General features: G+C 36.9%; 2 protein-coding genes and 1 non-coding gene across 3 annotated transcripts; all 3 read right to left on the minus strand.

Moving 5' to 3' along the window:
- Positions 1-6,714: 6,714 nt before the first annotated feature.
- Positions 6,715-6,822, minus strand: LOC130959583 (small nucleolar RNA R71). The gene has a single exon (XR_009078655.1). It is a non-coding gene; the product is annotated as a small nucleolar RNA R71 (small nucleolar RNA).
- Positions 6,823-35,783: 28,961 nt separating this feature from the next.
- LOC130957239 (uncharacterized) lies at positions 35,784-36,524 on the minus strand. Its single transcript, XM_057884109.1, has one exon. It carries the CDS (start codon positions 36,522-36,524, stop codon positions 35,784-35,786), a length of 741 nt encoding a protein of 246 aa, XP_057740092.1.
- A 21-nt stretch (positions 36,525-36,545) lies between these two features.
- LOC130957240 (uncharacterized) lies at positions 36,546-37,469 on the minus strand. The gene is made up of 2 exons (XM_057884110.1): positions 37,096-37,469; positions 36,546-36,993 (listed from the first exon to the last, which is right to left on the minus strand). Exons 1-2 carry the CDS (start codon positions 37,467-37,469, stop codon positions 36,546-36,548), a joined length of 822 nt encoding a protein of 273 aa, XP_057740093.1.
- Positions 37,470-72,089: the final 34,620 nt, after the last annotated feature.

Raw genomic sequence — 72,089 nt, forward strand, 5'->3', positions numbered from 1 at the left:
TCTATCAAAATTTGGGTGGTAAACATTATGGTTTAGTGATTGTGGATGATTACACAAAATTCAGTTGGGTTTTATTTCTTGTATATAAAAATGATGCATTTTCAGCTTTTGAGGTATTTTGCAAAAGAATTCAAAATGAAAATTATTTAAAGATTGCTTCAATAAGAAGTGATCATGGTAAACGGTTTGAAAATCAAATATTTGAATCCTTTTATGATGAACTTGGAATTTCACATAACTTCTCTTATCTAAGAACACCACAATAAAATGGTGTTATGAAAAGAAGAAATAGAAGTATTCAAGAAATGGCTAGGGCCATGTTATGTGAAAGTAATGTTCCTAAGTTTCTTTGGACTGAGACCGTGAACACGGTTTGCTATATTTTAAATAGAACAATCATAAAGAAATTTTTGAAGAAAATTCCTTATGAGATTTGGAAGGGAAAACCATCAAATTTGAATTACTTTCATATCTTTAGATGCAAATATTTTGTTTTAAATATCGAAGAAAATTTAAAAAAATTTGATCCAAAAGCCTATGAATGTATTTTCGTTGGTTACTCTACAACAAGCAAAGCATATAGTATTTACCATCAAGATGCTAGGATCATTGAGGAGTCCATACATGTCACATTTTATTATTCGAACATCGTTCCAAGTGTGTTGGAAGACAATGATGCAGGCAACCAAGTGAAAATAACAAGAGTGAAGCCCTTAATCAAGATAAATCTGAATATGTGCTCAATGTTCTTAACCCAGATGATGCAGATGATTCTGCAGGAGACAAATCCATTTTATCTCCTAAAACAACAGAAATTCCAGGAAATACTAGCACCAATGAACCACCTCAAGTTGAATCTGTTCCTAAATTCTCAAGACCACGTGAATGGAGATTCTTGAAGAACTATCCACAAGAGTTCATCATAGGAGACCACTCTCATAGTGTTTGATAAATTCCAATTTCGTTGTTTATCTTATGCTTATTTTGGGAGATTGTATCACATTTTTCCACATTTATTCAATGAAATAGCAGGATTTTGTAATTCTCTCTTCAATTTGTGCTTAAGTGTAAAAACATACTTTTTAGGCCCTTAAATTAGTGATGTTGATTCACCTTAATTCTATTTGATGCCTTGATGTGTTTGTTAGTGATTTCAGGTCCATAAGGCAAGTATTGGATGGAAGAACTGAAGAGAGAAACATGCAAAGTGGAGAATGCATGAGAAAACAAGGATTGGGAGTGCATCAATGGACGCACGCGCGCAGAAGTGACGTCGCATGGCGACGCGTACGCGTACATGACGCGTACGCGTGGATAGGAAAATTGCCAAATGGCGCGGACGTGTACATGACGCGTACGCGTCGATGCTCGCACGTGACTCACTTAAAGGCAAAACACTGGGGGCGATTTCTGAGCTTCCCAGGCCCAATTCGAACCCATTCCTGAAGCTATTTCATACAGAATTGAAGCTAGAGCAAAGGGGAGAGCACTTAGTTAGTAATGATGAGCCTTTAGTTTATTTTCTAGAGAGAGAAGCTCCCTCTTCTCTCTAGAATTAGGTTAGGATTAGGTTAAATTCTCTTAGATCTAAGTGTAATTTCTTGATTCCATCTTGTTTCCTTCACAATTTCTTATTCTAATGTCTTAATTATCTAGTTTCTCTCGTTAATTTTTTGTTTTGCCCTTTTTTATGTTGATGAACCCTTGTTGGATTTTCTTTTCTTCTAATGCAATTTTATGTTTCTATGCTCTCTTTGATGTTTATTTTCATTGATATTGTCAATCTCTTGCTCATGATGGTTGTGAATCTTGTTAATTCTTGCAATTAGTGATGTTTAATTTTCTTGCACTCTAGTTGTTTGATAGAATGCTTTCCTTAGTTTTAGAGTAGTTTCCTTTACTCTTGGCCTAGGCTAAGGGAATTGAGTAACCTTGAGTCATTGGGTCTCAATGAATTGGTGATTTGAGAACCCTTGGTGATCAATTTGATACTCATTGACACCAACCCACTACTAATCTAATTAGTAGATAGGTTGGGACTTATGGGTTGATGTGATCAAGTCTATTTGAAGTACTTCAAGCCTAGGAGTAGATATTACGTACTTAAGGCTTTTGAAAGTAGACTTAATAGGTTGGCCTCTCATAATTATCAATATATGGTTTGTAGACAAGGATGGTGATCTCAATTACCTATGTCTAGCCAAGAGTATTTTTTTCCTTTCTTTTATTAGTTAATTGTTCATTTACTTTTCTTGTCATTTATTTTTTCTTGTCAACTTCCAAATCAAACCCCCTTGCATCTTCATAGCCAATAATAGAACACTTCATTGCAATTCCTTGTGAGACGACCCAGAGTTTAATTACTTCGGTTAATTTTCATTGGGGTTTGTACTTATGACAAAACCAAATTTAATTTGATGTGATAATTGTTTGTTGGTTTGGAGCTATGCTTAAAATGAAATTCTTCTTTCTATAAGAGAAATTCCTAACCAACACAACTTTCATTGTCAAATTAATGGTGCCGTTGCCTGTGATTGCAATGGTGCTATGTTGTTGGCTATTGTATATATTGTGAATAGTTTGATTTTTGGCTTATTTGTTGGTTTTTGCTAGTTGTAGGATTTTTGTTCTCTTTGTTTCTCGTTAGCTTTTGTTTTTATTTTCTCTCGTCACTATGAATTCTCACCCCTTTTGCTATGAGTTTGGTTCAAACTATGTTGTAGGAAATAGAAGCTTTAATAAGGAATTGCATCAAGGATTTGGAGATCGAAGGTGGGAGGAGCCCCAAGCTTATGGACAACCTTCTTGGCAACAACCCCCTTTCGAATCAAGTTTGACAAAAGTGCTTGGAGATATGACTACTCTCCTCACGGAGACGCGCAAGGACCAAAAGGCATTTTATTCCATCCAAGCTGTTCAAGCACCACCCCAACATGACTACTCTCCGGTTTCTTATGGGTATAATTTCAATCCTAATGCATATCAATCCAATGGATGTGGTGACCCTTATTGTAGTTGTCAACAACCACCACCACATGCCTATGAACCACCTCCTCAACCTAATTTTGAACCACCTTACTCACAAGTCCCTGATGAGCGGATAATTTGTACGCTTTTTGGCATTGTTTTTAGTATATTTAGTTGAGTTTTTAGTATATTTTTATTAGTTTTTAGTTAAAATTCACTTTTCTGGACTTTACTATGAGTTTGTGTGTTTTTCTGTGATTTCAGGTATTTTCTGGCTGAAATTGAGGGATCTGAGCAAAAATCTGATTCAGAGACTGAAAAGGACTGCAGATGCTGTTGGATTCTGACCTCCCTGCACTCGAAGTGGATTTTCTGGAGCTACAGAAGTCCAATTGGCGCGCTCTCAACGGCGTTGGAAAGTAGACATCCTGGGCTTTCCAGCAATATATGATAGTCCATACTTTGCCCAAGATTTGATGGCCCAAACCGGCGTTCAAAGTCACCCTCAGGAATTCCAGCGTTAAACGCCGGAACTGGCACCAAAATGGGAGTTAAACGCCCAAACTGGCATAAAAGCTGGCGTTTAACTCCAAGAAGAGTCTCTACACGAAAATGCTTCATTGCTCAGCCCAAGCACACACCAAGTGGGCCCGGAAGTGGATTTTTATGTCATTTACTCATCCTTGTACACCTTAGGCTACTAGTTTTCTATAAGTAGGACATTTTACTATTGTATTAGACATCTTGGTAGCTATCTTTGAGTTTCATGCTATCTTAGATCATTTGGGAGGCTGGCCATTCGGCCATGCCTAGACCTTGTTCTTATGTATTTTCAACGGTGGAGTTTCTACACACCATAGATTAAGGTGTGGAGCTCTGCTGTACCTCGAGTATTAATGCAATTACTATTGTTCTTCTATTCAATTCCGCTTGTTCTTTGTCCAAGATATCACTTGTTCTTCAACTTGATGAATGTGATGATCCGTGACACTCATCATCATTCTCACTTATGAACAAAGTGACTGACAACCACTCTGTTCTACAAGCAACAAGGCTCTAGTGTTTATCTCTTGGATTCCGGATACACGATGCATGGTTGATCGCCTAACAACCGAGTGCTCGCCTGACAAACGAGCCAGCCATTCCGTGAGATCAGAGCCTTTGTGGTATAGGCGAGAACTGATGACGGCATTCAAGAGAATCCGGAAGGTCTAACCTTGTCTGTGGTATTCTGAGTAGGATTCAATGATTGAATGACTGTGACGTGCTTCAAACTCCTAGCAGGCGGGGCGTTAGTGACAGACGCAAAAGAATCACTGGATTCTATTCTGGCCTGACCGAGAACCGACAGCTGATTAGCCATATGCTGTGACAGAGCATAGGAACATTTTCACTGAGAGGATGGGAGGTAGCCACTGACAACGGTGAAACCCTTGCATAAGCTTGCCATGGAAAGGAGTAAGAAGGATTGGATGAAGACAGTAGGAAAGCAGAGAGACGGAAGGGAAGGCATCTTCATACGCTTATCTGAAGCTCTCACCAATGAATTACATAAGTATCTCTATCTTTATCTTTATGTTTTATTCATCATCTATACCCATTTGAGTCTGCCTGACTAAGATTTACAAGGTGACCATAGCTTGCTTCATACCAACAATCTCCGTGGGATCGACCCTTACTCGCGTAAGGTTTATTACTTGGACGACCCAGTGCACTTGCTGGTTAGTTGTGCGAAGTTGTAGTGATCACAATTTCGTGCACCAAGTTTTTGGCGCCGTTGCCGGGGATTGTTCTTGTGTATGGACAACTGACGGTTCATCTTGTTGCTTAGATTAGGTATTTTTCTTCAGAGTTCTTAAGAATGAATTCTAGAGTTTCATGATGATCTGCTGAAATCTGGCTGGCTGAGAAGCCATGTCTAATCTTATTGGACCGAGGTTTCAACTGATCATCACAATAGCTTGTTGATTTCCATCAATCTTGCCATTGGAGCAATGATCTGCTAAGGCTTGGCTGGCCATTGGCCATGTCTAGTGTTTTCGACCGAAGCTTTCTTTGGAAGCTTGGTTGGCTGTGAAGCCATGTCTAATTCCTGGACCGGAGTCTTAGACTAGCATTGCAATGATTCCTGGAATTCAAATTGAGAATTCTGAAACCTTCATTTTCTATTTTCATATAATTTTCGAAAAAGCACAAAAAAATTACAAAACCATAAAAACCAAAAAAAGATTTTATGTTTCTTGTTTGAGTCTAGTGTCTAATCTTAAGTTTGGTGTCTTGCATGCCTTGTTTATTTGATCTTGGTTCTATTTTCAAGTCAATAGTACAGGGAACTGAAGATTCAGAACATGCAGCAGAGGAATTACACAGAAAAAGCTGGGCGTTCAAAATGCCCAGTGAAGAAGGACAGACTGGCGTTTAAACGCCAGCCAGGGTACCTGGTTGGGCGTTTAACGCCCAAAAAGGTAGCATTTTGGGCGTTAAACGCCAGAATGGATACCATTCTGGGCGTTTAACGCCAGGATGGCAAAAGGGGGAAGATTTTGTTTTCAAATCAAATTTTTTTCAAGTTTTCAAAGTTTTTCAAAATCAAATCTTTTTCAAATCAAATCTTTTCAATCAAATGTTTTCAAAATCAATTTCTTTCCTTTTTCAAAGATACTTACTAACAATTAATGATTTGATTGAACATCTCAAGTTTATTGCCTTTTCTGTTGAGAAAGGTTTAATGTTTGAATCATATCTTTTCTTGTTAGGCAAGTCATTAATTTTTTTTTTAAAATCATATCTTTTAAAAATTGTTTTCAAATCAAATCTTTTTAAAATTGTTTTCAAATCATATTTTTTCAATCATATCTTTTTCAAACTAATTTTCAATCATATCTTTTTGGTTTCTTTAATTTCAAAATCTTTTTCAAAAAAATTACTTGATCTCTTTCTCACTCTTGATTTTCGAAAATCAATTAAAGTTTTTCAAAAATGTTTTCAAAATATTTCACTTGATTTTCGAAAATTTCTTCCTCTCTTCTCACATCCTTCTATTTATGGAGTACCACTCCTTCTCAATGCACAATTCGAACTCTATCTGATTAAGTTCGAATTCTTCTACCTCTTCCTTCTATTTTTCTTTTCCTCTGACACCTCAAGGAATCTCTATACTGTGACATAGAGGATTCCACATTCTCTTGTTCTTTTCTCTTTCATATGAGCAGGAACAAAGACAAAGGCATTCTTGTTGAAGCTGACCCTGAACCTGAGAGGACCTTGAAGCGAAAGCTAAGAGAAGCTAAGGCACAACTCTCTGTAGAGGACCTAACCGAATTCTTCAAAGGAGAAGAAGATATGGCAGCCGAAAACAACAACAATGCCAACAATGCAAGGAAGGTGCTGGGTGACTTTACTGCACCTACTCCCGACTTCTATGGGAGAAGCATCTCTATCCCTGCCATTGGAGCAAACAACTTTGAGCTTAAGCCTCAATTAGTTTCTCTAATGCAACAGAATTGCAAGTTCCATGGACTTCCATTGGAAGATCCTCATCAGTTTTTAGCTGAGTTTTTGCAAATCTGTGACACAGTCAAGACTAATGGGGTAGACCCTGAGGTCTACAGACTTATGCTATTCCCTTTTGCTGTAAGAGACAGAGCTAGGACATGGTTGGACTCACAACCTAAAGAAAGCCTGGACTCTTGGGAAAAGCTAGTCAATGCCTTCTTGGCAAAGTTCTTTCCACCTCAAAAATTGAGTAAGCTTAGAGTGGAAGTCCAAACCTTCAGACAGAAGGATGGAGAATCCCTCTATGAAGCTTGGGAAAGATACAAACAATTGATCAGAAAATGTCCTTCTGACATGCTTTCTGAATGGAGCATCATAGGTATTTTCTATGATGGTCTCTCTGAACTATCCAAGATGTCTTTGGATAGCTCTGCTGGAGGATCTCTTCATCTGAAGAAGACGCCTACAGAAGCTCAAGAGCTAATTGAAATGGTTGCAAATAACCAATTCATGTACACTTCTGAAAGGAATCCTGTGAACAATGGGACAAGTCAGAAGAAAGGAGTTCTTGAGATTGATGCTCTGAATGCCATACTGGCTCAGAATAAGATATTGACTCAACAAGTCAATTTGATTTCTCAAAGTCTGTCTGGAATGCAAAATGCACCAAGCAGTACTAAAGATGCTTCATCTAAAGAAGAAGCTTATGATCCTGAGAACCCTTCAATGGAAGAGGTGAATTACCTAGGAGAACCCTATGGAAACACTTATAATTCTTCATGGAGAAATCACCCAAATTTCTCATGGAAGAATCAAGAGAGACCTCAACAAGGTTTCAACAATAATGGTGGAAGAAACAGGTTTAGCAATGGCAAGCCTTTTCCATCATCTTCTCAGCAACAGACAGAGAATTCTAAGCAGAACCCCTCTGACTTAGCAACCATGGTCTCTGATCTAATCAAAACCACTCAAAGTTTCATGACTGAAACAAGATCCTCCATTAGAAATTTGGAGGCACAAGTGGGACAACTGAGTAAGAAAATTACTGAACTCCCTCCAAGTACTCTTCCAAGCAATACAGAAGAAAATCCAAAAGGAGAGTGCAAGGTCATCAACATGGCTGAATTTGGAGAGGAAGGAGAGGAAGTGAACGCCACTGAGGAACACCTCAATGGGCGTGCACTGACCTCCAATGAGTTCCCTAATGAGGAACCATGGGAATCTGAGGCTCAAAATGAGACCATAGAGATTTCATTGGACTTACTTCTGCCTTTCATGAGCTCTGATAAGTATTCTTCCTCTGAAGAGGATGAGTATGTCACTGAAGAGCAAGTTGCTAAATACCTTGGAGCAATCATGAAGCTAAATGACAAGTTATTTGGAAATGAGACTTGGGAGGATGAACCTCCTTTGCTCACCAAAGAACTGGATGACTTGTCTAGGCAGAAATTACCTCAAAAGAGACAAGATCCTGGGAAGTTTTCCATACCTTGTACCATAGGCACCATGACCTTCAAGAAGGCTCTGTGTGACTTAGGGTCAAGTGTAAACCTCATGCCTCTCTCTGTAATGGAGAAGCTAGGGATCTTTGAGGTGCAAGCTGCAAAAATCTCATTAGAGATGGCAGACAACTCAAGAAAACAAGCTCATGGACTTGTAGAGGATGTTTTGGTAAAGATAGAAGACCATTACATCCCTGCTGATTTCATAGTCCTAGAGACTGGGAAGTGCATGGATGAATCTATCATCCTTGGCAGACCCTTCCTAGCCACAGCAAAGGCTGTGATTGATGTTGATGGAGGTGAACTGATCATTCAAGTGAATGAAGAATCCTTTGTGTTTAAGGCTCAAGGATATCCCTCTGTCACCATGGAGAAGAAGCATGAAGAGCTTCTCTCAAATCAGAGTCAAACAGAGCCCCCACAGTCAAACTCTAAGTTTGGTGTTGGGAGGCCACAACCAAACTCTAAGTTTGGTGTTGAACCCCCACATTCAAACTCTAAGTTTGGTGTTGGGAGGTTCCAACATTGCTCTGAGTATCTGTGAGGCTCCATGAGAGCCCTCTGTCAAGCTACTGACATTAAAGAAGCGCTTGTTGGGAGGCAACCCAATGTTATGTTTTATCTATTTTCTTTTGTTATTTTTTGTTATTTTGTAGGTTGATGATCATAAGAAGACACAAAATCAATTGAAAAAAACAAAAACAGAATGAAAAACAGGAAGAAAAATAGCACACCCTGGAGGAAGAACCCACTGGCGTTTAAACGCCAGTGAGGCTAGCAGTTGGGCGTTTAACGCCCAGTCTGGCACCATTCTGGGCGTTTAACGCCAGAAAGGGGCACCAGACTGGCGTTAAACGCTAGAAAAGGGCAAGAACCTGGCGTTAAACACCAGGAATGGGCATCAGCCCGGCGTTTAACGCCAGAAATGGCTCAAAACGTGATTTTGAATGCCATTTGGTGCAGGGATGACTTTTCCTTGACACCACAGGATCTGTGGATCCCACAGGATCCCCACCAACCCCACCACTCTCTCTCTCTTCTTCACCCCTTCATTTTCACACAACCTAAACACCACTTCTCCCCCTCCTTGGCCGAACATAAAGCCACTCCCTTCTTCCTCATTTCTTCTTCTTCTACTCTCTTCTTTCTTCTTTTGCTCGAGGACGAGCAAACCTTTTAAGTTTGGCATGGTAAAAGCATTGCTTTTTGTTTTTCCATAACCATTTATGGCATCCAAGGCCGGAGAAACCTCTAGAAAGAGGAAAGGGAAGGCAAAAGCTTCCACCTCCGAGTCATGGGAGATGGATAGATTCATCTCAAGGGTGCATCAAGACCACTTCTATGAAGTTGTGGCCTTGAAGAAGGTGATCCCCGAGGTCCCTTTTTCACCCAAAAAGGGTGAATATCCGGAGATCCGACATGAGATCCGAAGAAGAGGTTGGGAAGTCCTTACCAACCCCATTCAACAAGTCAGAATCTTGATGGTTCAAGAGTTCTATGCCAACGCATGGATCACCAAGAACCATGATCAAAGTGTGAACCCGGATCCAAAGAATTATCTTACTATGGTTCGGGGGAAATACTTGGATTTTAGTCCGGAAAGTGTAAGGTTGGCGTTCAATTTGCCCATGATGCAAGGGGATGAACGTCCTTACACTAGAAGGGTCAACTTTGATCAAAGGTTGGACCAAGTCCTCACAGTTATATGTGAAGAGGGCGCACAATGGAAGAGAGATTCAAGAGGGAAGCCGGTTCAATTGAGAAGGCATGACCTCAAACCCGTGGCTAGAGGATGGTTGGAGTTTATCCAACGCTCAATCATTCCCACTAGCAACCGGTCCGAAGTTACTCTAGACCGGGCCATCATGATTCATAGCATCATGATTGGAGAAGAAGTGGAAGTTCATGAGGTTATAGCCCAAGAACTTTATAAGGTGGCGGACAAGTCCTCTACCTTAGCAAGGTTAGCCTTTCCTCACCTCATTTGTCACCTCTGTTATTCAGTAGGAGTTGACATAGAGGGAGACATCCCTATTGATGAGGACAAGCCCATCACCAAGAAAAGGATGGAGCAAACAAGAGACCCCTCTCATCATGAGATCCCTGAGATACCTCAAGGGATGCACTTTCCTCCACAAGACTATTGGGAGCAAATTAACACCTCCCTAGGACAATTGAGTTCCAACATGGGACAACTAAGGGTGGAGCACCAAGAACACTCCATTCTCCTCCATGAAATTAGAGAAGATCAAAGAATCATAAGAGAGGAGCAACAAAGACAAGGAAGAGACATTGAGGAGCTCAAGCACTCCATAAGACCTTCAAGAGGAAGAACAAGCCGCCATCACTAAGGTGGACCCGTTCTTTAATCTCCTTGTTCTTTAATTTTCTGTTTTTCGAATTTTAGTGCTTTATGTTTGTCCATGTTTGTGTCTTATGATCATTAGTATCTTAGTGTCTATGCCTTAAAGTTATGAATGTCCTATGAATCCATCACCTTTCTTAAATAAACAATGTTCTTAATTGAAAAAGATAAGAATTGCATGAATTTTGAATTTTATAACAGTTTAATTATTTTGGTGTGGTGGCAATACTCTTGTTCTCTGAATGTATGCTTGAACAGTGCATATGTCTTTTGAATTTGTGGTTCATGAATGTTGGCTCTTGAAAGAATGATGAAAAAGGAGACATGTTACTGAGGATCTGAAAAATCATAAAAATGATTCTTGAAGCAAGAAAAAGCAGTGAATACAAAAAAAAAGAGAAAAGAAAACGAAAAAAAAAGAAAGAAAAAGAAAGAAAAAGAAAGAAATAAAGTTGTGATCCAAGGCAAAAAGAGTGTGCTTAAGAACCCTGGACACCTCTAATTGGGGACTTTAGCAAAGCTGAGTCACAATCTGAAAAGGTTCACCCAATTATGTGTCTGTGGCATGTATGTATCCGGTGGTAATACTGGAAGACAGAGTGCTTTGGGCCACGGCCAAGACTCATGAAGTAGCTGTGTTCAAGAATCATCATACTTAACTAGGAGAATCAATGACATTATCTGGATTCTGAGTTCCTAAAGAAGCCAATCATTCTGAATTCCAAAGGATAGAGTGAGATGCCAAAACTGTTCAGAGGCAAAAAGCTAAAAGCCCCGCTCATCTAATTAATACTGATCTTCATAGATGTTTTTGGAGTTCATTGCATATTCTCTTCTTTTTATCTTATTTGATCTTCAGTTGCTTGAGGACAAGCAACAATTTAAGTTTGGTGTTGTGATGAGCGGATAATTTGTACGCTTTTTGGCATTATTTTTAGTATGTTTTTAGTATATTTAGTTGAGTTTTTAGTATATTTTTATTAGTTTTTAGTTAAAATTCACTTTTCTGGACTTTACTATGAGTTTGTGTGTTTTTCTGTGATTTCAGGTATTTTCTGGCTGAAATTGAGGGATCTGAGCAAAAATCTGATTCAGAGACTGAAAAGGACTGCAGATGCTGTTGGATTCTGACCTCCCTGCACTCGAAGTGGATTTTCTGGAGCTACAGAAGCTCAATTGGCGCGCTCTCAATAGCGTTGGAAAGTAGACATCCTGGGCTTTCCAGCAATATATGATTGTCCATACTTTGCCCAAGATTTGATGGCCCAAACCGGCGTTCAAAGTCACCCTCAGGAATTCCAGCGTTAAACGCCGGAACTGGCACCAAAATGGGAGTTAAACGCCCAAACTGGCATAAAAGCTGGCGTTTAACTCCAAGAAGAGTCTCTACACGAAAATGCTTCATTGCTCAGCCCAAGCACACACCAAGTGGGCCCGGAAGTGGATTTTTATGTCATTTACTCATCCTTGTACACCTTAGGCTACTAGTTTTCTATAAGTAGGACTTTTTACTATTGTATTAGACATCTTGGTAGCTATCTTTGAGTTTCATGCTATCTTAGATCATTTGGGAGGCTGGCCATTCGGCCATGCCTAGACCTTGTTCTTATGTATTTTCAACGGTGGAGTTTCTACACACCATAGATTAAGGTGTGGAGCTCTGCTGTACCTCGAGTATTAATGCAATTACTATTGTTCTTCTATTCAATTCCGCTTGTTCTTTGTCCAAGATATCACTTGTTCTTCAACTTGATGAATGTGATGATCCGTGACACTCATCATCATTCTCACTTATGAACAAAGTGACTAACAACCACTCTGTTCTACAAGCAACAAGGCTTTAGTGTTTATCTCTTGGATTCCTGATACACGATGCATGGTTGATCGCCTGACAACCGAGTGCTCGCCTGACAAACGAGCCAGCCATTCCGTGAGATCAGAGTCTTCGTGGTATAGGCGAGAACTGATGGCGACATTCAAGAGAATCCGGAAGGTCTAACCTTGTCTGTGGTATTCTGAGTAGGATTCAATGATTGAATGACTGTGACGTGCTTCAAACTCCTAGCAGGCGGGGCGTTAGTGACAGACGCAAAAGAATCATTGGATTCTATTCCGGCCTGACCGAGAACCGACAGCTGATTAGCCATATGCTGTGACAGAGCATGGGAACATTTTCACTGAGAGGATGGGAGGTAGCCACTGACAACGGTGAAACCCTTGCATAAGCTTGCCATGGAAAGGAGTAAGAAGGATTGGATAAAGACAGTAGGAAAGCAGAGAGACGGAAGGGAAGGCATCTTCATACGCTTATCTGAAGCTCTCACCAATGAATTACATAAGTATCTCTATCTTTATCTTTATGTTTTATTCATCATCTATACCCATTTGAGTCTGCCTGACTAAGATTTACAAGGTGACCATAGCTTGCTTCATACCAACAATCTCCGTGGGATCGACCCTTACTCGCGTAAGGTTTATTACTTGGACGACCCAGTGCACTTGCTGGTTAGTTGTGCGAAGTTGTAGTGATCACAATTTCGTGCACCAGTCCCCTACCACCAAACACCTCATTATGACCCTAATTCTTATCCACCATACCAACCACCTTATGAACCATATGAACCATACATGGAACCACCACCATTCCAACACATACTCTCAAGAACTACCTCAATATACACCACCTCCATACCCTTATTAAGATGAACCAACTTCCATCCCAAATAATGAACCTTCTTTTCCCCCACCACCTTTTATGGATGATTCTCCCCAAGGATATATTTGCTCTTGCATCCAAAGGCAAGAAGGGAACCAAAAGGAGTTCAAGGAGCTAGAAGCCATGATAGCCACCTTGGTGGAAGCCATTCACAACATAGTCTCCTTCTACCTAAGCCTATGCGATCAAGGCACTCCCATTGTTGAAAGTGGATAAGCAATCGAAGAGCTTAGTGAGGGAGTGAACTCAAAGCTCCAAGGTGAAGGAGAGAAGTTGAAGCAAGATTTGCATCAAGAGGAGGAAGTTGAGGTTATCAATATTAAAGAAGTGGATAACGAGTTAAAGGAAATTGATCAAGAAGTGGATTCCATTGTTAGCGATTTTTTGTCCACCTTGACCAATCCCTTTCATATCAATATTGAGAAGGATATGCAACATCCGAAGCAAATCATGGTTGAAGGTTTTGGGAAGATTGACCAAGAGGGAGATTCAATCATTGATGACTTCCTCTCTACAATTGAATCTTCTTCCATGGAGCTTGATGTGGAGACTAAAAAAGAAGTGAGGGTTGTAAAGGAAGAGCACAAGGGAACGGATCTCGCATTGGCTAAGTTTGGGGAGGTCACTCTTCCTAAGTCACCATCGCTCATTACAACATTCAAGTGGGTAAAATTCTTACCCCTAAACTTTACCTTTTCACTTGAATATGGCTTGATTGAAAATGATGGTCAACTTAGAGCTCTTTGTGGAGTTAAGAGCAAGAGAGAGTTGTGTAGTGGTAGAAAACATCACTCTAAGTTCATGATGATTGTATGCTCAAAGTGGAATACTAATGGTTGGCATAGAACCAAATTGTGTGGGTCTATGAAGAGGATTCAGTGCTCTAAGGAGAATTCTATGTGCCTACCACCCAAGTTGAATCATGCTAATCAATTAGAAGATGGGTGTAAAGATAAGGTATGAGATCCCGGATCACAATATGAAGACCAATTTTGGGAGCTCATATCTTGGGAAGAACCTCACCCAAGCTTGGTAGAGATGGTTGAAAATTCTGACAACCGATCGAGGAGTAAGCATTCTTGGAGGTTCAAGGATGAGCATAAACATAAGCCACCATGACAAGGAGCCTCCCAAATGTCCAACTTAAGGACTTAAACTAAAAGTGCTTGGTGAGAGACACCCCACCTTGGTAAACTCTTTCCATTCTCTTGTAGATATAATAAATGAATTGAGTTGCCATTGTAGGTAGTTCTTTACTTCCTTGCAAGTTGTTTTGGTTGCTGAATTGTTAATACATTTTATACATTGAATAAGGATGATTCTTTGAATTTGAGTTTTTGCTTGGGTTGCAAGTTTCCTCAAATTATTGAAAAATCTTCAAAAATTCAAAAATATGTTTAATTTTGCATTTTGGTTGTTTTTGAGTCATAGAGAAGGTTAGGAGTGTTTTTAGGCTGTTTATAGTGTTTAAAAAAAAGTGTTTGATGCACGCGCGCGCACATGACGCGTACGTGTCGGAGCGCTGCTGCAGCATTCTTACTTCAGACCCGAGAGTTGTGCCAACTCTGGGCCAGTTTTGTGCCCCTGGCCCAGATCTCACCCACACAGACGCGTACATCACGCGTAGGCGCACTTGGCGCTTCCGCGTCAACTCGTCATTCTGCCCACCTACGCAGACGCGCACGATGCTCAGACGCGTGGATTCAAAAATCCACTTACTCCAGGGACGCGAGAACCCTGGCCATTCCGTGTCTCCCAACTCTTTCTCTTCCACAACATCTCCTATGCTCCCCTCCCTTCATAACCACCACCTTCAAACTCTCAACCACCCATCTCCGCCACCGTCCGGCGACCCCCGCCATGCCGCCATCTCTTCTCCTTCTCTCTCTCTTCTTTCCTCTTCTCTTTCTCTCTCTCTTCGCCAACCCTCTCTCACTCTCCCTCTCTGTTTGCCGCCGCGGCCACCTCCTTCGCCGCCGAAGAACCAACAACCACCGCCAAACCTCTTCTTCTTCCTCAACCATACTCCCCCCTCGCTGCTCACCACCACTTAGCTTTGCCGGAACCCACGCCACTCTGCCCTGTTCCGCACTACTCTCTGCCATCCCACGACCACCTGCGCCGCTGCGGAGCGCCACTACTGTCAGCACTACTTCGTTGCTTCTTCCTCCCATTTCCTTCTTTCCCCAGTTCTGCTTCTGCTCTGTTCCAAGGTTCCATGCTGCATGCTGTTCTGTTTTTCTTTGTTTCAATTGGTTTTAGCTTGTTAATTCTATTTAGTTTAGTTAATTATTCTGTTTGCTAGGATTAGATAGAAATGTATGCGGTTAGAATGTTGCATGCATGTTTGATGAGTGGTGTTGGTGTGTTCACTGATGTGCTGTTTCTGTTTCATGTGTCTTGATTCTGCATTATATTTGTGGAATTAAGTTGTTGCTGCTTGTATACATATGAAATCCTTGCCGTTATCATGTTTGGTGCAAATTTGGATTCACCTACTTGTATTCTACTGCTTTTTGCTATCCGGGAAAGTCCAAATTACTGCGGGAATGCTGCCCAAATTTCTGAGAATTGTATTGTTCTTCAACTAGTTACTTAGGATTGAACTTGGTACTTTTCAAATTGAGACTCGATTGAGTTCACCAAGTTCAACTATTAAGTTACTTGGGTTGGCATCGCCACTTTTGTCATGTTTCTCGTAATATTCATCTATTCGAACCTTCATGTGCTCTCACTTGTCAAGTTGAATCAAATGCCTTTTTGACTTACAATAGGCTGCAATTTGACTTTAACTTGCATTTTCTTGAAGATGGTTCATTTATTTGCAATACTTTGTATCCTCCACTAGTGTAACACTTTCACCTCAATTTTGTTTCAAGCTGCTTTTGTTACACCTAGTGCATATCTCACATCCTTACACCACTTATTGCATATCTAGTGACCATGACATTGATTGATGACTTGCTTTCACTTAATTGCTCGTGTTGCAATTCCATATTTTATCATCAATGACTGCATCTTCCTCATGAATGTGAACATGATTATTTCACATATTTTGTGCATTTCTCTTAATTGAGCTGATAACCATCATACTACTAATTTTTGAACTGGTTCTCTAACCTCTAATTTCATTAACCAATTAACTTTTCTTTTCACTTTCAAATTGACCCTTTTACCATTCTTTTGGTATGACGCTTATTAGGCTTAGTGAACAAGCATTGTGAAAAGATGGCTTGGATTCTTGGTTTGTGGCTTTGTTTAATTTCTGAATCATATTTCTCGCATTCCAAGAATTCTGATTTCTTAACCCACTTCATGATTATATGTCAATCCTCTTGTTTTCTGAATGTGTCATTCCTTGCTTTCTTTCCTCTACGTATTTAAGTGTTTATATCCTGTTATTTCTATTTTTCAGGATGGCTGATAAAGGAAAAGCAAAGGTTACCTCTAGAAAGAGGAAGACACCTCAAGTGCCTACTCTTTCTCCTTATGCCCACTATGCCAAAAATTCACTTAATGAAGTGGACAAGGAGAATCAGCAACTCCCGCCTAATGATGCACACAAGTTTCCTAACTTGTACTGTGAGCTACGCTTCCCTACCTATCGGAAGAAAAACCTGAACATTGAGAAGAAATTGGCCCTTCTCGATGACCTGAGGCGCCCTATGATGGCCCGCATTGAGGGACAAGACCTGGGCTTTATTGATAGAGATTTGGGAAGGATAAACACATCATGGGTCAAGGAATTCTACTGTAACTTCTTCAGAGTGACTCTTGATTCAATTTATCTACGAGGCGGCCATATCCTAGTTATTGAGGCTGCTATTGAGGATGCATTACATTGCTTACCTAAGACTGGTGCCACAGAAGCTTATAAGCAGGTGGAGGTGGCAATGTAGTGTATAACCTTTGATTATGATGCTTTGAGGGAGGTAATTGCCACACCAGATGCCCCTTGGGTGATGGATTCGAACAACAAGAAGGCCAAGGGGATGCTATTTGCTTATCTATCTAGAGAGGCTAGGACTTGGCAGCAGATATTCGTCCACTATGTCATGCCTACTACCCACTTTTCTGAGATTTCGGTGGACATGCTCGTCCTGATCGACTGTGTTACGGAGGGGAATGAGGTATATTTTCCTTGGTTGATCAGGAGGTACATGTGGCAAGCACACATCTGTGGCCTACTTCCATTTCCCACGCTGGTCACTAGGATGGTTGAGTTAGCTGGTGCCCCTTGGAGGGACGACGACGTGACACCACCACCCCCAGACGACGACGACAAGGAGGATGTTATTCCGTGGGGTACGTGGGTGCACGAAAAGCCTCCATGCCAGCGTACATCTAGAGCACGAGCAGTAGTAGAGGAGCTGGACCTTCTTCTTCCTTAGCTGCAGTAGGTCCATCAGCACCATCTGCCGCAGCACATCTTGTATCACCACCAGCACCACAGCCAACATATCTGGTAGTACAGCGTCTGTTCTGATTCATAGAGCGTGTTGAGCGCCGCGTCATGCAACGCCTGAACAGAGTAGATCAGGCGTTTGCAGCAATAAGCGTTGAGCTGCCCCCTCTTCCTGACTCTTCCGCATCTGACGAGGAGGAGCCAGCTCAGCCGGAGGCACCACCACAGACACAGACCACTCAGGAGGCTCAGCAGCCTTCGGAGGAGCCACAACTACAGCCACAGTCTGAGTCCTAGTAGCCAGACGCGACTGTTGATGCCCATTCTGAGCCCGAACAGTAGCATCGAGGACGATGCTTCATCTTAAGTGTGGGGAGGTCACCGTCATCACCATCGATGGATATCATCTGTGGAGTAAACTACCAACTCGGTCCCTGTCTATTTCCCAAAATGACAAGACGATTCTTAACCAAAAATCCCTTCCATTACAGTCCCTGACCCTGTACTCCATCTGCCAACGCGGTCCTTCTGTCAGTTTCACGGCGAAAACTCGTCGAAAATTGCTTATGTGTCAGGTGCAAAAATGGACAGGGACCTAGTTGTCTCTAAATTTAAATTGGTTAGGGGTTTATTTATCCTTATTATTCTTTAAGCAATATTTTTAATAATTTTTTATTCATTGTATTAATATTATTTTTTTAATAAATAAATATAAACTAATTAATAAATTATTCAAATTCTTTTTTAATAAATAAATACAAACTAATTAATAAATTTTTCAAATTTAAAAAATCATTTATTATGAAACCAAATAAATAATTTTTAACTATATAAATAATAAACATTAAAATTCAGTTAATACATTAATAATAATAATCCTATAATATACTATTAGTATTATGATCTAGCTAATTTTCACAATAAAGTGAAAACTAATAAACACAATATTTGATATATAGTAAATTTTTTTCGACTTATAACAAATTTAATTTTTTATCTTTTTAAACTAAATTAATAATTCTATTAAGTGAAAACTAATGAACACAATATTTGATATATAGTAAACTTTTTTCGACTAATAACAAATTTAATTTTTTATCTCTTTAAACTAAATTAATAATTCTATTTGATATCTTTGCACTAAAATACACTATAAGTAGGCTACTAATACTAAATGAAATAAAACATAATAGAATTATTAATTTAGTTTAAAGAGATAAAAAAATAAATTTATTATTAGTCAAAAAAAGTTTACTATATATCAAATATTGTGTTCATTAGTTTTCACTTTATTGTGAAAATTAGATAGATCATAATACTAATAGTATATCATAGGGTTATTATTATTAATGTATTAACTGAATTTTAATGTTTATTATTTATATATTTAAAAATTATTTATTTTAATTAATAAATATTAAAGAAACAAAAGAATTGTATTCTAATTATTTCTTTTTTTTTCTTTGTTTTTTTTTTATAAAAATTATTAGAAATTAAATTATTTATTCACTTGAATATATATTTATATTCATATATTCAAATGAATAAGAAGAATTCGTATATATAGAAAGAGCTTAACAAAAGATATAAACATTTCAATAATTATTATTATTATCTCGTCGGAAATGGAACAAAAAATTCGTAGTTTTTCATTTATTATCAAATCTTTTTTATTTCTATTTCATTTTTGAATCCAAAGAGATGCATATTCTTTTTTTCTTTTTTTAAAAGAAATTCAAAAATTTATCATTTTTGGATCACCAATTTAGTATTCCATTCAAATATTCCATTCAAAATATTTTTTCTTCGCAAAATTTTTGGTTGTCTTTTTTTTTCTCTCCGATCACTCGATAATTTCCACAAGCACAAATTCCACTTTTTACAGGTCCAAAAATTCTTTCGCAAAATAATCCATCTTTTTCAGGCTTATTAGTTTTGTAATGAAAAGTATAGGGCTTTGTTACCTCCCCAACTATCTCTCCATTAGGTAAGATTTTTTTTGCCCAAGCAATTATTTGTTGAGGAGAGACCGATCCATGATATTTTTAAATTTGAATAATTTATTAATTAGTTTGTATTTATTTATAAAAAAAATTAAATAATTTATTAATTAGTTTATATTTATTTATTAAAAAAAGAATATTAATACAATGAATAAAAAACTAATTAAAAAATATTGCTTAAACAATAATAAGGACAAATAAACCCAAACAAATTTAAATTTAGAAACAACTAAGTACCCGTCCATTTTTGCACCTGACACGTCAGCAATTTTCGACGAGTTTTCGCCGTGAAACTGACAAAAGGACCGGGTTGGCAGACAAAGTATAGAGTTAGGGACCGTAATGAAAGGGATTTTTGGTTAAGGATCGTCTTGTCATTTTGGAAAATGGACAGGGACCGGATTAATACTTTACTCTTAGGTGGTGTGTGGTTCAAAGATTAAACTTTATTACCAAGTAATCTCATTCCTAGGCATTATATTCCTAGGAATGAGATTACTTGGAATATATGATTCCCATATTTGGTTGTAAAATTTAATACATTGGAATATTATATAATAATCCTAGGAATGATTAAATTTTTGTTTGGTTGAGTTTAAATATCTTGGTCATATTATGTAATATGTCAAAATTACCCTTAATCATTCAAATTAAAATATTAATGACTAAAAGTTAAATATTTTTTAAATTTACTAAAATACCTCTAATAATAAATATTTTTAGTTAAAATTATTATTGATTCTAATTTTTTTAAATTTACTAAAATACCCCTAATAACAAATATGTTTAGTTAAATTATTATTGACTCTAAATTTTTTACTAAAATACCCCTAATAACAAATATGTCAAGTTAAATTATTATTGACTCTAAATTTTTTTAAATTTACTAAAATACCCCTAATAACAAATATCTTTAGTTAAAATTATTATTGATTCTAATTTTTTTTTAAATTTACTAAAATACCCTTAATAACAAATATCTTTAGTTAAATTATTATTAATTATAAATTTTTTAAATTTACTAAAATATCCCTAATAACAAATATCTTTAGTTAAATTATTATTAACTCTAAATTTAAAATCTGTGATCAATTATGCACAAAGCAACAAAAATCCAAAAGTCACCAATTTTCAACAAACATTTCTTGGAATCAAGCAATCACCAGTTGCTGCACATTATAGTTCAAGAGGAACTTTAACTAGTTTCCATGGATCTTAAAACCTGATAAAATGGCACTAGGAACTAGGATTTTAGCTGCTTATATTCCTCACAAAACAACAGCAACAATTGGCACAAATGTCTTCATATCAAGTCACTATAATGTTCAATAAAAATTCAAAAATAGCAATATTTAAAGCAATTTCTTCAAAAATGGCAAAAGTTCCTCCGGTTGAAGTTGGAACACCATGTCGATCAAACTATTGTCCCTTAGAATGCTAAGGCCAGCCTTCATTCTATCATCACTGCTCAAACCAGGAACATCTCTCAACAGTACCATTAGCTTTATTCTGCGCTCAGCTCCTTCTTTCTCATGCTTAAAACAAGAAACCATATCAACTAAAACGGCTGTGTGTTCTTGATAAGCACCTTTCATATCTCTCATTGATTCTACTATTATGTCAATCACTTCCTCACTTTTGCTCCCTCTTTTTCTTTTATTCCTTTCTATATATGAAGCACTAGGAGCAGCAGAAGAACTAGGAGCAGCAGAAGCACCGGGAGCAGCAGGAACACCAGGAGTTGGAGGCTCCTAAAAAATTGAAAGCAACACCAGCAGGAACACCAGAAGATTATTCAATATTGATAGAAATGAAGAACAAGTAGCCTAATTGATTATACATGCTCTACACTTGTATATACAAGCATTATCTCTGCCTTGGCCAGCAAGACTAACAACATTAACTAACTAAACAGAACCTAATAGAATATTAACTACCCTTATTCAAATTCTGTTTGCATAATTACATTCATATATTTTTTTTTCTTTGTTATTATACAGGGAGGATATTAATATACAGGGAGGATATTTCATGCCCCATTCATTCTAGAATTAACAGCCAAGCGCTCAAGACATTCACACTATCATAATTAGTTGTAAGAAAGGATGAAGACCAAGTATATTGATGGACAAGTGCTAATGTGTCTCAAACTAAATCGTCTTAAAAAAAGTGCATCATGCATGTCTTACCAATTAATTATTCAGCAAAGAAAGAAATAAAGCAATTGGCAATAACATGAAATACCTAGTTAGATGTTCAGAAACAATCTCATCCTTCAGAAGATCTTCATTAACTTCCTTATCATTCTTCTTTCCAGCAATAGTGCAAGTCTCAAGACCTGCATGAGGCACAAAGTCCAGATGGAGAGCATGTTAAGATTATGATAATTAAACTAGGATTTAGGTAGAAACTTGTCAGGTATCAAAAGTTGTTTATCAGTGATAACATATTTATGGTTAATATATCTATTTTGATGGCACTGCAAAAGGTAAGGGTAGACTGTGATTGCGTCTTGTATAACAAGTAGTTAAAACCCTGTCCGTTCAATCCTCTAATCACCTCAAGAACTAACTCTTAATAGGAATAGCCAAATATAGCACACTATATATAAGAAGTGATCTTATGCAATGATGTTATGCATGCAGGTTATTGTTTTTTCCCCGTTTGGTAACCATGTAGTGGCAAGCATAAACATCACACTATACAGGTAAGGGAATGCATTAGAAGGGTTCAATAATCAATATATCACATATTCCACTATTCCAATTCACCCCATAACACTACATCCCAGCTTGCTCTTAAGCATTGAAAAGTGGTGACTATGTATGACTTCAACTTGCTTTACTTGCCGATATCAGGGAGCATATGATTGTAACTAAATTACTTCTTCTTTTATAGCTTTTGTAAACAACATTACATGCATTCACTTCACATGTTTAGTTCAAAGCCACTTACCATTTAACTCAGTAGCATTCTTATTATACTGCCGCACAACTTTTTTGAAAACAAAAAAAAATATACATTCAGATTTCAGTAGCGTTCAAATAGTGTTCAAGCTGGGAGGGGCTAGAAACTGGAGATACACACCTAGTAAAACAAGGAAGTTACAATCTCTTGATAAATAATACAATAGTTGTGGTTTTTAGCCAACCTGAAAATTGACAGGCTCCTATGGCTCAGACTTAACAAGCTCCTCGACAAAATTTCGGTAATTAGCAATCAAGTCTCTGTAACAAGAAGAAAAATAAATACGTGTTTAGCATCAAAATTTAAAGCTGCTTTGATTTCTTCCAAATGTTACAGAGCATCTTCAGAAATATGTATGCAGTTCTCAGTTGTCACACCCCACAAGAAACATATGATTAGTAAAACCAGGTTAGAGTTATCTTTTTTTAGCTCTCAGTGACATAATTGCAAATATCTGGCAGAGTAAAAGAATTGCAAGCAATTTTGGTTCTTGAAAAACAATAAAAAACAGCAAACACATGACTAGGTGATGTGCTCCAAAACTCAATCACCAATTCACCATCTAACCTTCATTTTCTCCCCTTAAATTTCAAACACCAAAACTCAAAAGCACTCAATGTGGAAAACAACTTTTCAACTTGTGACCTTATGCAAACTTAACAACGATGTTAACTACCTCAGATCAGTGTCATCATCAAATCATCATAAATTTGGTGTCAAAAACATCGTAATCATCAACTTACATACCTTATTCGGAGGGTAGCCCTTGTTTCCAGCATCAATAGCAACCAATTTGCTCTTATTTAGTATCCCCTGCAACCAACAGAAGAAAGTGAAAGAGGGCAAGAGAGAGAGAGAGAGAAAGAGAGAGAGAGAGAGAGAAAGTGAAAGAGAGACAGAGGGATAGAGAAAGAACTGTATGCAAAGCACTAGAGAAACGGTGGCAAAGCTTCCTCGTCGACGGCGAACTCGACGCCAAGTGATGACAAGTCATCTTAGCCTAATTTTACTAGTCTTTTTCTTTTGTTTTTACTTGAATTATGCACTTCCTTAAGCTACAAGCAAGCCAATTTAGGTAGATTTTCATGCTTCCTTTGATTGAATCAACCATATGTGAATTAATGCTTTTTCATGAGGTTTGATGCCATAATTGGTGCATATTAGGATATAATGATCATCTCATGATTTCAAGCATAGCTTTGATGTGTTTGGTTGATTTATGATAGGGGAAGAAAGCTTGGAAAAGGATTGAAGTGAGAAGGATTGGCTAGAAACTAAGAGAAGACAAGGAATCAAGTGAAATTGAACCAGGAGGAATGAAGTTGGAGTTGAAGTTAGCCTCAACGTTAGCCCCCTAACTTGGAGGCTAACGTTGGAAGCTAAAAATTTCTCCCAGGGCTAGCCACGTTTGCGCCAACGTTAGCCCCCTAACTTGGAGGCTAACGTTGGCATCTGAATTGTCCTCCAGGGTGTGCAACGTTTGCGCCAACGTTAGCCCCCTAACTTGGAAGCTAACGTTGGCGCCACTCCAACTCAAAGCAAGGCCAACGTTAGGGTCAAAGTTAGCCCCCTAACGTTGGCCCAAACGTGAAGTGCAGCAAATTTGTTTTGCTGCTAGAAAAAGTTAGCTTTGAAGTTAGCCCCCTAACTTTGAGGCTAACTTTGAATTCAAATTTGCAAAACTCAATTCCGGTTCAATTGGTTCACTTGGGTTCCTCTCCAAACTTCAAGAGCAATCAACCAAGGCCTCTTTCAACCCAAATCCACCAAGAGCAAAGGCCCAACTCAAGGCTTGAAGATCAATTGAAGAAAGTGTATAAATAGGCTTAGATTCAATTTATTCGAGGAGCTTCCCTTTTAGAGTTTTGAGAGAATTTCTTTTCTGTTTTGGGAGCTTGAATGCCTTTGAATTTCTTAGTTTGATTGTTTTCAATTTCAAATACACTTGTCTTCGATCTTGGGTTGGAGAATTGAAGGAATTCTGTTTCAATCTCACCTTGGATCTTGTTTACTTTCACTGCAAATTTAGTTTCATTTCCTGCTACTTACTTTCTCATTTATTTCCTTGCAATTTACAATTCCCTTGAGATTGTTCTTGTTGGATCTAGGAAGGCATTGAGATCTAGACTTGGTTTTCTAGTCTCTGGGTCCTGAGATCCAATTTCCCATTTCAATTTTCTGTTTCTTGCTTTAATTGCTCATTTAATTTTCTGTTTTGAATCTGTTTCAACCCATTCCCCATTTACTCTTCTGTTTAATGCAATTTACATTCTCTTTGTTTAGATCTTGCAAATCCAAGTCCCAATCCCCTTTACATTTCAAGTCATTTACAATTCTTGCCATTTAAGATTCTTGCAATTTACATTTCTTGCAATCTAAGTTTTTCCATTTAATTCCTTGTTCTTTAAGATACAGCACTTTAATTCTTGTTCTCTTTACTTTCAATGCAATTTAAATTCTGCAACTCAATCAACCAAATCTTGATTCGCTTGACTAATTCAACCACTAAGCTAAAATTGCTCAATCCTTCAATCCCTGTGGGATCGACCTCACACCCGTGAGTTTTATTACTTGATGACACCCGGTGCACTTGCCGGTTAGATTGGTGTTATTTTGGGAGAAATTAATTTTTCAACCAAAAATATCCCATCAAGTTTTTGGCGCCGTTGCCGGGGATTGATTAGATTGACAATGATTAAGTGAGGTGGTGATTTAGATCAAGCACTTTTTCTTTTCTGTTTCTTTTATTTCTAACTTGCACACTAACTGTTTGAGACTTTGTCTCTACTAATTCTCACTGCACTCAAGTTACAGAGTGCTCTGTTTTAGTTTCTGGTTCTGTTTGTGTTTCTGATTTTGTGATAGGAGGAAAGAGCGATGAATCCACACTTTTTGATCCTGAAACATTTTGGAGGTTAAGAAAAGAGGCAAGAGATAGAGGGGAGAAATGCTGGGATTCAGAAAATCCCCACTGAGAGTTTCTCACCAAGTGATAAAGTGATATTAAACACCCAACCAATGAAGGTGCCTCCACAATTATCTGAGTACTATACTGTGAACCGGATCCTTCCACATGAACACCTAGAGATCATCAAAGAAGAGACTGGAAGAAAGTTCACTGTAAGAAGAGAAAAACTGAGGCACTATGATTTTCAGCCTCCATGATTAAAGAACAAGATGTCAAGCTAGTGACAGTAAAAGAGCGCTTGTTGGGAGGCAACCCAACCGGAGGTAATCATCTTTTTATATCTAATTCAATAAAAAGGTTAATTAGTTTTATCTATATTGCAAGAAGCTAAGTTTGGTGTTACACACCAAAACAACCTAAGGAAGAATGAAGAATTCTAAGTTTGGTGTTCCACCAAAATCCCATCATAAAACACATTCTCACTATCTACATAATGCTGGCTTTAAGCATTTTGGATGAACTAGTTAACTATTCTGCTGTTTCCTAGTTTTTAGTTATATTGCTTTTGAAAAAAAAAAGAAAAGAGAATTTCACACATGGTTAATGAAAACCTGTGGCAAGGTACTAAGTTTGGTGTTCCCACACCAAAGTAAGTTCAAAAAGCCCACAAATAAATCATGCAGACTAACCACTATTTCTAAGTGCTTGGGGAACAAGCAACTTTCAATATCATTGCAGAGTATCATACAAGCCTTTGGAGGGATTAAGCATCATCAATCAAAGAAGCAAAAGATGAACATAAAGGCTAGCAATGATGATGATGAGAAGGAAAGCAAGTGAACTCCAACAGGTTGTATTGTTAAGTGATATTTTACATCAAATGTTGCTGTAATTGAAAGTTGGGTTGTATCCTTATTTGTCCTGCATGTTTGCATAGTATAGTTTTCTTTATATACCCCTGCCTGCCTACATAGCATAGTCTTTCGTTATAATTCAATAAGCAAGATGCTTGATTATTCACAACATTCTTATCTTCAAAACTTGTTTGCACTCAATTTTCAAGAATGCGTCACATGAAAGTTCTTTGAAAAGAAGGATTGAGGAATTTAAACAATTTTGAGGTAAGCAAAAGATTAGGAGAAGTGGCGGTTCTAGTTGTATGATTATGTATTGAGGTTGCATGCTTGTGAAAACTTGCATGGGAGCTCATAGGCAGGATATGAAGTTCAAAGAAGTATTGTGGAGATTCTCAAAAATCAATTGATCCAAGAAGCAGCAAACAAAACAAAAAGAAAAGTAAAGAAAATACAAAAACAAAAAGAACATGACCCAAGGCTCAGAGCATCAATTACTAGGCAGAAAAAGAAAGAAAAAAACAAAAACTCAAAGAGTTGCTATCCTAGTAAATGCTTGTGGTTGAAGTGTGTCAAGGAAAGAGGCTTGAGCAAGTAAATCCTGAGGGGTGCTTTAACACCTAATACCTTAAAACCAACTGGTTTAGGAGTATTGATTGAAAGCTTATCTAAAGAGCCGCCTTGAGACATGACACTTAGAGTCGAGGTCAAAGCACAGAAACTATAAGCTGCTTCAAGGTGATTACATATAAAGAGAGCTCCATAATACCATTTGGATGAAAATCCTAAAGACCTACGACTCCCAATATGTAAGGACTAATGAGCACTGAAACCCTTGCTTGAGCATATAATTTAGAGTTTACCCCACTGTTACTTAATCACTTCTCTCACTGTATTTTACAAGTGTTCCTCAACCCATCTTAATTGAAAGAACTTTTGAGCATAGTTCATTTCTTGCTTGGGGACAAGCAAGCTTTAAGTTTGGTGTTGTGATGACAAGTCATCTTAGCCTAGTTTTACTAGTCTTTTTCTTTTGTTTTTACTTGAATTATGCACTTCCTTAAGCTACAAGCAAGCCAATTTAGGTAGATTTTCATGCTTCCTTTGATTGAATCAACCATATGTGAATTAATGCTTTTTCATGAGGTTTGATGCCATAATTGGTGCATATTAGGATATAATGATCATCTCATGATTTCAAGCATAGCTTTGATGTGTTTGGTTGATTTATGATAGGGGAAGAAAGCTTGGAAAAGGATTGAAGTGAGAAGGATTGGCTAGAAACTAAGAGAAGACAAGGAATCAAGTGAAATTGAACCAGGAGGAATGAAGTTGGAGTTGAAGTTAGCCTCAACGTTAGCCCCCTAACTTGGAGGCTAACGTTGGAAGCTAAAAATTTCTCCCAAGGCTAGCCACGTTTGCGCCAACGTTAGCCCCCTAACTTGGAGGCTAACGTTGGCATCTGAATTGTCCTCCAGGGTGTGCAACGTTTGCGCCAACGTTAGCCCCCTAACTTGGAGGCTAACGTTGGCGCCACTCCAACTCAAAGCAAGGCCAACGTTAGGGTCAAAGTTAGCCCCCTAACGTTGGCCCAAACGTGAAGTGCAGCAAATTTGTTTTGCTGCTAGAAAAAGTTAGCTTTGAAGTTAGCCCTCTAACTTTGAGGCTAACTTTGAATTCAAATTTGCAAAACTCAATTCCGGTTCAATTGGTTCACTTGGGTTCCTCTCCAAACTTCAAGAGCAATCAACCAAGGCCTCTTTCAACCCAAATCCACCAAGAGCAAAGGCCCAACTCAAGGCTTGAAGATCAATTGAAGAAAGTGTATAAATAGGCTTAGATTCAATTTATTCGAGGAGCTTCCCTTTTAGAGTTTTGAGAGAATTTCTTTTCTGTTTTGGGAGCTTGAATGCCTTTGAATTTCTTAGTTTGATTGTTTTCAATTTCAAATACACTTGTCTTCGATCTTGGGTTGGAGAATTGAAGGAATTCTGTTTCAATCTCACCTTGGATCTTGTTTACTTTCACTGCAAATTTAGTTTCATTTCCTGCTACTTACTTTCTCATTTATTTCCTTGCAATTTACAATTCCCTTGAGATTGTTCTTGTTGGATCTAGGAAGGCATTGAGATCTAGACTTGGTTTTCTAGTCTCTGGGTCCTGAGATCCAATTTCCCATTTCAATTTTCTGTTTCTTGCTTTAATTGCTCATTTAATTTTCTGTTTTGAATCTGTTTCAACCCATTCCCCATTTACTCTTCTGTTTAATGCAATTTACATTCTCTTTGTTTAGATCTTGCAAATCCAAGTCCCAATCCCCTTTTACATTTCAAGTCATTTACAATTCTTGCCATTTAAGATTCTTGCAATTTACATTTCTTGCAATCTAAGTTTCTGCCATTTAATTCCTTGTTCTTTAAGATACAGCACTTTAATTCTTGTTCTCTTTACTTTCAATGCAATTTAAATTCTGCAACTCAATCAACCAAATCTTGATTCGCTTGACTAATTCAACCACTAAGCTAAAATTGCTCAATCCTTCAATCCCTGTGGGATCGACCTCACACCCGTGAGTTTTATTACTTGATGACACCCGGTGCACTTGCCGGTTAGATTGGTGTTATTTTGGGAGAAATTAATTTTTCAACCAAAAATATCCCATCACCAAGCAAGAGAGTGACGGAGGAGAGAGACCAAACGCGAACACGCGACGCAGAGGATCCGGCTAGAGGCGCGGCAGCAACGACGGCAAGCATACAGTCGCGGTGAACTGATGTGAGCTGCGATGATGGAACACGAACGTAAACGAATGATTGAAGTGAATTTTCTTCTAGAATAAGGTGACGGGTGGTTGTGCAAACTCAAATCGGCGGCGAGACGGTGCTGACGCCGGTGGAGCTTCCATGAATTTGGGGAAGAAGCTTGGCTAGGTTTTAGTTTCGATGGGGGAAGGGCTCTGCTAGGATTTTGGTTTCTAATCAAATGAGGAGTAAAAATCTGAAAAGAAGGGTTGGAGTGAAATTAACAAGGGTATTTTGGTCTTTTCACTTTATTATACACATTCCATTCCCATTGGAATTAAAGATAACCAGGGGAGAGATGGGAATGAAATGGGTTGGATTTTGATTCCAGGGAATAAAACATACCCAGGAATAATTTTTTAAATCTTGAACCAAACATGGGAATAAGATATTCCCATCTCAAAATTCCTGGGAATATACTTGTATTCCCTCCAACCACACATACCCTTAATTCGTTTGGCATTTATTTAAACAGATGTATATACTTATGCACATTCATGACTTTCTCGGCAAATCGACATTGAGATATGAATGGGAGGGCACAATTTTGAATCTGATGAAGAACTAATAGTGACTGAGCTTATAGAAGGGACTAGAGCTTCTCTTTTATTTAAATAAGGCAAAAACAATACTCTCAAATATTCTAACATTACTCAACAAGTTCCCTAAGGTAGCGTTCGGTGGAGAGACAGAGACGGAAAGACTGAGACTGAGAGACAGAGACTAAGAGACAGGGATTGAAATAAATCTCAGTATTCTATTTGGTGCAAAATGGGAGACAGGAATTGAAACAAGAATGAAACTCTAATTTAATTTTCACAAAGGGTAAAATTGGAATTAATTAATTGAAATGAAAATATTTTAGTTATAAAATGTTATTAAAGTTTCAGTCTTCATCTCTAAAAATTTCAGTCCCCTGTGTCCCTACTTTTTGGAGGTACTGAAATACTGAAATTTTAGAGACAGAGACAGAAATTTTAGTACCAGTCTCTGAACGAATAAACACAATACTGAGTCTCAGTCTCTCAGTCTCTGTCTCAGTACCTCAAAACAAACGCTACCTAACAGTTAACATTGACTTTAGACTCATAAACCAACAATTAAAAAAAATTCATTTTCAAATTAGAAATAGCCTAAAACCCAGTTCATGCCTGTGGTTTTTTTAGCCAATCTCACTTTCCACACATCATACCGATGCTAGCACAGAAACAAACACGTATGAATACAGCCAGCATCACATATAAGGCTACAACCTTCCTACGGTAATCTTAGAACACAAATGTCATGCTTTACTTCACAAAGAACACTAAAGAGAGAAAAGAAAACACGGCTGCGCTTATTAACTGAAGAAGAGTTAATTACTAATTAACATAACCTTCCCCATTGAAGGAAGAAGTATACTACTGTTTCTTTAAAAAATAGCAAAATTTCTCTGATTAACTGCGGCAACAACAACAACAAATTTGATCACAAAAAATAGCAGAGGCAAAGAGGCAGAGCAGAAAAGAGAGAATGCATAACAGAAGCACAAGTAGAAGCACAAGCAGAGACAGGAGGAGGTGAGGCGAATGCGGCAGCGACATGGAGAGGCCAAGGCAATGGAGTTGGAGTAGCAGCACAGCCAATGTAGCAAAGCACGCAGAAATCAGAGAGGAGAGCCGGCGTCGAACAGAGACGATGTGAAGAGTCAGTGACGGCTGCAGGGGCTGGAGAGGGAAATTGAATTGTGTTGGCTCAATGTTTTCTGAAACAAGTTAACTATCAATTCCTATCGAATTATTTGACTTTCAGTTAAAGTTTTAGTTCAGGTGCTAAATCACCGAGCATGTTAATATGCTGGAGTTCGAAATATGGTAAAGCCAAGTAATGGATTTGAATCTTTAAGTGTTATCTGTATGAGTATGTAGTAAGCGGAATTGTGATGTTATAATGTCTAGCGTTAGAATTTGTTCAATTCATCTAACAAGATAAAAATGTTTGAACTTATTAGGTGTAGAAATCTTATGACGCATTGTTCTAAAATAACTTACTAAGTTTAACAGCTAACAAGCAGTTGTTTGAAATAGCATGAAGATATATTTATATTGAAAGTGCTATATGGGATACTTCAGATTGTCAAATTATTTCTGAAGTCCATAAAGGAATTTATATCCAATTAGAGAAGAATTTAAGGTATCAACGGAATAAGATATAACATAATCAAATATATCTTAACTGAAATAAATTTAAGGCATGAAATATAGAGGGATAAGAGTTAAGAAGAAATACACAATAATTTATATTGATTCGGTTAAAATCTTAAATCTAACTTTTAAGAATATATTAGAATTTTATTATTAAAATAAATTTACAAATGATATTATTTACATTGAGCTTTCTTAAATTACTGTTTTGACTTAGATTATACTACAACACAATCTATGTATTTTATATATTATTTTCTCAAGTTTTTTCAAAAATCTTGGATAGTCTTCTAATCTTCTCAAGCAAGATTTAGACTAAACTACATTTTGGATATTATTTTTTCAAACTTTCTAAGATGAGAAGACACCACATCCAACTCAAAACCTTAAGATGTCATTGGTCTCTCTTCTTATAAACTCCTCACTCTTCCTTACTTTCTTTGATGTGGGACTAACTTCAACACTCCTCACACTTGCAACACTAACAAATACCAACCAAGAGTCTTAAATATTCTCTTAACCTTCTTAGTTAAGACTTAAATTATGCCACAACTAGACCTAAGAACCTTAGATATTCTCTCCTTAAGCCTTCTCAAAATTAGAAATCATAGAATGATTAAGTGTATGAAATTCAAAGATTCACAAGATGAACTAACAGAAAGACGTTCTCAACTTCTACAACTGTATTATAAAATTATGTCTATGGAATACCAATATATCTCACATGTTTCCAAACACTAGTGAGTATTAGAATTCACAGTAGTATAGGAGTGTTGTAAAAATCTCAACTTAACAACTTCAGATACTAATCCGATCCTACTTTGATTTATAACCTAACAAATTATCTGTATACAACAAGGCTTTTTCAAACTCATACAAGAATAATCTATAGCAAATGTATGATACAATTTTAGATTACATTGTGTTTACTAATTTTTTATAAGTCTGAAACTCATGGAAAATTTTTTTAGTTATGTTTTTCTAAAAAATCTCTATTATATGGAGACTCCAAGGGTTTGCTTATATAGTCTTGAGACAAACACGAGTTATTGAAAATTCCTTTTATCCATTATCTTTGTATTTTTATTGAGTTATGTGAAGAGTGATGTAATTTTTGCTTGTGTTAGCTTTTATTCACATTTAGAAGGTTTATGATGTACTTTACAGTCAATGGGATAGAAAACTTCTTAGAAATTATTTTGTTGCTGAACAAGTTTAAATTCAAAAGTTGGAGTCAAAATGCATCATTTCATAAAAAGTAATTATGAGTTAGAAAGTTTTCACATCTTCTCTCTTTTTTTTTTAACATAAGATGAGACAACATATTTTTGAGGTGTGCTATTTCTTTTTGAGATAGTCAAGTAGTTTCTGACCAAATTACTTACTTTATCTTCTGAGGTTGTTTTCATTTAGCCTTGGATTTACTCAAATTTTGAAGTTGTCTAATTTGCTTATATTATTTAAGAAAAATTTCTTAGTACATTGTTAATTTTGAACAAATGCTAGATATGATATTAATGAAATTATTAAATTATATTTGATTTTGTTAATCATCAAAACTCAATCTCAAATATATGAGAACTAACATTAATCCCTTTTTAATATAATTGACAGCTGTCGAATAGAAATGATAACGGTACAAATTAGTAAAAAAATAAAATAAAAAAATGGCAACTTCATCTATTTTAAACTTAGGGTTAAATTTGATTTTATCTCTATTGTTTTGACTGAATCAAATCACGCTTAAGATTTTTTTATTAATTTCAAAAACGTTTCTAACATTGAATTTTTTTAAAAAATCATTCTTTCTTAATTTTCGGACAAAAATATCCTTCTTCTCTCACCTCCTCACCAATGATTTCTACCCTTTTTTTCATTCTCCTTACCAACACCTTTTATCCCTCACTTCTACCTCCACCATCATCTCTCTTCTCACACCATTTAACATCTTTACTAGCACCCCTTGATAAAACCTAATTTATTGAATAAAAAATGTTTATATTTACTTAGATTTGAATAAAGTTTTTTCAATTTCATGTAATTTTAGTTAATTTTAAATTATCTCATCTAATTTTGATAATTAATAGTTTGAATTAATTTTTATCTTTTGATTTTTTATTATAATTGTGTTGGCATCAAACTAGTTCTCATGACAAATTTTGTTTGAGTTTGAGTTTGTGTTAAAATACATGACATTGGTTAAGATAAAATGCTTATAATTAATGACTTCTCAAATCCAAATTATATGATGATGCTACGACCATTATTATTGTTGATACTTAAATTTGTCAATTTAGCTTTAGTGTTTTATCAAATTATATATCTTTATTTTTATATATTTAGTAAAAAAAATATAAAATTTCAAAAGAAATGTTGAATTAATTATTTAAAAAAAAATTATTCATCAACCCAATCCAATGCTCAGGACGACCAAACAAAGGCTTCTTCCATATTCTATTTAAATTAAAAAATTAATTTTTTATTTGGACCTACTAATATTATGAAGTCACTATTATCTCATATTGATTACTGACGACATTTTTGACCGTCCGTGATAAAATAAAATTTACTGATGATTTAATTTATAATTGTCAGAATCAAATTAAACCGACCAATTTAATCCAAAAATTGATAAACCAAACATTAACTCGGTCCGATTTAATATTCTAACCATTTAAAAAAATAAATTAGCACAAATCGGCCAAAATCAACATTCATCCAAACTAGCCAATAAGTCAACCTGCACGGTTAATGCACGGTCAATGTGTTGGGTTTGAAAATTTTTTAAAAATATTGCAATGAAGGGAAGTTGAAATTGAGTCTTCTAACATAAGGATCAACCTAACAATCACTAAGCTAATCTCGTTTTGGTTATTTTTTATGCTTTTTAAAGTTTGTATTTCATTTTCAAATGATATTTTAATTAATATACATGATATTCTAAATATATATTTTATTATTATCTTAACTATAAATTTACTTATTTTTTCTTTTTATAATTATATAATATCTATTAATATTATTTTTTAATAAATACTTATAGTATATAATAGTATAATAGATATAAATTAATTAATAAAATTAAAATTTAAAAATAATAATTATTTTAATATAAAAATAAAATAAAAATACTTATGATAGAGTAAAAATAATAAAATATTTATTGTTCTTGTTTCATATTATTTTAGAATAGTTTGATTATTTTTAAAATACTAGTGAATATATGTATTTTAAATTTTAATTTTAAGTTGTTGATTATTTTATATTTTTATTTACGTAAAATCGAATCAATTGATTCAACCAGTAATTTATCGATTAAACTAATAATTCAATAACTTAGTAACTTAACCAATTTCTAATAATTATAGTCTGATCGTCAGTAATAAAATAAATCGATGCTAATAAAAGCTTACGCTTTATATTTTATTACGCATTTTCTTTTTATCGATGACCAGATGACCAAACTGTCAATAATCATCGATACTAGTTGACGCTAACTGTGTATCAAATGGCGCACCTTATTATTATCGACATTTATTTTTACCGACGGCAAGTCGGCAATAATATACATGCCACTTAATCCTGTAAAAAAAAAGATAATAAACCGCAAGGGAGCTAAATAGTGGTAGTGTGCAAGAATGCATTTGCTTTTTTTCCTCAATAAATAGGGAAAATCAGAAAGTTAGAAGGGGACTGGGGCGAAAGTCACTATTTTTACATTGTTTGAGAGAAGTATTATTGTCAAAATAAAAAAAAAGTTGGAAAATCATCATTGTTGGCACTATATTTCAAAGGTTTTAATAGACAAAATTTTTCTGTACATTTGGAATAAATAAGTTATTATCTTTGTAAGATTTATTTTATTCTTATAACATGTATAATTATGGACAAGTTCCATGAAAATTTACATTTTTATTTAAAGTACAATGAAAAATAATTCTGCGGTTCAAAAAAAAAGTACTGAAATAATATCAGTGTTAGATGTTATAATGAAAAAAAAAGCGCCTTCAGATAATTAGTATCCAACAAGAAAAAAAAAAGAAAAGAAAAAAGAATAAATTGAGTTGAAGGAGAGTAGACATATTTAGTATTAATCATATAGAAGGTATGTCTTAACTGACCAACATACAATATATTTTTTTATTTATTTATTAATAAAAAATGAAAATGCAAAAAAATAATAATAAAATAATTTAAAGATACAGAGACAGGTGTTTATGTTGTATAGTTTGTTTTTGAAATAAAAAAGAGAAATCTTTTGTTCATATTTTTATCGTTGCTGTGTATGTGAATTAAGTTTTGTTGAGTCTTAAGTTAAGAGAGGTGTTGTGTCAGTTACACAACGGTGTAAGTGGATGAGTATGAACTCTGGGTGATTAAGAATGAACAAAAACTAAAAAACAAGAGTTAATAGAGTATAAAACTAACTATATGTGCCGTTGCAGATTCATCTTGTACTATGGACTTGGTGCATCAGGGGCGGAGCTAGGTTAACTATTTAGGGGGTGATATTATATTTTATATTACTATTTCTATTGATAAAATTAAAAAAATATATATATAATTTCAATTAAAGTAAGATAATAATATATAAAAATTACTACTTACAGTTTTGTATCATGAAAAGGCTATTCGACGTTTTTTTCTATTTTTAAAATTATCTATAATTGAATTTGTGTCGAAAATAGCTGCTAATTCTTTTTCTATATAGATGACCAAATTATTTGCAAGAAATTCATCAGCCATCTTATTTCGGAGTCTTGTCTTAACAATTTTCATTGCTGAAAAAGCTCTTTCTGTTGTTGCTGTAGACACTGGTAGAATCAAAACAAGACGTATTAATCTATCAACCATGTGATAAGTTCTTGATTTTCCCGTTTCTTGCAACTTGTTGCACAATTCAGAAAGTGTACCAATGCCTTTCAAATGATTTGGTATATCATGCTGATAATGTTGCAATTGAGATTTCAAAATATTTAGCTCATTAGAAGGAAAGTCAAGGGGATAAAACTTCTCTGCTAACTTACTAATTTCTTCAATATTAAATGATTTGAAATTGTCCTTAGGATCCAAAGCACAACTCAAAGTCAAAAGCTCTATTGTTTGCTCATTAAATCTACTATTCAACTCTTGTATTTGAGAGTCAATTGTTGCCAAGAATACATCTATTCGATAATGATGCTCAATTGTCACACTTGGTTGACGAGATCGACCTCTTCCAAAAACATATTGTGCACTCATATTAGGGACTTCAATTTCATGTTTTTCACCAAAATCTTTAACATTTGCAAGAAAATTGCACCATCCACCATCTCTTAATTGTTGAAGAAGTAACTTTGATATAGAAACAATATGCATTTCATTAAAAATATCTTGAGATTATTGTTGCAGTGCTTGGCAAAGAACATTAGTGATTCCCATAATTTCTTTCATCAAGTGCAAAGTGAAAACAAATTCAAATGACAATAATATTTTACTAACACCATAAGCCTCACCTCTTTGTGCATAAGTTGTCCCATCTTCAATGATATTATTGAGAACAATATTGGTAGCAGTAAACATTTTTACCAAACTGCAAATAGAATTAAAGTGAGAGCTCCATCGAGTATCCTCAGCTCTTTGTAAAGTGCTTATTTGATTCGCACCTTTGCCTGTTTCTAATTCATTTTGAGCAACCAAGTTTGCATTTTCAATTGCTTGAGCTTCTTGTAATTGATCATGTCTTTTTGAAGAAGCACTAACAATAGTGACAATAGAATTTAATTGAGTAAAAAATTCATGAATTTGAAGTACCTCTCTTGAAGCTGCTACCAATGCTAATTGTAACCTATGAGCAAAACAATGCACATAGTATGCTTGTGGAGAATCTTTAAGAAACAAAGCTTACAAACCATTTCACTCACCCCGCATGTTGCTAGCACCATCATACCCTTGACCCCTAATATTTTCAACTTGGAGATTATAATGAGAAAGGACAGAAATCAATTCTTTCTTTAAAGTTGTTGCACAAGTATCAGTGACATGCTCAAGATCAAAGAATCTCTCTTTAACAAAACCATCTAGAGTAACAAATCTCAAAACAATGGCCATTTGCTCCTTTTTAGATTCATCTCTAGCTTCATCAACAATAATACAAAATTTGGCATCTCCAATCTCTTCTCTAATTGAATTTCTCACCTTAGTAGCAAGAATATGTAGAATTTCTTTTTGGACATCATTTGAAGTATACTTAGCATTTTTTGGAGCATTTTCCAAAACATTCTTTTTTACTCTTTCATTATAAGATCCCAAAAATTTCAACATTTCCAAAAAGTTACCTCTGTTGCTTTAACTTTGGCTTTCATCATGTCCTCTGTATGCATAACCTTGAAATGTCAACCATCTAATGAAATCTATAGATGCTCCTAGTCGAATTCGATTCTTTTCAATCTCTTCTGATGTTTGCTTATGAAGAAGTCTGTCAATATGTTGTGATTGTTTCATCAAATCATCACATGATTTCAGCGCCTTATGATGGAATGAGTTAGGACCTTTGCCAATGTGATTCAAAAGAGCACATTCTTTTCCACTATTTACTTTCTTCCAATTTCTGAAATCATTCTCAATAAAAGCATTTGAACCCATATTGACTGAAGGTTCCTTAGCAAAAAGAAAGCACGGAAAACAATATATAGCATCATCTTCTATAGAATATTCTAACCAAGATGGGAACAATTTAAACCATGAAGCTTGAAAGCGACGATGACTTTTATCACCAGAAAATGGATAATTATCAAGAATTGGTTGATTTGGCCCAACTTTAATATAAGCCCGACGGATTTCATCTCTTTTATTTGGAGGAAACTTCCAAATCATTGGTCGCATTCCAAGATCTCTTTCCAAACGAAAAACATCCAGTTGATTTCGAAGAAGTCGTGGACGCTTTGAGCTATTCAATGAAGAACTTTAAGTAATGAAATTTGATGACCCCTCAAGTATTGGAGTAGTAATAGTAGAAGCATCTTCATTCTCTTGATCTTTTCTTTTAAAAAATGTATCAATGGTTTTGAACTTACTCATAATTCAAATGGCCAAATAAATTCCTATAATTAAAAATATATTTAGCAAAAAGTCTAAATTACAGTCTAAATCTTTATAAAATATAAAAATTATATTTCAATTTAAAATAAAATATTAAAATTTAGAACAATAATACTAACATCTTAGTATAATTATAAATAATATAAAATTATAATTAAATTTAAATAGTTAACTAATAAAAAAAAACTAAATATACAAACTAACATATAATAATATAAACTTAATTAACAAATAATAATAAATTAACTAATTAAGTAAATAACTAAATATATAAAAAAGAATAAAAATAGAACCTTTTTTGAGAAAGAAGAGCGAAAAATCACTTGTTAAACTATTATCTTTTTTTTAATCTACAAAAAAAAAAAAGAGTCAAAGAGGTAAAACTGTAAAAGATAAGAAGATTAAAGAGATAAAGAAAAAAAATAGAAAAAGTTATTACCTACAATTTTGGAAAGCCAAAGCGAGAAGGGGGAGAGGGAGAGGGAGAGACTGGTTGTATGCTGAAAATTGAAAAATAAAAAAAGGGGATGGGAAACTGACGTTGGGAAATAAAAAAAGGGATAGGGATTTGGAAATAAAACAAGGATAGGGAATGGGCTATTGGGCTGGGTTTTTTTTTGTAGAAATTAAAAGGGGGTTGAAAAAGATAGAACAAAAAGAGAGGGGGCATGGGGGCTGGGAAATAAAGAAAGAGGGGGGACTAAACTAATTTTTTTTTAAATAAAAACTAAAATTTTGGGGGGGGGGGGGCATTGCCCCCTTTACTTATATGTACCTGCGCCCCTGTGGTGCATGAATACCATTTGTCATATGCATTTAATTTTTTTAACTATAATAATGAAAAGGAAAATTTTTGCAGAGGTAACAAATTTGTTTTCTTGTTTTATGTGTTTTGGTTTTTGTTGAGACTCTGTCCTAAAATAAAATCAAGTCTAATAAGAATAAAGATTATTAAAAAGGCTTCTACTTATTCGATAAAAAAGTCCAATTTTACTTATCTAAATAAATAATTATTTTTTCAAATTTTTTTATTAATTTTTTACTTTATCTAAAAGAGAGATCTCAACAAATTCCCAAGATAAAGAGAACGGTCATCCACCATCAAAGGTGAAACCACTCTAAAATGTAGTTATCTATTCTATTATAAATACATTGATACCCCTCAGGTATATTCAAGTCCCTATCTACCAAAAACCTACTTAAAGTCCTTGCTAACTTAAGTATCGGAGTCTCTTGCAGGTACCACCCCACCTCCTCACGTTCAGGCCTAAAAAGCAACCTAATTTCAGGTAACCCTCGGAACATTGGCGCCATTGTCGTGGACCTAGAGCTCAACCCTTGATAAATGGTGGACAATCAATACGAAGATGGTAATACGGCGTCTGAATCAGAACCGGAACACCACCTTGACGACCTGACGCTAGCATTACCTCCACCCCAAGAAAGAACAAATGCACCCCATGGGGAAAGAACGTCGGAAAACCCTCAACCGCGGCAGATCCATTCATAACACCCATCAGAGGATGAAGAGCCACCCCATCCAACAGAAATCATGGGGTTAGTTCACGTGCACGTGGGCGACTAGAACAACTCGAACTGGAAGCTGAACGATAACGAGAAGCATAACAGGTATTGCGAAGGGAGGCACGATGAAGAAAAAGCTGAAGAAAAAGTTATTAAGGTTGGAGGCCGACTTCTAGAGACGGAACAATCGGACAGATCGGGAGAAAAGTTCTCTGGAAGGAAAAGATTCGTTTGTTGAAGAGATCATGCAAGCTAGGGTTCCTAAAAATTTCAAAACTCTCGATATGGATTTCTATGATGGAACAATTGACTTGAGGAATCACTGATGAGCGGATATTTTATACGCTTTTTGGGGGTAATTTCATGTAATTTTTAGTATGTTTTAGTTAGTTTTTAGTTTATTTTTATTAGTTTTTAGGCAAAAATCATATTTCTGGACTTTACTATGAGTTTGTGTATTTTTCTGTGATTTCAGGTATTTTCTGGCTGAAATTGAGGGAGTTGAGCAAAAATCTGACACAGGCTGAAAAAGGACTGTTGATGCTGTTGGATTCTGACCTCCCTGCACTCGGAATAGATTTTTTGGAGCTACAGGAGTCCAATTGGTGCGCTCTCAATTGGGTTGGAAAGTAGACATCCAGGACTTTCCAAAAATATATAATAGTCCATACTTTGTGCGAAGATAAATGACATAAACTGGCGTTTAACGCCAGTTCCATGTTGCATTCTGGCGTTCAGCGCCAGAAACAGGTTGCAAGTTGGAGTTAAACGCCAGAAACAGGTTACAACCTGGCGTTTAACTCCAGAAACAGCCCAGGAACGTGAGAAGCTTAAGTCTCAGCCCCAGCACACACCAAGTGGGCCCCAGAAGTGGATTTCTGCACTATCCATCTTAGTTTACTCATTTTCTGTAAACCTAGGTTACTAGTTTAGTATTTAAACAACTTTTAGAGACTTATTTTGGATCTCATGACATTTTAGATCTGAACTTTGTACTCTATGACGGCATGAGTCTCTAAACTCCATTGTTGGGGGTGAGGAGCTCTGCAGCGTCTCGATGAATTAATGCAATTATTTCTGTTTTCCCTTCAAACATGCTTGTTTCTATCTAAGATGTTCATTTGCACTTCAATATGAGGAAGGTGATGATCCGTGACACTCATCACCATTCTCAACCCATGGACATGTGCCTGACAACCACCTCCATTCTACATTAGATTGAATGAGTATCTCTTAGATTCCTTAATCAGGATCTTCGTGGTATAAGCTAGAATCCATTGGCAGCATCCTTGAGAATCCGGAAAGTCTAAACCTTGTCTGTGGTATTCTGAGTAGGATTCAGGGATTGGATGACTGTGACGAGCTTTAAACTCGCGAGTGTTGGGTGTAGTGACAGACGCAAATGGATCAATGGATCCTATTCCTCCATAATCGAGAACCGATAGATGATTAGCCGTGTTGTGGCAGAGCATTTGGACCATTTTCACTGAGAGGATGGGAAGTAGTCATTGACAACGGTGACACCCTACATACAGCTTGCCATGGAAGGAGCCTTGAATTTATGAAAGTGAGAAAGCATTATGTTACAGGGATTCAGAAGACAAAGCATCTCCAAAACTCCAACATATTCTCCATTATTGCGTAACAAGTACTTATCTTATGCCCTTTTACTTTTTACAATTGAAACTAAAGAACCCTATTGGTATCCTGACTAAGAATAATAAGATAACCATAGCTTGCTTCAAGCCAACAATCTCCGTGGGATTCGACTCTTACTCATGTAAGGTATTACTTGGACGACCCAGTGCACTTGCTGGTTAGTTGTGCGGAGTTACATAGTGTGAGTCTAATTTTTGTGCACCAAGTTTTTGGCGCCGTTGCCGGGGATTGTTTGAGTTTGAACAACTGACGGTGATTCTTGTTACTTAGATAAGGAAAAAATTGTCTTTTTGGTTTAGAGTCACTAGGATTGCATCTTCTATTATTCCCTTTAAAAATTTTTCAAAAATATTATTTTTCTTTAATTGAATTTTCATTTTTTTATGAGTTTAGTGTCATGTTCTAAGTTTGGTGTCAATTGCATGGTTTTCTTTGTCTCTCAATTTTCGAATTGCATGTTCTTTATTTTTTCTTGATCTTCAAATTGTTCTTGTCAATTTTTCTTGTTTGATCTTTGGTTTTTCCTATTCTGTGTGTTTTCGTGTTTTCCTTGTGCTTTTTTAAAATATCAGTTTTCAAAAATATTAATTTTTATACAATATTAAAACACGTTAAATTTATAGCTCAATTGGCTAGAGCGTTGGTTTATGTTCTTGGCAATTGGGTATCTTCTTTTTAAAACTTTTTCAAAAATAATTTTTCTTTGATTAAATCTTGTGCCAAACTTTAAGTTTGGTATTTTCTTGTTAATTTTTCTTTAATTTTCAAAAATTTATTTTAGTTTTCCCAAAAATTTTAAGTTTGGTGTTCTTTCTTTTGTTCTTATTGTTCTTGTGAGTCTTCAAGGTGTTCTTGAGTCTTCTTTGTATTTTGATCTTAAAATTTTTAAGTTTGGTGTCCCTTGGTGTTTTCCCTCCAAAATTTTCGAAAAACAAGGGGCATTAGATCTAAAAATTTTAAGTCTTGTGTCTTTTGTGTGTTTTTCTCTTTCATCATAAAATTCAAAAATAAAAAAATCTTTTCCTTTAATTTCTCATAATTTTCGAATTACTTGGGTTGACTTGGTCAAAATTTTTCAAATCATATCTTTTTCAAAAATATCCTAACCACTTTCTCTCTCCTCACTTTTTCGAAAATCTTCATAAAATATTTTCAAATTTTATTTTATTTTTTATTTTTATTTTTTTTTGTTTTTATTTTATTCTACTTTATTATCTCGAAAATAAATTTTTTTTATATAATCAAATAAATAAAATAAATCCATATCATCTCTCTTTTTCCATCATGGACCTAAATAGAAATGAACAGTCCAGAAGGATTCTGGGGTCATATGCTAACCCCACTACTGCTTCATACGGGAGTAGTATCTGTATACCCTCCATCGGAGTCAGTAGCTTTGAGTTGAACCCTTAGCTCATTATCATGGTGCAGCAAAGTTGCCAGTATTCCGGTCTTCCACAGGAAGAACCTACAGAGTTTCTGACACAGTTTTTACAAATTGCTGACACAGTACATGATAAGGAAGTAGATCAGCATGTTTACAGATTGTTACTGTTTCCATTTGCTGTAAAAGACCAAGCTAATAGGTGGTTAAATAACCAACCTAAGGACAGCATAAAGACATGGAAACAGCTGTCAAAAAAATTTCTGAATCACTATTTTTCTCCAAAACGGATGACACAGCTAAGGTTGAGCATCGAAGGCTTCAAACAAGGAGACAATAAATCCCTTTATGATGCCTGGGAGAGATACAGAGAGATGCTAAGAAAATGCCCCTCTGAAATATTTTCAGAGTGGGTGCAGTTAGACATCTTTTATTATGGGCTTACAGAGAAAGCTCAGATTTTTCTAGACCACTCATCTGGTGGATCTATACACATGAGAAAGACAATTGAAGAAGCTCAAGAGCTCATTGATACAGTTGCCAGAAATCATCATCTGTACCTAAGCAGTGAACCTTCCATGAAAGAAGAGGCTAAAACAGTAACTGCTGAACTAAGCCCTGCAGAACAAGTTACTGAATTCAATCAGCAATTAGATTTTCTAACAAAACAGCTAGCCGAATTCAAGGAGATACTACAAGAGACAAGAATGGCTAATATGAATATGGAAGTGCAGCTAGAGCGAACAGAACAGCAGTTATCAAAACAAAATAACAGAAGAGTACCAAGCAGTTTAATTAAGAAGTGGAAAAATATTAAATACCTCACTTCAAGGCAGCAAGAAGCCAAGAAATGAACAAACTGCTACCCAAAATTCCTCTGAGGACAGTTAGAGCCCAGAGAGAAATAATTCTGGCGCTCAAACGCCAGAAAAGGAGTGGAGAGCTGGCGTTGAACGCCTAACTCATGCTCAGTCGTGGCGTTCAACGCCAGAAACAGGCAAGGAATTGGCGTTGAATGCCCAAAGGAAGCACAGTTCTGGCGTTCAGACGCCAGAAACAGGTAAGGAGTTGGCGTCTAACGCCACTCCATCTTCCACCCTTGGCATTCAAACACCAGTGGGAGATCAGACACATACAAGTGCTGATAGCAACCCCTCTAAAAAGGCTTCTCAACCCACATCTGTAGGTAATAAACCTGCAGCAACTAAGGTTGAGGAATACAAAGCCAAAATGCCTTATCCTCAGAAACTCTGCCAAGCGGAACATGATAAGAATTTGCCCGCTTTGCAGACTATCTCAGGACTCTTGAAATAAAGATTCCATTTGCAGAGGCACTTGAGCAAATACCCTCTTATGCTAAGTTCATGAAAGAGATCTTAAGTCATAAGAAGGATTGGAAAGAAACTGAAAAAGTTTACCTCACTGAAGAATGCAGTGCAGTCATTCTGAAAAGCTTACCAGAAAAGCTTAAAGATCCCGGAAGCTTTATGATACCATGCACATTAGAAGGTACTTGTACCAAGCAAGCTCTATGTGACCTCGGGGCAAGTATCAACCTAATACCAGCATCCACTATCAGAAAGCTTGGTTTGACTGAAGAAGTCAAACCAACCCGGATATGTATCCAACTTACTGATGGCTCCATTAAATACCCATCAGGCGTGATTGAAGACATGATTGTCAAGGTTGGGCCATTTGCCTTTCCCACTGACTTTGTGGTGCTGGAAATAGAGGAGCACAAGAGTGCAACTCTCATTCTAGGAAGACCTTTCCTAGCAACTGGACGAACCCTCATTGACATCCAAAAAGGGAAAGTGATCCTGAGAGTCAATGAGGACGAGTTTAAGTTGAATGTTGTCAAAGCTATGCAGCATCCAGACACCCCAAACGATTGCATGAGCATTGATATTATTGACTCTTTGGTAAAAGAGGTCAATATGACTGAGAGTCTTGATAAACCACTATTTTATAGTTTATCTTGTACTTAATTGAGTGGATTTTATCAACTCTTTACCCACTTATTCATATGATTTGCATGTTTTATATTTTCCTTCCTGATTCTGTGCTATGATTGAAAACATGCTTCTTTGGCTTTTATTTCCTTTTATTTTAAACCTCTCTTATTACCATTAGATGCCTTGATATGTGTGTTAAGTGATTTCAGAGATTACAGGGCAGGAATGGCTCAGAGGATGGAAAGGAAGCATGCAAAAGTGGAAGGAATACAAGAAGTTAAAGGAACTGCAAAGCTGTCAGCCTGACCCTCTCGCACTAAAACGATCATAACTTGAGCTACAGAGATCCAAATGATGTGGTTCTACTTGTGTTGGAAAGCTAACGTCCGGGGCTTCGATTTGATATATAATTCGCCATAATGGCCGTAGAGATAGGCAACACGAACGCGCACTTCACGCGAACGCGTCGCATCTGCGAACTTCAATCCGCGCGGACGCGTGGATGACGCCTCCGCGTCACTTTGCCGCGACCCGTACGGACCAGATTTCACAATCAGCGATTTCTGGGCTGTTTCTGACCCAGTTTTTGGTCCAGAGAACACAGATTAGAGGCTATAAAGTGGGGGAATGTATCCATTCAAAAACATGCTTTCATAATTCACTTTCCATAGTTTTAGATGTAGTTTTTAGAGAGAGAGGCTCTCTCCTCTCTCTTAGGATTTTAGGTTAGGATTCCTCTTAAAGGATTTAGGATTTCAACTCTTCATCAGGTTCAATATTCCTTTTACTTTGTATTTCTCCTTTACTTTCAGATACTTTGATGCTTGTATTACTTATGTTGCCTATTTGGCTTATGCCCATTCATGTTAGGATTTTCTTAAATAATATTATTTGAGGTATTTTTAGATCTATGATTTTTATCTAGATTGTTATATTCTTGGCTTTAATTGATTAACTGGAAGCTCTTGAGTTATCAACTATTCATGATTGATTGTTATGTCGGCTAATTAATTTGATTTCCACTAACTTTAGTCTTTCCTTAGGAGTTGGCTAGGACTTGGAAATTCTAACCAATTGATTCACTTGACTTTCCCTTGCTTACGCAAAGGTTAACTAAGTGGGATTAACTTCCATTCTCATAGGAGTAACTAGGATAGGACTTCCGAATTTTCATATCTTGCCAAGAGTTTATTTTATAGTTATTTATTTATTTCGCTTATCATTTATCATACTTGTTCCTCATTCTCAAAACCCCCAAAATTTTACCTTTTTCATAGCCAATAATAAGTCATACCTCCCTGCAATTCTTTGAGAAGACGACCCGAGGTTAAATACTTCGGTTATCAATTTATTTAGGGGTTTGTTACTTGTGACAACCAAAACGTTTGTAAGAAAGGTTGATTGCTTAGTTTAGTAACTATACTTACAACGAGAGTTTACTATAACTTATAAACCATCAATCTTTAGTTCTTCAAAATGGCGCCGTTGCCGGGGAATTGCAAACGTGTGCCTTATTATTGGTTATTGTAAATATTTTTCAAAAAAAATATTTCAAATCTTTCCCAAAATATTTTCCTTTTGTTAGTTTTTGGTTTTATTTTCTCTCACTACTATGAACTCTCACCCCTTTGGCTATGAGTCTGGTTACAACTATGTTGCAGGAAGATGAAGCTATAACAGGAATATGCATCAGGGTCAAAGTAATCAAAGATGGACGGAGCCCAGAGGATCTGATCAACCCTTTAGGCAACAACACCCTCCTAGATATCACAAACAAAGACCATTCTACAATGCATACCAAGCTGATAGATATGGTGGACCGCCTAGTAGCTACCAACAAACCCCACCATATGCTTAGAGACCATCCTCACAACATAACTTTGAACCACCACACTCACAACCCCCTTTCCGCCACTCACCTCCATATGACCCTAACCCATATCCACCATACCAACCACGCTATGAACCGTATGAACCATATGTAGAACCACCCCAATTCTACCTCAATTACTCCCAAGAACCACCACTGCCAATTTTTGGATCGACCCAAGAATCACAGGCTCGCCTTAAGGAATCAGTAGATCAATTTCATGCAACCCTTCATCAACTGGAGCAAGCGATAAATCAATTAGCTTCCCGACGTTTGGATACTCAAGGAACCCCCATGGCTTCATGTGGACAATCTAATGAAGAACGTAGCATGAAGGAGACATTAGAAACTCCAGTGGACAGTAAGGAGCATGAATTTGTATTGGAACAAGTGGAGGAAGCCGGAATTATTGAAGAAGAAGAGGAGGCAGTGGTTGAAGACTTAGGAGATGCTGAACCTCCATGGGAAAGTCAAGTTATAGAGCCTCCTTCAAAGACGTTTGAAGCTGATGTTGAGGAGGGTGTACAACCTCCAAAGCATATCATAGTTGAAGACTTCGAAGGAGACGATCAAGAGATGGATTCAATCATTAATGAATTCTTATCTACATTTGAATCCTCTCCCATTGGACTTGACATGGAAATTAAAGAATAAGAAGCATAACATCCCATGCCCTTGGTGAACAATGAAGAAGAGATTAAATTGGAAGAAATTCACCAAAAGGAAGAGGTTGATATTGAAGATTACAAAGAGGTGGCAGATGTCGAAGAGGAGCACAAGGGAGTTGAGCTTGCACGTTCATTAGAAACACCTCCCCCGAAGTTGCCATCATCCTTCACAACATTTAAGTGGGTAAAATTCATATCCCTTAGCTTTCTAATTCCACTTGAATACGGGCTATTGGAGACGGATGGTCAACTTAGAGCTCTTTGTGGCATTAAGAGTAAGAAGAAGATGGCCAGTGGTAAGATCTATCCTGCAAGGTTCATTATGGTTGGAACCTCAAAATTTAAACGCAAAAGTCGGTGTAAAGCTCAACTGAATGGGTCTAGGAAGTTGTTTGGACGCTTCAGTGAGAATTCTAAAGCTGAACCACCCAGATGGAATCATGATAATCAACTTGAAGACAGGTGTAGAAACAAGATTTGGGATCCCGGAGGATATTGGATTTGCAAACATTGGTGGAGATTCCTGGATGAATTCAAGCACAAGCCACCATAACAGGGAGCTCACCAAATGTCCAACTTAAGGGCTTTAACTAAAAGTGCTAGGTGGGAGACAACCCACCATGGTATGATCGTTTCTTCTTCAGTTTGAATTTTTGTCTATTTTTGAATTTTGATTGAACCTGGAATTTTTGCATGTCATTCATTGCATTTTTCATTCTGCATACTGCATAAAAAAAAATTCGCATGCGACGCAAGCGCGTCGCTGACGCGTCTGCATCACCAGTGCGTTTTGAAGAAAGGATAATTGAACAGAGAGTCACGCGAGAGCGTGGCTGGAGGCGTGCCTTTGGCACAAATTGATCCACGCGACCGCGTCACTGACGCGTCCGCGTCATGTGGGAAAAACGCCTCCCACGCGTCCGCGTCACCCACGCGAACGCGTGCCTCAAATTCGACGTAAAAACGGTGTATGGCCGAAAGTTGAGCTAGAATTGGGCTGGATTCGTGCTAGAAGCACAAGCCCTACCACGCGAACGTGTGCCCCACGCGTCTGCGTCGTTTTTCAAATAGGCCATCCACGCGATCGCGTCACCCACGCAACCGCGTCACCCAAAGTTTTGGCAAAAATGCATTTAAACAGAGAGTTGTGCGAACGCGGAGCTGCAGTCGCGTCCTAGCACAAAAATCGAGTCACGCGTCCGCGTGCTACACGCGTCCGCGTCACTTGAGAACACCGCGCCCCATGCGACCGCGTCACACACGCATCCGCGTCACCAGCGGCGCACAGCTTATCTTACTCTGCCAAAATATCTTATCTTTTTCTTCCCCAAATCCTACTTTTTCTTTTCCTTTCTTATTTTCTCCCTTCCTCCTTCTTCCTTCTTTCTCCTTCCTTTTTTTTATTTTCATGCATTTTTATGTTAGTGTTGGAAATTTATTTGGTCATTGTGGATTGTTGCAAAATTGTTTGGCAATTATATTTTTCAAGGGTTGCTTGCATGTTCAATTTATTATTTTCATTGGATTATTTACCATGCATGCTATGTGTTTGTGAAAAAGCCCATATGGCATCATGCACTTTTCTACATTATTCTATTCTACTATTCAATGCCTGCTTTTCACAAATTCCCTTTACTATTGTATTAATTGAATTTAATTGTCAATACAAACATGATAGTTTGTTACGAGGTGATGCTTGATCTATGCTACTCATGCCCTTGCCAGCATGCCAATAAACATCTTGCATCTACTTACCCTATCGTGCACTTGTTCTATTCCCTTTGATGAACTTTTCACATGTTGTCATGACCATGTGCTCACTTCATTCATCTTTACCGTGCACTGATTATCACTCATTCAATCCTCTTCCTTGCTCTATCTCTTTAGATTTAATTTACTTTCTCTTCCCTTTTTCAGGATGGCCACTAAGAAGGGTGGAGAGAAAGCTACTCCCAAACCACCGGCAAGGAAAGGAACAAAAAAAGAGCACCAGCTGAGGAACCACAACCTCCATCCACCTGCACATCTTTGCATGCACCGAGGATGGTGCAATCTTTAAGTGTGGGGAGGTCGATACCAATCTCCACGGGTCAGTTAGTCCCTTCTCAACACCAATTTTTGTTTTTTATTGTTGCATTTGCATGTTTGATTGCATATATATTTGATTTTGTGCATATTTTTACCACTTGGTTGAAGTAATATTTTCTTTTTCAAGAAAATTTTTATAACATGTCACTAATTTGAATTAAACTGTTTGAAAAACTTGTTTGGAAGTTTTATTTGGAACATAGGTAAAAGCTAGAACACACAACCTGTAAGATTTGAGCTTAATTGTATGGTTACATTATTTAACAATAATATTTTATTCTTGTGTGTTTTCTTCTCTATGATTGCAAATCTTTGCTTTGTTCCATTCTATATGTCCATTATTTAGTGTATTTACATGCTTGCATATGATTGAAGCCATATTTGATTATTAACTCACTTATCCCAAATAAAGCCTACCCTTTTATGTCACCCTTGTTAGCCACTTTGAGCTTTTAATCCCCTTTTGTTTTATAACCACATCACTAGCCTTAAGCAGAAAAACAAATTAAATATCCCAATTGAATCTTTGGTTAGCTTAAGATAGAGGTTGTGCATCAACTAAGTGTGGGAAAACTGTGGGAACATGGGTTAATAAGGGAATGTATCATGTTTCTAATTCTGAATATTGGGAAATTTGGGTATCTACTCATGTAAAATAGAAAATTAAAAATTTCATATGCATTGATATGCTATTTTAGTTTTTATGTCTCAAAAAAAAAAGAAAAAAAAGAGAAAAAAATATATATATATAATATAATATAAATAAATAAATAAGGGGACAAAATTACCCCAATGTTAAGTTAATAAAAGATCAATGCATATGTGACACAAATTAAAAGAAAAGTTGATACATGAGTATGTGATACAAAAGTGGGAATTATGGGTAGCTAGGCATGATTTTAGAAGTTATATAGAATGTATGTATGTTAGGTGATAGCCCAGGTTATTCAAAGATTCAATTTATAGCTCACTAGCCATACATATACCCTCACCCTTGCCTTGGCCCCATTACAACCTTGAAAAGACCTCATGATGTTTGCATTAGTACATTAAATATTTGTTGATTGGTTAGATGAAGAACAAAGTTTGGAAAGCATGATTAGAGAAGAGTAGAGTGAATTACCCTATACACTTGAGAGATTAGAGTGCATATACACTTCCTGTGAGGGTTCAATGCTTGATTCTATGTCCCCTGCTTTCATGAGCTATCTTCTTACAAGTTTACCTGTCTTTTATTGTGTAATTTGAATTAGTGGAATTTGATTCATGTTTGTCTTGAAAAAGTCTATTTACTTTTAACCAAGTAGGTAGAAACATTCTGCATGTAGTTGCATTCATATAGATAGGTTGCATTTCATACATTGTACCATTCCTCTTCACTCTTTTAGTTCTCTTGAGCTTAGCATGAGGACATGCTAATGTTTAAGTGTGCGGAGGTTGATAAACCACTATTTTATGGTTTATCTTGTGCTTAATTGAGTGGATTTTATCAACTCTTTACCCACTTATTCATATGATTTGCATGTTTTATATTTTCCTTCCTGATTCTATGCTATGATTGAAAACATGCTTCTTTGGCTTTTATTTCCTTTTATTTTAATCCTCTCTTATTACCATTAGATGCCTTCATATGTGTATTAAGTGATTTCAGAGATTATAGGGCAGGAATGGCTCAGAGGATAGAAAGGAAGCATGCAAAAGTGGAAGGAATACAAGAAGTTGAAGGAACTGCAAAGCTGTCAGCCTGACCCTCTCGCACTAAAACGATCATAACTTGAGCTACAAAGGTCCAAATGATGCGGTTCCACTTGCATTGGAAAGCTAACGTTCGGGGCTTCGATTTGATATATCATTTTTCATAACGGCCGTACAGATAGGTGATGCGAACGCGTGCTCCACGCGGACGCGTCGCATCTGCGAACTTCAATCCGCGCGGACGCGTGGATGACGCCTCCGCGTCACTTTGCCGCGACCTGTACGGACCAGATTTCACAATCAGCGATTTTTGGGCTGTTTCTAACCCAATTTTTGGTCCAGAGAACACAGATTAGAGGCTATAAAGTGGGGAAATGCATCCATTCAAAAACATGCTTTCATAATTCAATTTCCATAGTTTTAGATGTAGTTTTTAGAGAAAGAGGCTCTCTCCTCTCTCTTAGAATTTTAGGTTAGGATTCCTCTTAAAGAATTTAGGATTTTAAATCTTCATCAGGTTCAATGTTTCTTTTACTTTGTATTTCTCCTTTACTTTCAGATACTTTGATATTTGTATTACTTATGTTGCCTATTTGGCTTATGCCCATTCATGTTAGGATTTTCTTAAATAATATTATTTGAGGTATTTTTAGATCTATGATTTTTATCTAGCTTTTTATATTCTTGGCTTTAATTTGATTAACTGGAAGCTCTTGAGTTATCAACTATTCATGATTGATTGTTATGTCGGCTAATTAATTTGAATTCCACTAACTCTAGTCTTTCCTTAGGAGTTGGCTAGGACTTGGGAATTCTAACCAATTGATTCACTTGGCTTTCCCTTGCTTACGCAAAGGTTAACTAAGTGGGATTAACTTCCATTCTCATAGGAGTAATGATGATTAGATTTTTGACGGTTTAGAATTTCACTAATGAAATCTCGTTGTAAAGTATAGTTTCTAAACCAAACAATAATCCTTTCATACAAAAAGTTGTTTGTCACTAGTACAAACCCCTAAAATTTATAAACCGAAGTATTCAAACCTCGGGTCGTTCTCCCTAGGAATTGTAATGAAGTGTCTTGTTATTGGTTATGAGTTATTTTGGGGTTTTGGATGAGAGGCATGAAAGTAAATGACAATGAAAATAAACTAACAACTAACAAAGCTCTTGGCAAGATGTGAGAACTAGAAATCCTATCCTAGTTACCTTTCTCAATTGTGATGAGAATTGTTCATTGCTACCACTTAGTTAACCTCTAACTATGGAGGGAAGTCAAGTGGATGAATCAATTTGATTCCTCAAGCCCTAATCATCTCCTAAAGGAATGACTAGCTTTAGAGATATTCAAATTAATTAGCAACTTCTAATTATCAATCAACAAAGGAATTAGATAACTCAAGAGTCACTAATTACTCTACCTAGGCCAAGAGGAACAAAACCTACACTAAATTCCAATCAAGCATTTCATCAAACACTTGGTAGGCATAAAAGGAAAACATAGTAAATCAACAACAAGAACATAAATCTAACAACAATTATTGAAAGGAATTAACAACACAAATCGAAAGGAACACAATTATTATGATTTACCTTTATTGAATTGAAAGAGAAAAGAAGGAACAAAAGTGGATCTACAACAAAGTCTAAGAACAAATAAGGAAACTACAACAAAAGAGTCGAGGAAGATGAATGTAACTACAAGGAATTAAGAGGATAGAAGTAGAAGAAAGCAAAGATTAAAACCTAGATCTAAGACTAAACCTAATCCTAATTCTAGAGAGAAGCATCACTTCTCTCTCTAAAAACTCTAAAACTAATCCTAAGTATATTCTCTATATCCCTAATTCATTGACTAATTCCTAAAAAATTGTATGCCTTCCCTTTAATCTTTCATCCTTATATTCCTTTCCCTTGGCCATTGGCGCCAAAAATGGGTTCAGAAACCCTTTCAAATCGCCAGGCACGTGTTGCATTAGTGAGGTCATGTGCCGTCATCGACGCGTGCGCGCACGGTACGCGTGCGCGTCCCTGGCTTGTTTCGCAATGTGCGCGCGAGTGCCTTGTGCGCGTGCGCGTGCATGGCCTAGATCAATTCTCTGGCTTTTTGTGCTTCTCTCCACTTGCATGCTTTCTTCCTTGCTCCCTTGATCCATGCTTAGCCTATTTCAACCTGAGATCACTAGCAAACACATCAAGGCATCGTATGGAATCAAGGATGAATTAGAATTCATCAAAATAAGGCTTAAAAAGCATGTTTTTACACTTAGGCACAAATACGGGAGAGTTTACAAAACCATGCCAATTCATAGGCTAAATGTGACAAAAGGTTATCAAAACACTCTAAATTCGATACAAGATAAACCGTCAAAATGGGGTTTATCAAGTAACTAGGATAGGACTTCCGAATTTTCATATCTTGCCAAGAGTTTATTTTATAGTTGTTTATTTATTTCGCTTATCATTTATCATACTTGTTCCTCATTCTCAAAACCCCCAAAATTTTACCTTTTTCATAGCCAATAATAAGTCATACCTCCCTGCAATTTCTTGAGAAGACGACCCAAGGTTTAAATACTTCAGTAATCAATTTATTTAGGGGTTTGTTACTTGTGAAAACCAAAACGTTTGTAAGAAAGGTTGATTGCTTGGTTTAGTAACTATACTTACAACGAGAGTTTACTATAACTTCTAAACCATCAATCTTCAGTTCTTCAAGTCTCGAATCAGAGCTAGAGGATATCTTTAAATATGCTTAGCCTGATCTGGAGGAACCAGAGAGAATAATAGAACCTCTAAAAATCCCTCAGGAAGAGGAGAAACCTCCTAAACTCGAGCTCAAACCATTACCACCATTCCTGAAATATGCATTTCTGGGAGAAGGTGATACTTTTCCTGTCATCATAAGTTCTACCTTAGAACCACAGGAAGAGGAAGCACTAATTCAGGTGCTAAGGATACACAAGACAGCTCTTGGGTGGTCCATCAGTGATCTTAAGGGCATTAGCCCAGCCAGATGTATGCACAAGATCCTATTGGAGGGTGATGCTAAGCCAGTGGTTCAACCACAGAGGTGGCTGAATCCAGCCATGAAGGAGGTGGTGCAGAAAGAGGTTACTAAATTACTAGAGGCTGGGATTATTTATCCCATTTCTGATAGCCCCTGGGTATACACTGTCCAAGTCATCCCTAAGAAGGGTGGTATGACAGTGGTTCATAATAAAAAAAATGAACTGGTTCCTACAAGAACAGTTACAGGGTGGCGTATGTGTATTGATTACAGAAGGCTCAATACAGCTACCAGAAAGGATCATTTCCCGTTACCATTCATATACTAAATGCTAGAAAGACTAGCAGGTCATGAATACGATTGCTTCCTGGATGGATATTCAGGCTATAATCAAATTGCAGTAGATCCCCAAGATCAAGAGAAAACAGCATTCACATGTCCATCCGGCGTATTTGCATACAGAAGGATGCCATTTGGCCTGTGCAATGCACCTGCAACCTTTCAAAGGTGCATGCTCTCTATTTTCTCTGATATGGTGGAAAAATTTCTGGAAGTCTTCATGGATGACTTTTTAGTATTTGGAGACTTATTCAGCTCCTGTCTTGACCATCTAGCACTTGTTCTAAAGAGGTGCCAAGAGACTAACCAGGTTTTAAACTGGAAAAAATGTCACTTTATGGTAACTGAAGGAATTGTCCTTGGGCACAAAATTTCGAACAAGGGAATAGAGGTGGATCAAGCTAAGGTAGAGGTAATTGAAAAATTACCACCACCTGCCAATGTTAAGGCAATCAGAAGGTTTCTGGGGCATGCAGGATTCTATAGGAGGTTTATAAATTTTTTTTTCAAAAATTGCCAAACCTCTGAGTAATCTGCTAGCTGCTGACACATCATTTATCTTTAATAAGGAGTGTCTGCAGGCATTTGAGACTCTAAAAGCTAAGCTGGTCATAGCACCAGTCATTTCTGTACCAGATTGGACATTACCATTTGAACTAATGTGTGATGCCAGTGACCATGCCATTGGTGCAGTGTTGGGACAAAGGCATGACAAGCTTCTGCACGTCATTTACTATGCCAGTCGTGTTTTAAATGACGCACAGAAGAACTACACAACCACAGAAAAAGAGTTACTTGCAGTGGTTTACGCCATTGATAAGTTCAGATCTTATTTAGTAGGATCAAAAGTGATTGTGTACACTGACCATGTTGTTTTTAAATATCTACTCACAGAGCAGGATTCAAAATCCAGACTTATCAGAAGGGTGTTGCTTCTGCAAGAGTTTGATATAGAAATAAGAGACAGAAAAGGGATAGAGAACTAAGTAGCATATCACCTGTCCCGAATAGAACCAGTAGAAGGGGCGTCCCTCCCTCTTACTGAGATCTCTGAAAACTTTCCGGATGAGCAACTCTTTGCCATCTAAGAAGTGCCATGGTTTGCAGACATTGCAAACTACAAGGCAGTAAGATTCATACCCAAAGAGTACAGTAGGCAGCAATCAAAGAAATTGATCACAGATGCAAAGTACTATCTTTGGGATGAACCATATCTCTTCAAGAGATGTGCAGACGGAGTAATTCATAGATGTGTGCCTAAAGAAGAAGCACAGAAGATCCTCTGGCACTGCCATGGATCACAATATGGAGGACATTTTGGAAGTGAGCGAACAGCCACAAGAGTCCTCCAATGTGGCTTCTAGTAGCCTACTCTCTATAAAGACTCCCGAGTGTTTGTACTTAATTGTGACAGTTGCCAAAGATCTGGCAATCTGCCTCACAGTTATGCCATGCCTCAACAAGGGATCTTGGAGATTGAGTTGTTTGATGTATGGGGTATTGACTTTATGGGGCCTTTCTGATAAACCCCATTTGTAGAGTTTATCTTGTATTGATTTTAGGGGATTTTATCACCTTTTACCCACATTTATTCAATGAAATAGCATGGTTTTGTGATTGTCTCCTTATTTGTGCTTAGATGTGAAAACATTCTTTTAGACCCTTAATTTGATGGTTTTAATCTTCCTTTGATTCCACTAGATGCCTTGATATGTTTGTTAGTGATTTCAGATTGAAAAGGCTAGGAATGGATCAAAGGAGTGAAGAGGAAAGCATGCAAAGTGGAGAAATCATGAAAAGTCAAAGAAGTTGAACTCGCCCATGGACGCGCGTGAGCACCTAGCGCTTGCGCGCACCTGCGAATCACCCCATGGACGCGTACGCGTGCTGTGCGCGTACGCGTCGGTGCTGGTTTATGATTTTTTAATGAAAACGTGACCAACAAATTCTCAAGGGTTGTGGGGCCCAATCCCAACCAACTTTGGCGCCTAAACTGCTATTTAAAGCCAAGGATTGAAGAGTAAAGGGACATTAATTCATTACACACTCCTTAGGATTAGTTTAGAAGTAGTTTCTAGAGAGAGAAGCTCTCTCTTCTCTCTAGGATTAGGAATAGGATTAGGTTTAGTTCTTAGATCTAGGTTTTAATATTTGCTTTCTTCCAGTTATGTCTCTCAATTCTTTGTTGTTACATTCACCATTCTTCCATTCTTTTGTTGTAATTTCCTTTATGTTGTTCTTATGTTTTGTTGTAGATCTACTATTGTTCATTCCATTTTCTTTCAATTCAATAAGAGGTAATTCATGTAGATCTTGTTTCCTTTAATTGTTGTTGTTAATTCTTTATATTTGATTGTAGTTAGAATTAATTCTTGTTGTTGATTTACTATGATTTCCTTTTGTGCCTTCCAAGTGTTTGATGAAATGCTTGGTTGGATTTTAGAGTAGAGTTTTATGTTCTTGGCTTGGAAAGGTAACTTAGGAACTCTTGAGTTACTAATGTCCAAGTAATTGATGATTGGGATCCATTGACTCTAGTTCTCACTAATTGAATTAGTAGAGAGTTAGGACTTATGGAGTAGGATTGATATAGCTCATTTGACTTTCCTTTACTACTAGTTAGAGGATGATTTAATGAGATTAATCCTTGCCAATTCTCATATTGTGGTTAGTGATTAGGATAGAGATCCTTGACCACCAACCCTTGCCAAGACCTTTTTTTGGCTTTAGTTTACTTTCTTGCCATTTATCTTTCATGCTTCTTATCAAAACCCCAAAATAACTCACAACCAATAACAAGACACTTTATTGTAATTCCTAGGGAGAACGACCCGAGGTTTGAATACTTCGGTTTATAAATTTTAGGAGTTTGTTTTAGTGACAAACAACTTTTTGCATGAAAGGATTAGTGATTGGTTTAGAAACTATACTTGCAATGAGAATTCATTTGTGAATTCTAAACCATCAAAAATCCAATCATCACTTTCCCACCATCATACTCAAACACTTATATTCTGGTGGCAGTGGATTATGTATCCAAATGGGTTGAAGCTATTGCAACACCCACTAATGATACTAAGACAGTGCTGAAATTCCTCCAGAAACACATTTTTAGAAGATTTGGTATCCCTAGAGTACTAATCAATGATAAGGGCACTCATTTCTGCAATAAACAGCTTTCCTCTGCTTTGGTTTAGTATGGAGTTAGCCACAGGGTGGCCACTCCATATCATCCACAGACAAATGGGCAAGCTGAAGTCTCTAATAGAGAACTTAAAAGAATCCTGAAACGGACTGTGATTAACCGTAGAAGGGATTGGGCAAGAAGCTTGGATGATGCTCTGTGGGCATATAGAACAGCATTCAAGACTCCTATAGGAACATCTCCATTCCAGCTTGTGTATGGAAAAGCCTGTCACTTGCCAGTGGAACTGGAGTATAAGGCCTATTGGGCAACCAGATTCCTAAACCTTGATGCCAAGTTAGCTGGAGAAAAACGATTTCTCCAGTTAAATGAGCTTGAGGAATTTAGACTCAATGCTTTCGAAAATGCAAAAATTTACAAAGAGAAAGCAAAAAGATGGCATGACAAGAAGCTGTCATCCAGAGTCTTTGAGCCAGGGCAAAAAGTTCTGCTGTTTAATTCTAGGCTCAGATTATTCCCCGGGAAATTGAAATCCCGGTGGAGAGGTCCATATGTGATTACAAGTGTGTCACCATATGGATATGTGGAGCTTCAGGATAATGATTCTAACAAAAATTTCATTGTTAATGGACAGAGAGTCAAACGTTATCTTGAAAGCATTTTTGAGCAAGAATGCTCAAAACTAAGACTTGATTAAAGCTCAGTAATAGTCCAGCTAAAGACAATAAAGAAGCACTTGCTGGGAGGCAACCCAGCCATTAACAAGGCTTAATTGTTAATTAATTGATTTTTACAGGTTTATGTCTATTATCTTCAAGGTAAAATAGCAATTGCTTGAGTTCACAGAGTTACAGAAGGATTCAGGAGATGAAATAGCAAAAAGGAAGCTCACTGGTGCGAAAAAGCCAGTAAGAGCTATTTTGGGCGTTGAACGCCCAAAAGAAGCATCTACTGGGCGTTCAACACCAGTAGAGATAGCCATCTGGGCATTAAATGCCAGAAAGAAGCATCTTCTGGGCGTTAAACGCCAGAAAGAAGCACTCTCTGGGTGTTGAACGCTAGATTTACAACGTCCTGGGTGTTCAGAAAAATGCCCAGTGACAAAGGAATTCCTGGCGTTTAACGCCAGCCAGAAGCAACAGCTGGGCGTTAAACACGCAGGAGAAGCTACAGATGGGCGTTAAACGCCCAAAACATGCAGCGTTTGGGCGTTTAATGCCAGGATTGTAGGGAGGAGGTAAATTCATATTCACTTCAAATTTTTTCCATTTTTCATGTTTCAATTCATGATTTCTTGCATAAACATGTTACAAATTCTCATCTTTCAACTTCAAAATGCAAAAAAAATCTTAATCCTAAAAATATTTCTTCATTCTTCTTCAATCTCTTTTCAAATCTTTTTCAAAATCTCATCATATCTTTTGAATTTTCGAAATTGCCTCTCCTTCTATTCCTCTCCTTTCCTTTCTTTTGCTTGAGGACAAGCAAACCTCTAAGTTTGGTGTATTTTTTCGTGATCACTGAGCTAAAACTCATCAAGATCATGGCACCTAAGGGAAAACAAACCACTTCAAGAGGCAAGAAAGAGAATATTCCAAAACCACTTTGGAATCAAGAGAAGTTCTTAACAAAAAAAAACATGCAGACCATTACCACAAAATAATGGGTCTGAGATCAGTGATCCCGGAAGTTCAATTCGATTTGAAAGAAGACGAATAGCCGGAGATACAGGAACTGAAGCACCAGAAGCTGTCTCTTGAAGGACCAGACACCCCGCAGGTTGAAGGAGCACCCATCATCTCCCAAACTAAAGGTTGTTGAGTCCTAATCTTAGCCTTAACTCTGTGATAGTTGTTCTTATTAGGAATTTACCTTAGAAGTTATATATGAGTAGTAGTAATTAGTATCTCTATTTTGATTTTATCTTAGAAGCTATAATTTATTTTTCTCATCATCATCAAACATAAATAAAATAGTTGAAGAATAAAGAGGCAACATTTTTTTGAGTTCTTAATAAGGAAAATTCTAATTATTTATATGTGGTGGCAATACTTTTTGTCTTTTGAATGAATGCTTGAATAGTGCATATTTTTTATATTGAATTTTATGAATGTTAAAATTGTTGGCTCCTGAAAGAATGATGAACAAGAGAAATATTATTGCTGATATGAAAAATCATGAAATTGATTCTTGAAGCAAGAAAAAGCAGTGAGAAAAAAAGAGAAAAGCAAAAGAGGTAGAAAAAGCCAATAGCCCTTTAAACCAAAAGGCAAGGGTGAAAAGGATCCAAGGCTTTGAGCATCAATGGATAGGAGGGCCCAAGGAAGTAAATCCAGGCCTAAGCGGCTAGATCAAGCTGTCCCTAACCATGTGCTTGTGGCATGCAGGTCCAAATGAAAAGCTTGAGACGGAGTGGTTAAAGTCATGATCCAAAGCAAAAGAGTGTGCTTAAGAACTCTGGACACCTCTAATTGGGAGCTTGAGCAAAGCTAAGTCACAATCTGAAAAGGTTCACCCAGTTATGTGTCTGTGGCATTTATGTATCCGGTGGTAATACTAGAAAACAAAGTGCTTAGGGCCACGGCAAAGACTCATCAAGTAGCTGTGTTCAAGAATCAACATACTAAACTAGGAGAATCAATAATACTATCTGAATTCTGAGTTCCTATGGATGCCAATCATTCTGAATTTCAAAGGATAAAGTGAGATGCCAAAACTGTTCAGAAGCAAAAAGCTACTAGTCTTGCTCATCTAGTTAGAATATGAGCTTTACTTAAAAATCTGAGATACTATTGCTTCTTGATTTATTTTATCCTATTTTATTTATCTAGTTGCTTGAGGACAAGTAACAGTTTAAGTTTGGTGTTGTGATGAGCGGATATTTTATACGCTTTTTGGGGGTAATTTCATGTAATTTTTAGTATGTTTTAGTTAGTTTTTAGTATATTTTTATTAGTTTTTAGGCAAAAATCATATTTTTGGACTTTACTATGAGTTTATGTGTTTTTCTATGATTTCAGGTATTTTCTGGCTGAAATTGAGGGAGCTGAGCAAAAATCTGACTCAGGCTGAAAAAGGACTGTTGATGCTGTTGGATTCTGACCTCCCTGCACTTGGAATGGATTTTTTGGAGCTACAGAAGTCTAATTGGCACGCTCTCAATTGGGTTGGAAATTAGACATCCAGGGCTTTCCATCAATATATAATAGTCCATACTTTGTGCGAAGATAAATGACGTAAACTGGCGTTTAACACCAGTTCCATGTTGCATTCTGGCGTTCAGCGCCAGAAACAGGTTACAAGTTGGAGTTAAACACCAGAAATAGGTTACAACCTGGTTTTTAACTATAGAAACAGCGCAGGAACGTGAGAAGCTTAAGTCTCAGCCCCAGCACACACCAAGTGGGCCCCAGAAGTGAATTTCTGCACTATCCATCTTAGTTTACTCATTTTCTGTAAACCGAGGTTACTAGTTTAGTATTTAAACAACTTTTAGAGACTTCTTTTGGATCTCATGACATTTTAGATCTGAACTTTGTACTCTTTGACGGCATGAGTCTTTAAACTCCATTGTTGGGGGTGAGGAGCTCTGCAGCGTCTCGATGAATTAATGCAATTATTTCTGTTTTCCCTTCAAACATGCTTGTTTCTATCTAAGATGTTCATTCGCACTTCAATATGTGGAAGGTGATGATCCGTGATACTCATCACCATTCTCAACCCATGGACGTGTGCTTGACAACCACCTCCGTTCTACATTAGATTGAATGAGTATCTCTTAGATTCCTTAATCAGAATCTTCGTGGTATAAGCTAGAATTCATTGGCAGCATCCTTGAGAATCCGGAAGGTCTAAACCTTGTCTGTGGTATTCTGAGTAGGATTCAGGGATTGGATGACTGTGACGAGTTTCAAACTCGTGAGTGTTGGGCATAGTAACAGACGCAAAAGGATCAATGGATCCTATTCCGACATGATCGAGAACCGACAGATGATTAGCCGCACTGTGACAGAGCATTTGGACCATTTTCACTGAAAGGATGGGAAGTAGTCATTAACAATAGTGACACCCTACATACAGCTTGCCATGGAAGGAGCCTTGCATTTATGAAAGTGAGAAAGCATTATGTTACAGGGTTTCAGAAGACAAAGCATCTCCAAAACTCCAACATATTCTCCATTATTGCGTAACAAGTACTTACCTTATGCCCTTTTACTTTTTACAATTGAAGCTAAAGAACCCTATTGGTATCCTGATTAAGAATAATAAGATAACCATAGCTTGCTTCAAGCCAACAATCTCCGTGGGATTCGACCCTTACTCATGTAAGGTATTACTTGGACGACCCAGTGCACTTGCTGGTTAGTTGTGCGGAGTTACATAGTGTGAGTGTAATTTTCGTGCACCAATCACCCAGCAATTTCAAGAGTCAGATGTAGCTAGCTGATTCCTCTAATGCGACTTGTTGCAAAGCCTTTCTGGTGCACGAAATTGTGATCATCAATGGCGCCATCAACATGGTACGCTCAATTGCAATCTCAACTCTTTATCACAACTTCGTACAACTAACCAGCAAGTGCACTGGGTCGTCCAAGTAATAAACCTTATGCGAGTAAGGGTCGATCCCACGGAGATTGTTGGTATGAAGCAAGCTATGGTCATCTTGTAAATCTCAGTCAGGCGGATTCAAATGGTTATGGAGGATTGATAATTAAAAGATGAATAAAACATAAAATAAACATAGAGATACTTCTATAATTCATTGGTGAGAATTTCAGATAAGCGTATGGAGATGCTTTGTCCCTTCCGTCTCTGCTTCTTTCCTACTGTCTTCATCCAATCCTTCTTACTCCTTTCCATGGTAAGCTGTATGTTGGGCATCACCGTTGTCAATGGCTACAGTCCCATCCTCTTGATAAACCCCATATTTAGGGTTTATCTAGTGCTTGATTTAGGGGATTTTATAACCTTTTACCCACATTTATTCATTGAAATAGCATGGTTTTGTATATTCTCCTTTAATTGTGCTTAAGAGTGAAAACATGCTTTTTAGGACTTAAAATAGCTAAATTTAATTTAACTTTGATTCCATTAGATTCCTTGATATGTTTGTTAAGTGATTTCAGATTTAGGAGGCAAAGATTGGATTAAGGGAATGAAGGAAAAGCATGTAAAGTTGGAGAACTCATGAAGAAATGATGGAACCAAAAAGCTGTCAAGCCGACCTCATTGCACTAAAACGACCATAACTTGAGCTACAGAGGTCCAAATGATGCGGTTTCAGTTGGGTTGGAAAGCTAACATCCGGGGCTTCGAAAGAATATAAGATTTGCTATGGTAGAACTGTGCATGGTGACGTGTACGCGCATATTACGCGCACGCGCTGTTGCTGCCACCTGGTTCACTTAAAGCAAAACGTGGCCAGCGAATTCTAAAGCCTTGTGGGTCCAATCCAACTCATTTCTGATGCTATTTAACCCAAGAAATGAAGAAGGAAACACATGTTAGTTACCATTAGTTTAGTTTAGCTTAGTTTATTAGTTAGAATTAGTTTCTAGAGAGAGAAGCTCTCACTTCTCTCTAGGATTAGGATTAGGATTAGGCTTAGTTCTTAGATCTAGATTTTAATTCACCTTCTTCTACTTCTATTTTCTCAATTCCTTGTTGTTAGATTCACCATTCTTCCATTCTTTTGTTGCAATTTCCTTTATGTTGTTCTTATGTTTTGTTGTAGATCTACTATTGTTCCTTCCATTTTCTTTCAATTCAATAAGAGGTAATTCATGTAGATCTTGTTTCCTTTAATTGTTGTTGTTAATTTTTTACATTTGATTGTTGTTAGAATTAATTCTTGTTTTTGATTTATTATGCTTTTTTTTTGTGCCTTCCAAGTGTTTGAGACAATGCTTGGTTGGATTTTAGAGTAGAGTTTTATGTTCTTGGCTTGGAAAGGTAACTTAGGAACTCTTGAGTTACTAATGTCCAAGTGATTGATGATTGGGATCCATTGACTCTAGTTCTCACTAATTGAATTAGTGGAGAGTTAGGACTTATGGACTAGGATTGATATAGCTCATTTGACTTTCCTTTACTACTAGTTAGAGGATGATTTAATGAGATTAATCCTTGCCAATTCTCATATTGTGGTTAGTGATTAGGATAGAGATCCGTGACCACCAACCCTTGCCAAGACCTTTTTTAGCCATTAGTTTACTTTCTTGCCATTTATCTTTCATGCCTCTTATCAAAACCCCAAAAATAATTCATAACCAATAACAAGACACTTTATTGTAATTCCTAGGGAGAACGACCCGAGGTTCAATACTTCGGTTTATAAATTTAGGGGTTTGTTTTAGTGACAAACAATCTTTTGTATGAAAGGATTATTGTTGGTTTAGAAACTATACTTTACAAGGAGATTTCATTAGTGAAATTCTAAACCGTCAAAAATCCAATCATCAAAATGGCGCCGTTGCTGGGGAATTGCAATGGTGTTGTGTTATTGGTTATTGTATATATGTGAATATTGTGAATATGTTTGCTTTTTGCTTCTTTGTTAGTTTTTTGTTTGTTCTCTTTATTTGTTCCTAATTTTTTATTTTTGCCCTCTCTTATTATCATGAACTCTCACTTTGGCTATGAGTGTGATTACAACTATGTTGTAGGAGATGAGAACTTCAATGAGAATGTGTATCAAGAATGGGATAATCAAGGGTGGGAAGGGCCATATGCTTATGATCAATCCTCATGCAACAACCCCCACCAATGCACTATGAAGAAGAGTCATTCTATGATGCATACCAATCAAATGGCTATGGTGAATCTCCTTGTGGCTTTCAAGAACCACCACCATATGCCTATGAATCATATCCTCAACATGATCATCAACTATACTTACAAGCCTCTTTTCACCAAATACCTCCATATGACTCTAATCCTTATCCACCATACCAACCACCTTTTGAACCATATGAGCCATACATGGAACCACAACTCCAAGATTACTACTCCCAAGAACCACCTCAATACACACCACCACCTTACCAAGAAGAACCACCTTCCTATAATGAACCCTTTCTCCAAGACAATGAACCCTCTTATCCATTCCAATCCTCAATGGATGAAATCCTTAGCCTTATACTTCAAGGGCAAGGAGAAATGCAAAGGGAGACACTAGAATTTATGGCTACCTTGACCAAGGTAGTAAGCATTTTAGCCTCCCAATGCTTGAGCACTCAAAGCACTCCCATAGTCACATGTGGAGAATCAATTAAAGAGCATAGCATGAAGGAGAGATTGGAAACTCCGGTGGAAAATGAGGAATGCCACTTTGTATTAGAACAATTGGAGAAGCCTATGATTATTGAAGAAAAGGAAGAAGTGGTTGAAGACTTAGGAGATGCGGAACTTCCATGGGAAGCTAAAATCAAAGAAAATCCCTCCAAGAAGAGTAAATTTGATGTTGAGGAGGAATGTGCACAACCTCCGAGGCATATTCTATATGAAGACTTGGAGAGAATGAAGCAAGAATTGAGTTCCCTTGGTGATGAAGATCATACATCCAATCTTCTTGGTGAAGAATCCTTTGAATTTGAAGAACCTTCTCCCAATGAATTTGAGAGTGATGTGGCGGTAGATTTCTCTCAACCTCCCATTTATGACTTGAGTGATGGAGAAGAGTTAGATGAAGTTGATGACAAAGGATTGAGAATGAAGAAGTTTATGAAGAGGTGGAGATTGACAAGGAAGCAAACAAGGGAGTAGAGATTGCAAGCACATTGGAGATACCTCTCCCCAAGCCACCACCATCCATTCTCTCATTCAAGTGGATAAATTCCTTATACTTAAGCTTTGTTATTCCCCTTGAATATGGTTTTCTTGAGATGGATGGTCAACTTAGAAAAATTAGTGGCTTTAAGAGTAAAAAGGAGATGGTTAGTGGTTGGAAGCATCATTCTAGGTTCATTATGGTCACATGTCCAAAGCTTGATAGCAAAGGTTGGTGTATAACTAGAGTACATGGGTCTAGAAGGATGTTTGGTCACTTTGTTGAGAATTCACCTTGCTCACCACCCACATGGATTAATGATAATCAACTTAGAGATGGGTGTGAAGATAAAATATGGGATCTGGGAACACATGAGGATCAACATTGGGAGCCCATGGTTTGTGAAGAACTCCATCAAAGTTTGGAGATATTAATCTTGAATGATGGAGCTTATTGGAAGTCCAAGCATTGGTGGAAGTTCCAAGATGAGTACAAGCACAAGCCACCTTGAGAGAAGCTCCCCATAAGTCCAACTTAAGGACAATAAATAAAAGTGCTAGGTGGGAGACACCCCACCATGGTAAAATCCTTTCATTTTCTCTTTTGTACATATTGGTAGAACTAGTTTAATTTCATGTTTAGATTAGTTGGTTGAGTTTAATTAGTATTTTATCATGTTAAATCAGGTTTTAGGGTGTTTTAGTAGATGCTTGGAGGTTTAGAATGCTTGGATTGGTGCAAAAACTTAGCAAAAATTTTTGAAAAATAGAGCACCATCCACGCGTACGCGCACTGTACACGTACGCGCACTGTACGCGTACGCATGCATCAAGCATTTTTGACCATCCACGCGCGCGCGCCATGTGTGCGTACGCGTGGATTGAGAAGTTCCACATTCCATACATTTTTCAGAGAGTTATGCCTACGCCACGCCAACTTTGTGCCTTTGGCACAACCCCACTCGCGCGCACGCGCACATGACGCGTACGCGCCACTCTCGAAATAAACCATCCGCGCGCGTGCGGCATGCGCGCGTACGCGTGGATTTTCTTCCTTCACCACATTTCTTTTCTTCTCCCCTTTCTATTTCTTTCCTTCTCCTTTCTTCTTCCCCCCTCCTACCCCTCATCCAACACTTCCAAACACCATTGATAACCATTTATTTTAGTTAGTTAATTAGTTAGTTTTAGTTTAATTTTCATTTTATTTTCTCTCTTTTCATTATAAGTGTTGGATTATTGACTTTGTTTACTATACATTGCTGCCCCTTATTGCCTAAATGCTAATTTAGCATTAATGTTTTTAGATAATCTTTGTTGGATTCTATGATTGAGGTTATATTTTGCTACTTGGTTTTGAGTTTTTCATGCTCACATTTTAAGAATACCAAGTGATGAGAATTGCCTTCGAGCTTGTAACTCTTCTTGAATTACATGATTTGGCTACCATGTGATTTGAGCCTTATTTTGTGATTAGGCAACTTCTTGATGGATGATGTTGTGCATTTACCTTAATGCATTGTATTTCATGATCATATGCATCCATAGGCTTAGCTTGAATGCTTTCATGCTTCTTTAATACTTGTTTTACCTTACAAGTTCACTTAAAGCATCTCAAGCATACTAGGATAAGTGAAGTGCATGCTTCTTTTGTGACATAACTTTTATGCAAATGTGTGTTCTAAACCGCGCAATTTAGAATTCACACACCTATTTGTCATTCATGTCACACTAATTCAACCACTCAATTCTAGTTATTTACCTCATTCCAACATTGTATGCTTCCTTGCTTTTATATCTTCTCATCTTATGGTGTTATATTTTTGTTTTTCATGATGAATGCACCACAAGAAAACATGGAAGCAAGACTAAGAACACGCAGCAACTCGGAGACTCGCCGTACCCCCTTGCTCATCTTTGAGTGCACCGAGGACGGTGCAAACTTTTAAGTGTGGGGAGGTCGTCCGACCGGTCGGCGATTTTGGGTGACAAATTTCTAATCCCAACACTTTTGCATTTCATTCTAGGATTTTATGGTTTTTACTTGCATTTTCTTATTTTTGCATATGTATACACAATAAGCTTAGTCAAAATAATGAAAATTTTCAAGATCTCTATCTATAGGGCACCAATTGATTTGAGTGGAAACTTTTCATAAAACTTGCTTGAATTATATATATTGTGGAGCGTGTTATGAGCTAAGAACACAAGCAAGTGAGTTTTGAGCTTAATGGTGTGGTTACATCTTATAACCACTTATTTTCCTTCTTGTGTGCATTATTCTCTTTCTATGATTGTAATCTTTGAATTGTTTGATTCTTTATGTCCATTATTTTGTGTATTCATGCATTTATATGATTGAGGCCATCATTTCATTTAGCTCACTTACCCAAAAAGCTTTGCCTTTTATCTTCCATTGTTAGCCAACTTTGAGCCTACGCTTAACCCACTTTGTTCTTAATTTTAGCACATTACAAGCCTTAAAGCAGAAAACAATAAATGTCCTTATTTGGATCTTGATTAGTTTAGGCTAGTGTGTGTGTATCATTCAAGTGTGGGAATCTTGGGACATTGGGTGAATAAAAGGGGTAGTTTTGTATTGTTATTGAAAATATTGGGAATTGGGTACATACTCATGTATTGATCAAATGTAAAACCTTATGCATTGAGGTTCTTGTATATAGAAAGAAAAAAAATGAGAAAAAGAAAAGAAAAAGAAAAGAAAAATAATATGGAAGAGAAAAAAATAGAAAAAGAAAGAAAAAGAAGAAAAATAATAAAAAGGGGACAAAATGCCCCAAAGCGAAGCTCAATAAGATCAATGCATAAGTGTTGTGAAATGAAAAAAGAAAATGCATGAGTATGTGAAAAGATGAAAAATGGGTAGTTAGGCTAGCTTTGAAATCGTATAGGATGTCATAGGTTAGGTGGGAAGTTTAAGCTTATCAAAGATTCAAATTTTAAGCTCACTTGACCAAATATGCATCTTACCTTGACCCTAGCCCCATTACAACCTATGAAAAGACCTCATGATATATGTATGCATGCATGAAATATATGTTGATTGTCAGAAGAAGAACAAATCTTGGAAAGCATGATTAGGGGAGAATTGAGAGAATCAACCCTAAACACTTGAGCGAATAGAGTGCAAACACTACCAGTGAGGGTTCGATTGCTCAATCCCATGTTTCCACCCATAAGTGTCAATTTTCATGCAAGTTTGTAAAAATATTTAATAGCTCAATTCAATTGTGGTTTGGCATGGTTGTTAATACCTTTTGCCCTTGTGCTTATATATGCTTCTTGGGAATTGATTTATTTTGACCAAGCAATTGCATTCATTTAGATAGTTGCATATAGGTAGATTGCATTTAGTTAGTTTTTATTGAATAAATGTTGATCCCTTTGCTTTCTCTTGGTTTAAGCATGAGGACATGCTTGGTTTAAGTGTGGGGAGGTTGATAAACCCCATATTTAGGGTTTATCTAGTGCTTGATTTAGGGGATTTTATAACCTTTTACCCACATTTATTCATTGAAATAGCATGGTTTTGTATATTCTCCTTTAATTGTGCTTAAGAGTGAAAACATGCTTTTTAGGACTTAAAATAGCTAAATTTAAGTTACCTTTGATTCCATTAGATGCCTTGATATGTTTGTTAAGTGATTTCAGATTTAGGAGGCAAAGATTGGATTAAGGGAATGAAGAAAAAGCATGTAAAGTTGGAGAACTCATGAAGAAATGATGGAACCAAAAAGCTGTCAAGCCGACCTCTTCGCACTTAAACGACCATAACTTGAGCTACAAGGGTCCAAATGATGCGGTTCTAGTTGGGTTGGAAAGCTAACATCCGGGGCTTCAAAATGATATAAGATTTGCTATGGTAGAACCGCGCATGGTGACGCGTACGCGCATAGTACGCGCACATGCCGTTGCAGCCACCTGGTTCACTTAAAGCAAAACGTGGCCAGCGAATTCTAAAGCCTTGTGGGCCCAATCCAACTCATTTCTGATGCTATTTAACCCAAGGAATGAAGAGGGAAACACATGTTAGTTACCATTAGTTTAGTTTAGCTTAGTTTAGTAGTTAGAATTAGTTTCTAGAGAGAGAAGCTCTCACTTCTCTCTAGGATTAGGATTAGGATTAGGCTTAGTTCTTAGATCTAGATTTTAATTCACCTTCTTCTACTTCTATCTTCTCAATTCCTTGTTGTTAGATTCGCCAGTCTTCCATTCTTTTGTTGCAATTTCCTTTATGTTGTTCTTATGTTTTGTTGTAGATCTACTATTGTTCCTTCCATTTTCTTTCAATTCAATAAGAGGTAATTCATGTAGATCTTGTTTCCTTTAATTGTTGTTGTTAATTCTTTACCTTTGATTATTGTTAGAATTAATTCTTGTTGTTGATTTACTATGCTTTTCTTTTGTGCCTTCCAAGTGTTTGAGACAATGCTTGGTTGGATTTTAGAGTAGAGTTTTATGTTCTTGGCTTGGAAAGGTAACTTAGGAACTCTTGAGTTACTAATGTCCAAGTGATTGATGATTGGGATCCATTGACTCTAGTTCTCACTAATTGAATTAGTGGAGAGTTAGGACTTAAGGACTAGGATTGATATAGCTCATTTGACTTATCTTTACTACTAGTTAGAGGATGATTTAATGAGATTAATCCTTGCCAATTCTCATATTGTGGTTAGTGATTAGGATAGAGATCCGTGACCACCAACCCTTGCCAAGACCTTTTTTAGCCATTAGTTTACTTTCTTGCCATTTATCTTTCATGCCTCTTATCAAAACCCCAAAAATAATTCATAACCAATAACAAGACACTTTATTGTAATTCCTAGGGAGAACGAACCGAGGTTCAATACTTCGGTTTATAAATTTAGGGGTTTATTTTAGTGACAAACAATCTTTTGTATGAAAGGATTATTGTTGTTTAGAAACTATACTTTATAACGAGATTTCAGTAGTGAAATTCTAAACCGTCAAAAATCCAATCATCACCTCTCAGTGAAAATGTTCAACGCGCTCTGTCACAGCACGGCTATTCATCTGTCGATTCTCGATCATGTCGGAATCGAATCCAGTGATTCTTTTGTGTCTGTCACTAACGCCCCACAATCGCGAGTTTGAAGCTCGTCACAGTCATTCAATCCTTGAATCCTACTTGGAATACCACAGACAAGGTTTAGACTTTCCGGATTCTCAAGAATGGTCGCCAATGGATTCTAGCTTATACCACGAAGATTCTGATTAAGGAATCCAAGAGATAAACATTCAAGCCTTGTTTGCTTGTAGAACGGAAGTGGTTGTCAGGCACGTGTTCATAAGTGAGAATGATGATGAGCGTCACATAATCATCACATTTATCATGTTCTTGGGTACGAATGAATATCTTAGAACAAGAATAAGCTGAATTGAATAGAAGAACAATAGTAATTGCATTAATACTTGAGGTATAGCAGAGCTCCACACCTTAATCTATGGTGTGTAGATACTCCACCGTTGAAAATACATAAGAACAAGGTCTAGGCATGGCCGAATGGCCAGCCTCCCAAAGAGGGTTCAATCATAAAAACATGATCAAAAGATTTTTAATACAATAGCAAAAATGTCCTATTTGTAGAGAACTAGTAGCTTAGGGTTTACAAAGATGAGTAAATGACATAAAAATCCACTTTCGGGCCCACTTGGTGTGTGCTTGGGCTGAGCATTGAAGCTTTCATGTGTAGAGACATTTCTTGGAGTTAAACGCCAGCTTTTGTGCCAGTTTGGGCGTTTAACTCCCATTCTTGTTCCAGTTCCGGCGTTTAACGCCAGAATTCTTGAGCTGACTTGGAACGCCTGTTTGGGCCATCAAATCTCGGGCAAAGTATAGACTATTACATATTGTTGGAAAGCCCAGGATGTCTACTTTCCAACGCAATTGAGAGCGCGCCAATTGGGCTTTTGTAGCTACAAAAACTTCACTTCAAGTGCAGGGAGGTCAGAATCCAATAGCATCTGCAGTCCTTTCCAGCCTCTGAATCAGATTTTTGCTCAGGTCCCTCAATTTCAACCAGAAAATACCTGAAATCACTGAAAAACACACAAACTCATAGTAAAGTCTAGAAAAGTAAATTTTAACTAACAACTAATAAAAATATAATAAAAACTAACTAAAACATACTAAAAATAATGCCAAAAAGCGTATAAATTATCCGCTCATCACAACACCGAACTTAAATTGTTGCTTGTCCCCAAGCAACTGAAGATCAAATAAGATAAAAAGAAGAGAATATGCAATGAATTCCAAAAACATCTATGAAGATCAGTATTAATTAGATGAGCGGGGCTTTTAGGTTTTTGCCTTTGAACAGTTTTGGCATCTCACTCTATCATTTGAAATTCAGAATGATTGGCTTCTATAGGAACTCAGAATCCAGATAGTGTTATTGATTCTCCTAGTTAAGTATGATGATTCTTGAACACAGCTACTTTATGAGTCTTGGCCGTGGCCCAAAGCACCCTGTCTTCCAGTATTACCATCGGATACATACATGCCACAGACACATAACTGGGTGAACCTTTTCAGATTGTGACTCAGCTTTGCTAGAGTCCCCAATTAGAGGTGTCCAGGGTTCTTAAGCACACTCTTTTTTTTTTTGCCTTGGATCACGACTTTATTTTTACCCTTGCCTTTTGGTTTAAAGGGCTGTTGGCTTTTTCTGCTTGCTTTCTCTCTTTTTTTTCTTTT

Source organism: Arachis stenosperma, chromosome 10 (genome assembly GCF_014773155.1).
Source record: "Arachis stenosperma cultivar V10309 chromosome 10, arast.V10309.gnm1.PFL2, whole genome shotgun sequence".
NCBI classification, from domain to species: Eukaryota; Viridiplantae; Streptophyta; class Magnoliopsida; order Fabales; family Fabaceae; genus Arachis; species Arachis stenosperma.

Coding starts and splice junctions, on each gene's coding strand:
- LOC130957240 (XM_057884110.1), bottom strand. CDS start 37,469: ATGTTGAAATTTTTGGGATCTTATAATGAAAGAGTAAAAAAGAATGTT. Junction 36,994..37,095: donor GAAAATATTAGGGGTCAAGG/GTATGATGGTGC, acceptor TTTTGCTCATAG/GTTACAATTAGCATTGGTAG.
- LOC130957239 (XM_057884109.1), bottom strand. CDS start 36,524: ATGCATATTGTTTCTATATCAAAGTTACTTCTTCAACAATTAAGAGAT.